The sequence below is a fragment of the Bos mutus genome, chromosome 21 (genome assembly GCF_027580195.1).
Source record: "Bos mutus isolate GX-2022 chromosome 21, NWIPB_WYAK_1.1, whole genome shotgun sequence".
Lineage (NCBI taxonomy): Eukaryota > Metazoa > Chordata > Mammalia > Artiodactyla > Bovidae > Bos > Bos mutus.
In genome coordinates this window covers 18,905,456-18,976,265 of record NC_091637.1, presented here as the reverse complement: position 1 = coordinate 18,976,265, position 70,810 = coordinate 18,905,456, and the positions used below count along the sequence as shown (strand labels likewise).

At 49.1% G+C, this 70,810-nt stretch overlaps 2 protein-coding genes and 1 pseudogene across 2 annotated transcripts; 1 reads left to right on the top strand and 2 right to left on the bottom strand.

Moving 5' to 3' along the window:
- LOC138984376 (myeloid-associated differentiation marker-like) overlaps positions 1-20,235 on the top strand; it is a 20,249-nt pseudogene extending 14 nt beyond the window's left edge.
- A 3,242-nt stretch (positions 20,236-23,477) lies between these two features.
- Positions 23,478-40,629, bottom strand: ISG20 (interferon stimulated exonuclease gene 20). Its single transcript, XM_014483429.2, has 4 exons — positions 39,179-40,629; positions 38,632-38,883; positions 24,888-25,088; positions 23,478-23,692 (listed from the first exon to the last, which is right to left on the bottom strand). Exons 2-4 carry the CDS (start codon positions 38,857-38,859, stop codon positions 23,606-23,608), a joined length of 516 nt encoding a protein of 171 aa, XP_014338915.1. The 5' UTR covers positions 38,860-38,883; positions 39,179-40,629; the 3' UTR covers positions 23,478-23,605.
- Positions 40,630-43,511: 2,882 nt separating this feature from the next.
- On the bottom strand, positions 43,512-54,861 carry AEN (apoptosis enhancing nuclease). The gene is made up of 4 exons (XM_005911017.3): positions 54,751-54,861; positions 49,727-50,330; positions 46,698-46,898; positions 43,512-45,873 (listed from the first exon to the last, which is right to left on the bottom strand). The coding sequence occupies exons 2-4, from the start codon at positions 50,270-50,272 to the stop codon at positions 45,637-45,639; spliced, it is 984 nt and encodes a 327-aa protein (XP_005911079.3). The 5' UTR covers positions 50,273-50,330; positions 54,751-54,861; the 3' UTR covers positions 43,512-45,636.
- Positions 54,862-70,810: the final 15,949 nt, after the last annotated feature.

Genomic DNA, 70,810 nt, shown 5'->3' with positions numbered 1-70,810 from the left:
GGCGTATGTCCCCTTCTGGGGAGAAGATTTGGCACCTCGTAGACCACTGAAAGCAGCTTCCCTGTGGGTGACAAGTGGCCATCTGACCCTCCTGTTTCAACATCACTGAGTTTGGTAAGTTTGTCCCTGGCCCTGGGGGCCTTCAGTTCCCTCATTCAGGCAACTCTCTCCCCCTCCCCTTTCCCTTTCCCTCTTTTGAGATCTCTCTACTTTTCTCTCTGCTGGCTCCCATCTCTGTCCTGTGGATATCAGGCAGCTACAGCTGCCTCAGCTCCATTCAGTCATAAGACCCGCTCCCTCCAGCCAGCAACCGCTCACCTTGACAGGTGATTAAGAGAAAGTGGGAGAGGCTCACCGCACACCATGCAGACGGTGCTCCATCGGCTCTGCCTGACCGGAGACTGCTCAGAGAGAGAGAGAGGTTAGCCCCTCACGCATGTCGTGGCTGGAAGTCTGATCATCTCACTCTTCTCCCCTTTATTTTCCTGCTGAGGCAGGAGAGAGATAGGCATTTATGACTGGTCTCCAGTTTTCTTAAGGACGAGAACAAGTTGAACTTCAGGCTGGACACTTACAACCGGCCTCCTGTTTGCATTTCCTGAGACAGGCGTTAGGTGGGCTCCAGGCTGGCATTTACCATCAGCCTCCTGTTTGCTTTCCGAAATGGGAGTAACAACAGAAACAGAGTAAGCAGCTTTGTCTCCGGTGGACACCTGAAGGTAATAGTCACAGCAGGACCAGAGAGGGGCTAAACCTTGTTCGAGTAAAGGATCAAGAGATTTTCCCCCTCTTTGGAGCTAGAGAGATACTACACACGTGCAGAAAGGTTCCTTGGGGGCCAAAAGTCAGGGGACGGTGCCAGGCCATAAAGAGTCTTGCTTCTCCCAGAAGCCCTCTTGGTTGAGAATTGTGTGCACACCTAGGGGCAAGGTTCTGAGACAAATCAGCCAGGGGTCAAAGCAGGATGTCTGGCCAGAGGGAAGACAAAGACCTGCCTTACAGAACTGATTGAACTGCCTCTTTCCTGTGCTCCTCTTCTCTAGGGGGCACGCCGACACGCTTTCTCTCCGAGCGTTCATCTCTGCCTTGCTTCTGTCTTAGTTAAACTAACAGTTTCTCAGTGTCCTCTTCCACTTCTTGCTCTTCTGTGTCTCCGATAATAAACTTTGTACCTGCATTTAAGATTTTTGCTTCTATGAGAAGTGCATTTTTCACTCCGGGCAAGAGCCAGGGGAAAATAGCTTTTAGCCTCTAGCCCTTGCTGGTCTGGAGGCTAGGATTCCTGGCTTTCATCCAGGCTGTGTGTGTGTGTGTGTGTGTGTTCAGTTGCTGACATGTCCAACTCTTTGCAACCCCATGGATTGTAGCCGCCAGGCTCCTCTGTCCATGAGATTTTCCAGGCAAGAATACTGGAGTGGGTTGCCATTTTCTACTTCAGGGGAACTTCCAGGGGATCGAACCAGTGTTGCTTTCATCTCCTGCATTGGCAGGTGGATTCTTAACCACTGGGAAGCCAGGCTACTCAGGTTCAATTCCTGGGCAGGGAATTAAGATCTCACTTCACACCACTTCTCACTGCTGCCTCACTGAGATCAGAATTGTGTGACAGGCTGACTGTGAAGTTCCTGAGGATAGTCCAGCTGGACAGCTTAGGAGTTTAAGAAGAGGCTAGTGAATCATGAGGCTTCCCAGGTGATGCTAGTGCTAAAGAACCTGCCTGCCAATGCAGGTAGACGTAAGAGACGCAGGTTCAATCCCTGGGTAGGAAAGATGCCCTGGAGGAGGGCATGGCAACCCACTGCAGTATCCTTGCCTGGAGAATCCGATGGACAGAGGAGCCTGGTGGGCTACCGTCCGTAGGGTTGCACAGAGTCAGACACGACTTAACTGACTTAGCACGCATGCATGCAGTGTCATCTCCTAAAGGAATAATTGAAGTTACCGACATGAGTACAATTTCCCAGAAAGACTAGGCAGAGTGAGAAGCAGAGATGGTTGAGAAGGGAGAACTGAGAAAACACTGGTATTTAAGCAGCAGGCAGAGGAGGAATCTGCCAAGAAGTAGGCAGGATCAAGAGGAAAAGATCAAGAGGCTCCTGTCATTCAAATAATAATAGAGAAGAGAGTGTCAGGAGGATGTGGTCAATATGGTTACATGCTGCGGAGGTTAGCAGAGTTCATGTGGGATCAGCACTGAAAAGTGTTCATTGGATGTGAGTATTTGAAAATCTTTGAGAGCCTCAGGACAGAAGCCAGTGCATTTGAGACTGAGAATGAGAAGGAAAGACTGTAAATACAGGTTTCTCCTGGGGCAGCTAGTGTCTGTGAGGGGAAGGAGAGATAGGGTCATAGTGGACATGAGGGAACGGTCAAGGGAACTTACATGATAAGCTTGCAGAAGGACATTTACTACAGGTTAACTTCAACCCAATGGAACATCCAAATACTGATCCAAAGTCCAAAGGGGAAAATATTTTTTAAAGCCCAAAACATGACAAAACATGAATCATAGGGACAGTGGATGAAATCTGCTAGTAAATAAAGAATATGTTATTGAATAGTGTGAACATTCAACTCTTCTCAAGGCAAAACAGGAGATGAGAAAGAAGACGGTAAAAGTTATTACTGTGGCGAGACCCATGGCTACCACCTCAGAGTCACCCTTCTTGTTTCCTTCATAAACCCAGTTCTGAGCGGAGCACACTGATATTCCCAGATATTGTCACTGCTGTATGTATGTCCTCACAGTTCTTCCAGTTCTTGTTTTATCCACATTGTTCAATATATTAATAGCAGCCAGTAGATATGTTTGGCTACTTCACTTTTAATTAATTAAAATTAAGCAGAATTAAAAATTCAGCCCCTCAGTCCTACCAGCCACTTTTCAGTACCTATTCCCACATGTTGTTAGCAGTTTCTATATGGGACTGGAGGAGGAAATGGCAACCCACTCCAGTGTTCTTGCCTGAAAAATTCCATGGACAGAGGCCTGGAGGGATACAGTCCAAAGGGTCGCAAAGAGTCAGACACGACTGAGCGACTGAAGATGCACTGTGCTGGACAGGGCAGGCGCTGGACTCTTCCATCACTGTGGAACGTTCTCCTGGGCTGCCCTGCTGCATACATTTCGAGGCTATGTTGTCAGATTCATATATGTTTGTGTTTGTCATATCTTCTCCATCTATCTTCATTTTGTCAATATTCATAAAATATTTCCTTATCCCATATGATGTTTGTGATCTTCAATTCTATTTGTCAAAATTTAAATTTGTAACCCAGGCTTTAGTTGATTTCAGATCGGATCAGATCAGTCGCTAGGTCATGTCCAACTCTTTGCGACCCCATGAATCCCAGCATGCCAGGCCTCCCTGTCCATCACCAACTCCCGGAGTTCACTCAGACTGACGTCCATCGAGTCAGTGATGTCATCCAGCCATCTCATCCTCTGTCACCCCCTTCTCCTCCTGCCCCCAATCCCTCCCAGCATCAGAGTCTTTTCCAGTGAGTCAACTCTTCGCATGAGGTGGCCAAAGTACTGGAATTTCAGCTTTAGCGTCATTCCTTCCAAAGAGATCCCAGGGCTGATCTCCTTCAGAATGGACTGGTTGGATCTTCTTGCAGTCCAAGGGACTCTCAAGAGTCTTCTCCAACACCACAGTTCAAAAGCATCAATTCTTTGGTGCTCAGCCTTCTTCACAGTCCAACTCTCACATCCATACATGACCACAGGAAAAACCATAGCCTTGACTAGACGGACCTTTGTTGGCAAAGTAATGTCTCTGCTTTTGAACATGCTGTCTAGGTTGGTCATAACTTTCCTTCCAAGGAGTAAGCATCTTTTAATTTCATGGCTGCAGTCACCATCTGCAGTGATTTTGGAGCCCAGAAAAATAAAGTCTGACACTGTTTCCACTGTTTCCCCATCTATTTCCCATGAAGCGATGGGAACGGATGCCATGATCTTCGTTTTCTGAATGTTGAGCTTTAAGCCAACTTTTTCACTTTCCACTTTCACTTTCATCAAGAGGCTTTTTAGTTCCTCCTCACTTTCTGCCATAAGGGTGGTGTCATCTGCATATCTGAGGTTATTGATATTTCTCCCGGCAATCTTGATTCCAGCTTGTGTTTCTTCCAGCCCAGAGTTTCTCATGATGTACTCTGCATATAAGTTAAATAAACAGGGTGACAATATACAGCCTTGACGGACTCCGTTTCCTATTTGGAACCAGCCTGTTGTTCCATGTTCAGTTCTATCTGTTGCTTCCTGACCTGCATACAGATTTCTCAAGAGGCAGATCAGGTGGTCTGGGATTCCCCTCTCTTTCAGAATTTTCCAGTTTACTGTGATCCACACAGTCAAAGGCTTTGGCATAGTCAATAAAGCAGAAATAGATGCTTTTCTGGAACTCTCTTGCTTTTTCCATGATCCAGCGGATGTTGGCAATTTGATCTCTGGTTCCTCTGCCTTTTCGAAAACCAGCTTGAACATCAGGAAGTTCATGCTTCACATATTGCTGAAGCCTGGCTTGGAGAATTTTGAGCATTACTTTACTAGCGTGTGAGATGAGTGCAATTGTGCGGTAGTTTGAGCATTCTTTGGCATTGCCTTTCTTTGGGTTTGGAATGAAAACTGACCTTTTCCAGTCCTGTGGCCACTGCTGAGTTTTCCAAATTTGCTGGCATATTGAGTGCAGCACTTTCACAGCATCATCTTTCAGGATTTGAAATAGCTCAACTGGAATTCCATCACCTCCACTAGCTTTGTTCGTAGTGATGCTTTCTAAGGCCAACTTGACTTCACATTCCAGGATGTCTGGCTCTAGGTCAGTGATCACACCATCGTGATTATCTGGGTCATGAAGATCTTTTTTGTAGAGTTCTTCTGTGTATTCTTGCCATCTCTTCTTAATATCTTCTGCTTCTCTTAGGTCCATACCATTTCTGTCCTTTATCGAGCCCATCTTTGCATGAAATGTTCCTTTGGTATCTCTGATTTTCTTGAAGAGATCTCTAGTCTTTCCCATTCTGCTGTTTTCCTCTATTTCTTTGCATTGATCGCTGAAGAAGGCTTTCTTATCTCTTCTTGCTATTCTTTCGAACTCTGCATTCAGATGTTTCTATCTTTCCTTTTCTCCTTTGCCTTTCGCTTCTCTTCTTTTCACAGCTATTTGTAAGGCCTCCCCAGACAGCCATTTTGCTTTTTTGCATTTCTTTTCCATGGGGATGGTCTTGATCCCTGTCTCCTGTACAATGTCACGAACCTCATTCCATAGTTCATCGGGCACTCTATCAGATCTAGGCCCTTAAATCTATTTCTCACTTCCACTGTATAATCATAAGGGATTTGATTTAGGTCATACCTGAATGGTCTAGTGGTTTTCCCTACTTTCTTCAATTTCAGTCTGAATTTGGCAATGAGGAGTTCATGGTCTGAGCCACAGTCGGCTCCTGGTCTTGTTTTTGCTGACTGTATAGAGCTTCTCCATCTTTGGCTGCAAAGAATATAATCAATCTGATTTTGGTGTTGACCATCTGGTGATGTCCATGTATAGAGTCTTCTCTTGTATTGTTGGAAGAGGGTGTTTGTTATGACCAGTGCATTTTCTTGGCAAAACTCTATTAGTCTTTGCCCTGCTTCATTCCGTATTCCAAGGCCAAATTTGCCTGTTACTCCAGGTGTTTCTTGACTTCCTACTTTTGCATTCCAGTCCCCTATAATGAAAAGGACATCTTTTTTGGGTGTTAGTTCTAAAAGGTCTTGTAGGTCTTCATAGAACCGTTCACCTTCAGCTTCTTCAGCGTTACTGGTTGGGGCATGGACTTGGATTACTGTGATATTGAATGGTTTGCCTTGGAAACGAACAGAGATCATTCTGTCATTTTTGAGATTGCATCCAAGTACTGCATTTCGGACTCTTTTGTTGACCATGATGGCCACTCCATTTCTTCTGAGGGATTCCTGCCCGCAGTAGTAGATATAATGGTCATCTGAGTTAAATTCACCCATTCCAGTCCATTTCAGTTCGCTGATTCCTAGAATGTCGACATTCACTCTTGCCATCTCTTGTTTGACCACTTCCAATTTGCCTTGATTCATGGACCTGACATTCCAGGTTAGTTGATTTACATTTACCCAAAGAATCTTCTCTACATTGCTTTATTCCCTGCCACACCTGAAATTTTCATAATCTACACAAATGTTCCAGGTTTCTGGCCAATTGAAGGGATAAGGGAATCACAGAAACTGAGGGGTTTATTCACACAAAATGGAGCCTATCAACTTTGCTGAACAAGTCCACTAAGAAATTCATGCTTGTTGATTCAAGTCAGTTTCACTTTCAGATTTATACAGTAATTTCTTTCCTGTTTTTGTTGATTACTGAATGTCCCCGTCCACTGGTGAATAGTGAGAAAATATACTGTTTCCTTAAATCCCATAAGTCCCTCTTGTAGGCTGAAAAAAAAAAAATATTCTCCAGAGAGATTTCCATGTCAAATTCCTGTACCTTGTGAAAGTTACTTTATTTGGGAGAAAGAACATTGCAGATCTGATTAAGATAAAAATCTTGAGCTAAGAAGCTAATCCTGGATTTCTGGGTGAGCCCTGAATGCGATAATAAGTGTCCTTATCAAAGAGATGTAGGACTCTCCCTGGTGGTCCAGTGGTTAAGGCTCTGTGTGTCCACTTCAGGAGGCATGGGTTCAATCCCTGATTGGCGAGCTAAGATCTGGCATGCCTCAAGGTGTGGCCAATAAAGAAGGAGGTCATAGCCCAACACACACGGAGGAGACGGTGGTGTGAAAACAGAGGCAGAGTTAGGAGTGATGTTGCCAGAAGCCCTGGAACACTATGGAAGACCAGCAGCTACCAGCAGCTGGAAGGACAAGGAGTAGGTTCCTCCTCAGGTTTTCCAGAGGAGTGTGACCCTGCTGATACCTTGAGTTCAGATATCTGGCCTCCTGAACGGTGAAAGAATAACTTTCTGCTATTTTAAGCCATCGAGGTTATGGTAACTTGTTTCAGCAGCCCTAGGAGACTACAGTAAGTCCCCTACATATAAATGAATTTTGTTCTGAGAGCACATTTGTAAGTCCAATTTTTTCGTGAGTCCAGCAAAGTTAGCCTAGGTACCCAACTAACACAGTCGGCTATATAGTACTGTACGGTAACAGGTTTATAATACTTGCCACATAATCATACATAAAAACCAAACATAAAAACAAACATTTTAAATCTTACAGTACAGTATCTTGAAAAGTACTGTAAAACTTGAAAAGTTCAGTAAGACGGCTGGTATTAGAGAGGCCGGCATCGACTGAACAGTCATGTACCAGCTACATCTTCGCTGCATTTACGCTTGCTTCTGGACATCCTGGACTTGAAATAAAGATAATGTACTACTGTACCTTGGGTTTCCCTGGGGGCTCAGCAACAAAGAATCCACCTGCCATGCTGGAGACTCAGATTCTATCCCTGGGTTGGGTAAATCCCCTAGAGGAGGAAATGACAACCCACTTCAGTATTCTTGCCTGGGAAATCCCATGGACAGAGGAGTCTGGCAGGCTACGGTCCCTGGGGTCGCCAGAGTCTGACATGACTTAGCCACTAAACCACCAGCAACTCCACTACTGCACCCTGTGCAGTACTATACGGTAAAGTACACAAAAGCACAGGCCCTTGGAGAGGATGCAAGCACGTGACGCTGTACACCAGACAATGAACGAACTTTTGTAAACGTGCGTTCGTATCTTTGAGTTCACAACATAAAGCTTCATATGTAGGGGGCTTCCTATAGTATATCCCCATAACTCTCCTATCTTCTGCTGAAACCCAGAACTACAGCTGTATTCCTGCAGCGGGGTTTGTAATTTCTCAACTTCTCCCAACTATAATTCAAAATATCTCTGTATCTCCACCTTTTCTAAATCCTCTTCTTTTGACGTGGTCGTAACTGTTCCTCCTTCTGTCCATGATTGACTTCTGTATTTTTATGCTTTGCCCTGTCTCCTACACTCCACAACCCTGGACTTTCAGTTACCCTCTCTGAACAGCATCACTTACTGATGCTGCTTAATAATAACCATAAAATATTTTAGATATTCAGAAGCATATAAATAATATATCACTTGTGTACCTGTCACTTTACAAAGGTGAAGCTCCCTGTGTCTCTCTTTCCAGTCCAATTTACCTATCTGCCGCATTGCACTTTAAGTTCTTCTAAAAATAACACCCAAACAATTTTTTTAAGTAAATAATGTACCAAAGCTTATAATAGAAAACCATTGTTCCCCAGGCCAAATCCCCCCGTCCTTAACAATTGCTACCCAATGTAGGCACTTTCAGCTCACTTAGTTCTCTTTTATGGTTGTCACTGCTATATTTCAATACAGCATGCTTATATTGGTGCTTGTTTCTTTTCTTCTTTGGAATATTTTTTACTGACTCCTTCCTATGAAATGTAAAGATAAGAGGTAAGGACTTCCCTGGTGGTCCAGGGACTAAGACGCCACACACCCAACACATGGGCCCAGGTTCAATCCCTGGGCAGGAAACTAGATCCCACACGCTGCAACTAAAATTCTCAGGCTGCAATTAAAATCTCCTGGAGATGCAGTAGAGCTCCATGGCTGCCCTGGCGTCTTCCACCAAGTTGTGTCCCAGGACGCTGTACCACACACACAGCACAGAGAGGGGACTGGGGACTGAATCCAGGCACCAGGTGACCTGGGCCTTCCCTGCCCACACCCTGACATCCAGGGCTGAAGTGGGTCAGGGGTGAGTCTCCCGGGCCCCTGACACCCTGGACTCAGCAGGTGTCTGGAGCAGGCCAGGCTTCACCCATGAGCCTGGGGCCCAGGCAGGGCCAGGCACAGAATCCAGGTCCTGAGGCCACGTGTGCCCTCCAGGGGCTCCCATCTGCTGCGTGGGGGTGGGACACTGCAGGCTTGGCCTCAGACCCAAAGGGGCTGGAGCAGTTCTCACAGGGACCCCAGGGGCCGGGGAACAGGGACAGAGATGTTTCTAGAGTACTCCTTGCTCAACACGTTGAGAACAGGGCTCTTCAGTGAGTCTAGGAGCTGACATTCTGTCCTGGGTCCCTGGTTCCCCAAGCCCTACAGAGGGGCCCAAACTCAGCACCGTCCACCACCTCCTGCACATTCCTGCTCCCCAGACAAGCTGCCCCCCAATCCTCAGGCTGGGCCCCAGGTCTCCCCTCCCCGGCTCCCTTCTTATGTCCTTTTCCAATAAGACACACCCTTCACCCTCCACTCACACCTGGTGTCCTGCCTGCTCTCCATCCTCCATCTCTGCTCCAGACACCTGCCCTCCCTCTGTGGACACACCCCGCAGATGTCCTGATGGTCAGTTCATGGCCCTACCTCCCTTCAACCAAGAGTTTCTTAAGGACCTGCCTGGCATTGCTCACCTGGGTCCTCAGCCTCTGGTCCAGCCTGGCCCCAAGCAGGTGCTTCACAAACATCCACTGAGCTGGAAGCCCCATGTGTGGCCGCAGCTCCCAGTGTCCAGCCCACCTCCCGGGGCCCCTCCACTCTGGTGAGCTCCCCGCACCCAACACATGCCTGCCACTTCTGTGGGGTGGCGGAAAAGGGGGCTGCTGTTGGGCCTGTGGGTTTGAGTTCAAGGTCCTTCTCTCATTTTTTTGAAATGTTTCTCATTGATATCTACCACTTTCCTATCTGAAGGGAAATTTCAGAGGCTTTTTTCTAAGTGACTGCTAGTCCCGTGGGTACATCTCAACAATGGCTTTCTACTGAGGTCCATATAGTTAAAGCTATGGTTTTTCCAGTAGTTATGTATGGCTGTGAGAGTTGGCCCGTAAGAAGGTTGAGTGCCAAAGAATCGATGCTTTCAAATTGCAGTGCTGGAGAAGACCCTTGAGAATCCCTCGGACAGAGAAGTGTGACCAGTCAATTCTAAAGAAAATCAACCCTGAATATTCATTGGAAGAACTGATGCTGAGGCTGAAGCTCCAACATGTTGGCCACCTGATGTGAAGAACTGACTCACTGGAAAAGACTCTGAAAGATTGACGGCAGGAGGAGGAGGAGACAGAGGTTGAGATGGTTGGATGGCATCACTGACTCAATGAACATGAGTTAGAGCAAGCTCTGGGAGTGGAGAAGGACAGGGAGGCCTGGTGTGCTGCAGTTCATGGGGTTGGGAAGAGTTGGATATAACTGAGCGACTGAACAACAACAACTCAAAGGCATCTGCCATCTGCCTCTGGGGAGGCTGAGTCCTGTGCTGCTGCAGCTGCTGACCTTTGACACTCCCTGGTGAAGGACAGGAAAGCCTGACATGCTGCAGTCCATGGGGTCGCAAAGAGTTGGACACGACTTAGCAACTGAACAATAACAATGACCCTGCAATCCCACTCCTGGGCATATATGCAGAGCTGACTCATTGGAAAAGACCCTGATGCTGGGAAAGATTTAAAGCAGGAGGAGAAGGGGACCACAGAGGATGAGATTTGGGTGGCCCCACCAACTAGATGGACATGAGTTGGAGCAAGCTCTGGGAGTTGGTGATGAACAGAGAAGCCTGGCGTGCTGCAGTCCATGGGGTCGCAAAGAGTCAGACACGACTGAATGACTGAACTGAATATTCACTGCAGCACTGTTTACAGTAGCCAAGATATGGACACAGCCTAAGGTGTCCCTGTCACAGCCCTGAAACCCCTTCAGGCCCCTGTTCTCCTCTCTCAGTTCCAGTCCAGGCCCCTCCTCCGTGGGAAGGTTGGCTCCATGCCTGCATCCCTTCTGGGTCAGAAGACCCCTACTGGGCTGCCTCAGGGCCCCTGGGAACCTGGGATCCCCCCAGTAACCTCCACTCTGCTCCCCGCCCCCACCCCAGTCCCAGGTGCATTCTCAGGGCTGTCGTCTCCCAGGGGTCCTGCAGGGGCCTCCTCTTTCAGCTCCTGCCCTTAAAAGGGGATGATCAACCGTCCATCCCCACCCCGTCCCTGAGATGCCCTGAAAGGCTCCACGTCAGCCTCAGACACAGCGTCCTTGTTCATTTCCAATCCCTTCTTCCCTGGAAGCTGCTGACCAGTCTCCCAGGCCAGGAAAATCCTCACTCAGGTAGGACTTCTCCTAGATCTTTCCAGACTCCCACCTGGATGGCAGCTTTGGAGCCCAACACTATGTTAATCTATTCCGTGCTTCCTCAATGTGGCCCCACCTTGGAGTCAGGCTGGATTGGGGTCTCCCCTCAATGAGGAAGAGTCACATGTGAAGGCAAAAATGGGTGGAGGGGCTTCACAACAGTCCCTACTTCTCATGTCTCCACGGCCTTGCTCTCACCCCAGGGCTCCTCCCTGCACACCCTTGAAGCTGCCCTCCTCTGGTGGGGGCTGTGTCCCCTCACACAGCAGCTCCTTCTAGGGATGCTGCAGGGAGGACAGGCCAGGACACATGTGTCTTCAGGTGCTGTGGAAGGGGGCCGTGGCCCTGAAGGCATGTCCTGCATCCTAGAGCCCAGAGCTTTGGTCCTGGGCTCCCATCCACGGGCCCTGATGTGTGGGCTGAAGTGCAAAGTGTTCAAACTCACAGCTTTGGCATTTCCATATGGGGTTCCCACTTCCAGTCTTTTGACCTTAGGGAAGGCACTTGATTCACCAAGCCTTAGTTTTCTCATCTGTAAAATGGAGTTAGCAGCACAATCCACAGTCCCTTTTCTGAAACCCTTGAGGTCAGATACTCTTTAGAATTCGGAATTTTTCAGCTTCAGACAGGTGACATGGTACATCTACTCTCTATGACATTAGACCCCTCTAGGGTCTGAAAGCACCTTGTAATCAGACACATTAGTGTTTCTACAACTGAACTGTTGAATAGTCGCAAGTGAAATAACAAAGATCATAACTTGTCTCATGTGTCTTCTGGTCAGATTTTGTTAAAAAACAATTTTTCAAGTATTTGTTTTCAATTTTGAAATACTGAAGGTTGGGATTTTTAAATATTTCTTTTCAGTTTTGAAATACTGAGGGTTGAGATTTGAAGGTTGGGATTAAAGACAAGGACCATACTACCCTGTGTCTCCATAGAATATGGCACACACAGCCCAGAGAGAGACAAAAGTTCATGTTTGAGGCCAGACCCAGCCCAGCTGGGAGGTTTGGGATAAGACAAGCCTCCTGATGAGGTCAAGGGTGATGGGCGGGGAGAATCATCCTGGAGCGGCTGTGGTCACGGCAGTGGTTTAGTCACTCAGTTGGACACGAGTCCAACTCCTGAGATCCTATGGACTGCTGTCTGCCAGGCTCCCCTGTCCATGGGATTTCCCAGGAAGGAATACTGGACTGGGTTGCCATTTCATTCTCCTGGGGATCTTTCTGACCCAGAGATCAAACCTGCATCTCCTGTGTCCCCTGCGCTGGCAGGTGGATGCTTTACCACTGAGCCACCCGGCTGTTACCCGAGTGTCTGGGCCACTGGCTGGAACTCCACAGATCCAGAGCCTCAGCCATCACAGGACCGTGAATCTTTTCCAGGCGTCTGACTTTTTCTACCTCCAGAGCTGAACCTTTCTCTGATGAGTCCTCAATGAAGACCACTGCTGTACTGGTGACTGTGACCTGCCTGACCATCAATCACAACACCATGTCCACACAGTGGACATCCCCGGACCCGGACGTCATGGCCATGATGTACCTCTGCCTCCGCCTGCTGCAGCTGTTCTCCATGTGTGTGGCCATCTCCCTGGTGGCCAGCAGGGCCACTGAGCAGGGAGCCACAGGAAACTGGTCCATGTCCATCTGGTGCTTCTGTTTCGCCATGACCCTCACGGTATTCATTGTTGAGTGCTATGGGTTCCATTCCCACTTTCCGTTTTTCTGGTTCAACTTCCCGTGGCCTATGCCTGCTACACCACCCTCCTCTGCCTCTCAGCCTCCATCATCTACTCCATCATCTATGTCCACTTTCTGCCTGATGGTCCTTACCGGGACCGGGTCATCGCCGCCTCTGCCTTCTCCTGTGTCACATCAGTGCTGTGTGCCATAGATGTGGCCTGCACGTGGGTCGCCTATGGGTTCAAGGAGATCCCCTGCTGTGTGCTCACCGTGCCAGGCCTGCTGAAGGTGCTGGAGACCTTCGTGGCGTATGTCGTCTTTGCCTGCATCATCAACACCTCCCTGTACCTGCACCAGCCGGCCTGAGAGTGGTGTGTGGCCGTGTACTCCATCTGCTTCATCCCAGCAGCCCTGGCCATCCTGCTGAACCTGGACGAATGGGAATACAGGCTGCCCAGACCGTATCCCATTTTCCAGCTAGTGCTCACCCTGCTCTCCATCCTCCTCTATGTCAGTGCCCTGGTCCTCTGGCTGCTTTACCAGTTCAGCGAGGAGCTCGGGGCAGCCCCAGAGGCCCAATGATGGGAACTGCAGGGACGAGCTCACCCACGACATGTGCGCCCAAGACCAGTGCCTGGCTGTGGCCGTCCTGACAGCCTCCAACCTGCTGGTTTACATGGCCAACCTGGGGTACTGGGCCCGCCAGGTTCCGTAGGGACTGAGGACCAGCCCAGGGACTCCTGATCCTCTGCTCACAAAGGTATCCTCACCGAGCTCTGGTGTTCTCTGATGCCCTCTTCCTGGCTCCTCTCTCCCTCCTCACATCCTTCCCCATGCATCTCACTGTCTTTTCTGTTTCCTTCCCTCCTTCTGCTCTGTCTCTTTCCTGCTTAGTGTGGTTGCCCAAGTCCTGTTTTGCTTCTTTCTCTTGCTTCTTTCATCTTTTCTACATTTTCTGCTTTTTGCCCCTTTTCTGGTCATCCTTGGTTTTCTCATCTCCTGTGTCCTGACCACCTCTCCCCATCTTCCTTCTTCTGATCCACAGTCTTCCTTCTCTGCCCACCGCCCCCTCCCATCTCCTAAGGTGCTGACTCCACAGCACACAGTCCTCTGTGTGATTCGGCCCCCACCTCCCATGGGAGGAGAGTATACAGGGCACCTGCCCTTTAACTTAAACTAAAATCTCTGGAGGTCTATAATTTTCAATGGCAGGAGTCTTGAAGCAGAGACCCTGGTCCCTGGGCCCCACCTGGTGCTCCAGGTGGGGTGCTCCAGCCCCACCTGAGATTGGCTCCAGAATTTTTGCAGGCTCACTAAACACCCGCTGCCTAGAGGCCATCTTAGAGGAAGCCAGGGGTAGATACTGTCCATCCCAGCTACTCTCTGGGGAATCAAAGTAGGAGTTGGTGAAGCAACACAAAAACTTTAAGACAGCTGTCTGCAGTGTTGGTGAGGGGCAGCGACGTGGCCCTTCTGCCTCAGTGATCAAAACACAGGTCCTGCCTCTGAGGGGAGAAGAGCATGGCCACTGCAGCCTCAAGGCGTGTTAGCCTGGGACTTTTTTTCTTTTCTTTTTTTCCTATCTTCTGATCAGGAGGGCAAAAATTACTGGGTGACTCTGTTCTTAAAGGGGAAATTTCTCTTTAAGTTCTCTTGGGCAGGTTTCTTTGTAAAGGGTGGGGGTTGCTGCTTCCATTGTCAAAGAAACTGCATGGCTTGAGTGTGAGGGGCACACACATGTGAGTTTCTGTGTGCTGACCGCTTCCTGCTGCAACTTCTTGATTCTCTGGGACTCAGACACAATGTGATCTATAAAATACATATGATTTAAAATTTTTTCTGGAGCTTCTGGTGCTGTCAATTGTAGAGAAAACCCTCTTCCTTTCTCCATTTACAATATCCTTTTTAACCTCAACATAAAAATGAAAGAAAATATAAACCCCCCAAAACAAAATCTGCTCTAATTGCCCAGATTTGCCTAGAGCTCAGAACAGGCCTAGTCAGTTTCCACCCTCACCCAAACTCGGAGTCAGCCCCTCCCACTGACTCCCACCCACCCCTGAACCAGAGCCTATGGGTGTGAGCCAGCCTGTGACACAAGATGTTGGGCCCCACCCGAACAGGGACTCGAGAATCGGAGCGCAACAATGGTCACTGCCCGTCAGGATTGAGGTAAGCAACGAGGAATTCCTAATTATTTGAAGTAAGGGGCAGGGAGTTTTATTGTCGAGAGTAATAAATCATGGAACAAGGCAGTAGCCACCAGTTATTTGTACATATGTTGAAAACTTTGTTAAAAGGCAGGGGAATTCATGTAAATAAGTTACAGCTAGAGAAGTTTTTACTTTTTGTAGAAGAAGTTTGTCCTTGGTTCCCAGAGGAAGGAACAGTTAGTCCGGAAACTTGGAAGAAAGTAGGAAAACAATTGCAGACATATTATTCCTTACATGGTCCCAATCGTGTCCCTGTGGATGCTTTTTCTTTGTGGACTCTTCTAAGAGACTGTCTGGATCCTGAACATGAGGGACATAAGATTCAAACGGCCCTCTGGGATTCCACAGAACCCGAAGTTGCAGAGCCTTCCACCCCTCCGCCTGAGCCGCTTTATGCCGTGCCTGAGGGAACAGCTTGTAAGGCTAGAAGGAATGATGATGTGTTAAGCTCTGATGAACAGGAAGAGTTAAATGAACAAGCAGCTCAGTACCATAGAGAGGATATGCCTTGGGAGATGATGGTTAGCATGCAACCCTCCTCGGGAAAAGGGGAATTAAAGCATTCAGGGCTTTCTGAAGAACAGCTGGAGAATTTAATTCAGAAAATTGTTATAGCAGTAAAAAAGGATGCACAGGGAGACTCCCACTCCAGCCAGCCTGCGCCTCCAGCATATCCTCCCTTGGTTCTTGCTGGACTTGATCCACCTCCGCCTTTCGTAGAACCGCAAGAGCTTATATCTATCCCTGCTTCTTTGCCCGGTGAAAACATAAAAACTAGAAGTGAGAAATTATTATCTCCTCTTCAACAAGCGATTAAGCGAGCTAATGATGAAGGAGAACATATTCCCGGGTTTTCAGGAATCTATCCAGTATTTGAAAATGCTCAACAGCAGAGGTATTATGAACCGCTACCCTTTAAGCAACTAAAAGAGTTTAAAATGGCTTGTGCACAATACGGTCCGACTGCGCCGTTTACTCAGGCTATTATAGAGGCTTTAGGAAATCAAAATCTGCCACCTAATGATTGGAAACAGGTTGCTCGGGCTTGTCTATCTGGAGGAGATTATTTACTATGGAAATCTGAGTTTCCTGAGCAGTGTGGGATCACAGCCGATATCAATCGCGACAGGGACTGAACACCACTTATGAAATGATGGTGGGAGAGGGGGATTATCAAGACACTAATAATCAACTTAATTATTTGCCTAGAGCCTACCCTCAGATTAGTGCTGCAGCTCTACGAGCATGGAAAAAATTTCCAAATTCTGATAAAAAGACCGAAGATTTATCTAAAATTCACCAGGGGCCAGATGAACCATATCAGGATTTTGTTGCCCGCCTGCTTGAGGCAATTAGTAAAATGATAGGGGATGAGCAGGCGGGAATGGTGTTGGCTAAACAGCTTGCTTATGAGAATGCCAATTCGGCTTGTCAAGCTGCCCTGAGACCTTACAGGAAAAAGGGAGGCTTATCCGATTATGTACGGATTTGTGCCGATATCGGCCCTTCGTACGTTCAAGGCATAACTTTGGCCGCGGCATTACAAGGAAAGACAGTCAAAGAAGTACTGTATCAGCAACAAAAGCGGGATAAAACTAGTGGTCAGCCTCGAGTCCTTGGCCCTCTGTGGGAGAGCGCACGTGGGCCCCTGGCCTCGCGCCCGCACAGCCTGGCTAAAACTCAACAGGACTGGCTGTTTCAGTTTAGCGACAACTGGGATATTGCTTTAGCTGGCTTTAGTGGACGGCTTGATAATCATTATCCCTCGGATAAAATTTTGCAATTTGCTCACTATCACCAATTTCTCTTCCCCAAAACCGTTGTTTCTCAGCCCCTTGCCGATGCCCTAACTGTATTTACTGATGGCTCTTCTAATGGAATAGCTAGTTTGATTATACAGGACAATACTGCCACCTGGCGTACTAATTATAAGTCTGCTCAAGAAGTAGAACTATTTGCCGTTTTTCAGGCTCTATTACACATCTCTGCTCCATTTAATTTATATTCCGACAGTCAATATATCATAAGAGCCTTAAACACTATTGAGACTGTTCCATTTATTGGTACCTTGAATTCTACTATCCAAATTCTTTTTTGTGATATACAACATTTAATTTCCTCCAGAGTTAATAAATGCTATTTTGGTCATATTTGTGCTCACTCTGGGCTTCCTGGACCATTAGCATGAGGCAATGCTTTGGCTGACAAAGCTACACCTATGATATTTCCTTCCTTGGAACAAATGGCAAAAACTTCCCACAGCTTACACCATCAAAACAGCAATAGCTTAAGACTTCAATTTGGCATTACTCGAGACGCTGCCAGACAGATTGTTAAGCAATGTCAAACATGTCCTCAATTTTTTAGCATCCCCCATTATGGAGTTAATCCCCGAGGATTGTTGCCAAACGACATATGGCAAATGGATATTACCCATATTTCTGAATTTGGTAAACAAAAATTTGTTCATGTTACTATTGACATCTTCTCTGGCTTTTTACATGCCTCTCTACAATCCAAAGAAGCTAGCAAACATTGTATAGCTCATTGCATTAAATGTTTTGCTGTTATGGGAACCCCTAAGACCATAAAAACAGACAATGGTCCAGGATACACTGGAAAAAATTTTCAACTATTTTGTATGCAATTGTCTATCTCACATAAAACGGGTATCCCTTATAATCCTCAAGGTCAAGGAATCATTGAATGGGCACATCATACTCTCAAACATCAATTGCAAAAACTAAAGAAGGGGGAATTGTATCTCAATACCCCCTCCAACTCTCTAAACCATGCTTTATTTGTTCTAAATTTTTTACAATTGGATATATGTGGCCGTTCAGCAGCACAGCGATTTTGGAACTTTGATGCGCAAACAATAAGACCTAAAGTCTTTTGGAAAGACCCACTTGTGGGAAAATGGTATGGACCAGATCCTGTAATAATTTGGGGACGAGGGCATGTTTGTATTTTCCCACAGGATGCCGAAGCGCCGCGCTGGCTGCCGGAAAGGTTGGTATGCACGGCGGAGATGATCTCTAGTAAACCAGATGAGGAGATTGACGATTCAAGAGCATGATGAATTACCATCTCGGCAACAACTCCAGGCATTGATGCGAGAGGCACAGAATCGTGTTGCTGTGCACGGCGATCCGATATCGCCTTTAAGCTTCCTGATAACCTTATTAATTATCTTGAATCAGATTAATACTGCACATTCTGAAGAATATTCAAATGCTTACTGGGCTTATTTTCCCGACCCTCCCCTTCTCCAACCGGTGGGCTGGGAGGATCAGTCCATTCCCATATACACTAATGATACTGTGGCTTTGGGGGGTTTTTCAGATAAACATATTATTCCTAATCAAGTTAATTTCTCTTATCATGGAATGTTTGATCGTTTACCTATTTGTCTGTCTAGATATTTTAATTGAACAGGATGCCTTTTTGTTGGGGAGTCAGGATATGCTGATTATGACAATGGTTGGAGTCTATATATTCCTGGAGTAACGAAAGAATCTGGAATTCCTCAACATCGTAATGGAACTGGTCCTTTACATATCCCTTTCTGCGACTTTGGAACAAGGGGAAGAGTCACTGCTGCACCATGGAAACTGTGTCGAAATGAGACTGCCACGGTTTATAACATATTTGGGACAAATGAGTCATTGTGGGACTGGTCTCCAGATTCGAACAGAAACCCCGGAGCACAAGATAATAGAAAGTTTGCGTCCCATATTTGGAATTTGGGCGGCTCTGAAGTGTTCCAAACAGAAATCTGGAAACTAGCTGCCGCCCTTGGATGTGAGGGTTCCTACCTTCAGGTGGGATCGAAAGTGAGACACGGTTATTTATGGAATCTCACCATGAGGTACCCTCGAGCATGTGTACCTCACCCTTATGTTTTATTAGTAGGATCTATAAATATACAACTTGGGTCACGAAATTATAATGTAACTTGTAACAATTGTACTTTGACTAACTGCATCAGGGGAATTACTAATCAAACTAGGGTTCTAGTCTTAAGACAGCCTGCTTTTGTTATGATTCCTGTAAAGATTAAAGGGTCTTGGTATGATGAAAAAGGACTTGAGCTTTGGAGAGAAGTAGAGGGTGCTTTAATGCGTTATCGTAGGGGAATAGGGTTAATAATTCTGGGATTTGTAGCTTTGGTAACCCTTATTGCCTCCTCGATTACTGTAGCCCTGTCCCTGGCACAATCAGTGCAAACTGCAACTTTTGTTGATAATCTGGCACAAAAATGTATCCGTTACCCTGGGGACTCAAGAAGATATTGACAAAAAGCTAGAGGACCAATTGAATGCCCTTTATGATGTTGTAAAATTTTTAGGCAAAGAGGTTCAAGGTATAAAGTTGAGATTACGGGTACAATGTCATGCCGATTTTCGATGGATCTGTGTTACCCAAAAAAAAATATAATGGTAGTATAACTGCTTGGGATAAGGTGAAAGCTCATTTAGAAGGTATTTGGCATAATGAAAATATTTCCTTAGATTTACTGCATCTACATCAGGAAATAATGAACATTGAAAATGCACCCAGACCTGATTTGGATGTTGCAAAAAGAGCTGAGTCTTTCGTTAAAGAACTTTTTCAACATGTACCTACCATCAATAGTATTTGGCACTTGGGAGCAGCCATAGGAGGACTATTCTTAATAATTTTAACTGTTTTATTTCTTGCACCTTGTTTAATTAAAAACCTGATTGATGATCTATGGGTGATAAAGGCTTCCATCTATGGAAATTGTCTGCAGTTAAAGGAACATAAGCGTGTGCCAATATAAAAAGAAAGGGGGAGATGCGGGGAGCTGCCCATGAGAACGGGGTCCTTTATCTAAAGGACACAGCCCTGGGAGCTGCCTCAGTCCTTGAGGGTTTGCTTGCAAACATAGCTCTCTGTCCCGCCACCCCAGAGATTAGGCGACTATTAACTGCAGACACCTGGAGTTCTGGACAAACTTCTCACGCACAAGGAAATGTTATCTGGTGTAAGAAATAATAACAGGGTGCCATTCCCATGCTCTCAAGATTTCTTGTGACTTTTTGTAAGATGTATAGGTCAGCCAAGAAAAATGTTAACTGTCTTGTTTTTCTCTTGCTCTCCTGTGTAAATATAAGATGCTGAATAAAGTCGTGGTCAGACCGCTTCCCTTTGTGGAGACGTGTCTGATCCTCTCGACCCCATCTTTGCTGTAGTATTCTTTCTCAGCCGCGTCGTGCACATTCTCGGGACCTGATTGACTTTGCCGGCTGGCTCCGGCAAGACAGGAGAGGGAATACTATACAGCTGGAAAAATATAAGGATGCTCTCAAATAATGATCATAAATATCTCCAGGATATGCTAAATAAAAGGAGTAAGATACAAATCTACGTGCAGTATGCTATTTCCTATGTAATAAAAAAGGAAAAAATAAAAATAAATACAATTGTATTTGCTTGATTTGTATTAAGAAGCTTGAGAAGGACTCTGGAGAGTTTAGTGGAGCAGTGGTCCTGGAGGGGTAGGGGAGATGAGGTAGAGTGGATAAAGCCGCAGGTAAACCCAGGTATCTCAGTGTGTGGCTTTTTAAGAATATCTTTATTTTGAAACATGTCAATATATTATATTTTTAAAAAACAAAGCTGAAGTTTGAAAAAATGTACCAAGTGGAGAAGGGGAAGGATGCTTGGCAGATGGTCTCCATGTTCTCTGCAGCCTTGATGGACAGACTAGGGGAGGAGCTGAGAGATGCCCACACAGGCCTGTCTCCAAAGGCAGAGGGAAGGGAGGCAACTTGGGTCCAGGGATCTGGGGCAGTGAGGGGCGCTGTGGCCTCCAAGCCAAGCCAAGGCCTTGGTGACCAGGGCCTTCCCCAGCCCTTCAGCACACACATTTGATGGAGAAGCCCCCAGTGCCCAAGCCTCAGGCCCTTCCCTTGCTCTCTGCCTGGCCTGGGCTCCCTGTCTCCCGAGGCAGCAGCCAGAGGCTCCCTCCTCAGCTGGCTAGCCAGTCAAACCTGGGATGGGACTTGTGCTGCCGCAGAAGGAGAAGGGACTTGATTTGCCAGTTCCCTACATGACTAGAAATTTGCAAGCATCTTTTCCTCTAATAGTATTCAAGTCTTAGACCTATCACTTAATCCCTGTATGACTTGGCCAAGTTATTCAACCTCCCTGTACCTCAACTTCCTCATCACGAAGTGAGTAGAATAACAGCCCATACTACACACAAGATCACACATGTGGAGCACCTAGAATGGTGCCTGGTGCCCCAAGAGCCCTGATAGATGCCGGCCACTGTGTCACTTGGTCCTGGTGCTGTGCTGGGCTGTGTGACTGGCATCGCTCAGGGAAGGAGGGGAGCTCGAGGAGGAGGATGCTGAGGTCAGACATGAGATGTCTTATTCCAGCATTTGGTAAGAATGGATTCATCCCGCCTTCCTTCCTTCCATCATTCCATCCATCTCCTCACTCACTGGCAGACACCAGGGCCTGCGGCAAGCTCTGGGGATAATGAGATCACAGTGGAGCAGCCCTGACCTCAAGGATCTCACAGGAGAGTGAGGAGGAGGAGAGAGAAGTCCAGCCAGCACGACCACAGGCGTGTGGGGACCCAGGCAGGTCAGGGGTCCAGAGGGCCCTCAGCAGCGGCTCTTCCTTTACTAGGACCAGCGGTGACAGTGCTGTTCATGGGTCCCCCTCCCCCAGCCCGATGCCGCGCACCCTGTCTATGGGGTCTCAGTCCCCTTCTCAGCCCTTTGATGGACGAGACCCTCATCTCACAGAGGGAGACACGGAGCCAGGTGGGCTGACTGAAGCCGGGGTCTCTCTAGAGCATCAGCCTGTCCTTCCTCGTGACTGGGCTTTGTCCACTGAGAGCTGGCTGTGCAGGAGGCAGGGGCCAGGGGTGGGGGCGGGGCCACAGCACATGCTGTCCTCTGGGGTCTTGACCCTCACCTCGGGTCCACCTAGGAGGTAAGTCCCCAACCCAGCTCTTTCCTCCCCTGGGGCATCCAAGCCCCAGAGCCGGAAGCAGGACGTCAGGTTAGAGATTTCCTTTGGGAAAGCTTTTCCTCTGGAAATCCTGGCTCCTCCTCTTTCCAGGAAGCCTGAAGCCCTGGAAGGACTCGGGCTGGTAGTCACGGAGCCTGGGGGTCACCTTCCAGGCCAGGCAGCACCACTGCCCCGGTTGCCCTGAGCCTCAGCTCAGGAGCTGATGAGGGCATCTAGAGGGTCCCTGGAGCCGCCCTCCATCCATGTTAAAGACCCAGCCCCTCACACAGCCTGCCAGAGGGTCCCTCAGGCTGGTTCTACCTACAAGTCAGTAAAATGGTTCAAGGGCTCCACCTAGTGGCCACTCACAGGCAGACAAGCAGCTGCACCCAACAGGTTCCAAAGTTCATTAACAATCAGCAGAGGTCTGGACTCCAAAACGCAGGAGACAAGGTAGGGGAGAATCCAGACAGATCAAACTCCACTTCCCCCTCGCCTTCCCTAGCCAGGCTTTCAGAGGCCAGTGGCACAAACGGGAGGCTGCCATTGTAAAACAGACTGAGTGTAAAGCCCCGGAGTTTGGAGTCAGATGGGCCTGGATTTGAATCCCTTGGGTTTAACCTCACCTGGAGCCCCTCATCCCTGCAGTGGGCTATTGAGGACACATCCAACAGGGCTGTGCCCTCTCTCTGCATGAACAGGCAGCCAAGAGACTTGGAGGGGGTGAAGCTGGACCAGTGACCACAGTCCCCCTGGTGGTACTCAGCCCTTAGGCCAGTGGCTCATCCTTGGCTGTACAGCACAGTCGCCTGATGTGGGAAGCGCCTCAAAGCATGGTCCCTGGATCAGCACAAGACATTAAGGGGGTACTTGTTGGGAATGCAGATTCCTGGGTTTCCCCCGCCCAGCCCTGCTGAATCAGAAACTCTGGGATGGGGCCCAGCAGCCCCCATGTGATGCTCAAGTACCAGGGTGATGAAAAGGTACTTTATGTGACTTGAATGTCTTACACATCAGAATCACCTCTGGAGGTCAAAATACTAACAGGTGCCTACCCCCCCACCCCACCCCCACCCCCCACATCCAGGGATTCTGGTTCAGTGAAGCTGAAGAGGAACCCAGTCAGGGATTAAAATAACGACTCTGCAGATGATTCTACTGCATAACGTTGGACCTGGGTGTTATGCTCAGGAAACAGTTCCCCCTTCTGGGTATAAATGCAGCTAGAAAGGCAGGTGGAGGTAATTAATTGTGTTGTCACAAGGACTTCTTCGCAGACTCGCAGATTCAAGACGTTAAGGAAACTGACACTCCTTGACATTGACACCCCTTAAGTGATGGGAACACTTGAGCCTCCATCCCAGTTCATGTTGGCTGCCCTCTCAAGTGCTGGGTGGGATCCACCAATGCCCAGTTCAGAGAGAAGAAAGAAAAAGAAGAGGATCCAAGGGAGTAGAGAAAATATAGAGCTATTTTACTGCTAAAAATGCATTTTACAAAAGCAACAAAGTTTTTGTTCTGAAGAGACAAAAGGCCTCTAGTCCTTGGGGAGGGGGCTGGACTCCACCAGGCATGCAGCCCTCACTGCTCTCGAATTCTCCTGGAGATGCGGTAGAGCTCCATGGCTGCCCTGGCGTCTTCCACCGAGTTATGTCCCAGCACGCTGTCCTGCAGACACAGGACAGAGAGGGGCTGGGGGCTGAATCCAGGCACTATGGGACCCGGGCCTTCCCTGCTCACAGCCTGAGTCCAGGGCTGAAGTGGGTCAGGGTGAGTCTCCATAGCCCCTGATACACAGACTCAGATGGTGGCTGGAGCAGGCCTGGCTTCAAGCAGTTCTCACAGGAGCCCAGGGCCCGGGGAACATGGACACAGATGTTTCCAGAGTGCTCCTTGCTCAGCACATTGAGAACAGGGCTCTTCAGTGAGTCCAGGAGCTGACACTCTGTCCTGGATCCCTGATGCCACAAGCCCTGCAGAGGGGCCCAAACTCACGCCCATCCCCTGCCTCCTGCACATTTCTGCTCCCCAGACAAGCTGCCCCCCATCCCTCAGACTGGGGCTCAGGCTCTCCCCTCCCCAGGCCCCCCTCTCCTGCCTCCTCCACTAAGACATATCCTTCACCCTCCACTCAGACTTGGTATCCTGCCTGACCCCGTCCTCCATCCCTGCTCAGGATGCCTGCCCTCCCCGCTCAGATGTGTTGATAGACAGGTCATGGGCCTCCCTCCCTTCAACCAAGAGTTTCTCAAGGACCAGAGGGATCTTCCTCACCCAGGTCCTCAGCCTGTGGTCCAGCCTGGCCCCGAGCAGGTGCTTCTTAAACATCCGCTGAGCCCAAGTGGCCGCAGTTCCTAGTGTCCAGCCAGCCTCCCTGGGCCCTGGTGAGCTCCCAGCATGCCTGCCCCTGCCTGGGGCTCGGAGTTAGGGCCCCGAGAGCAGTAACAGCCGCGGCCTGATGGGCGCTGTGTGTAAACGATGCGGCTCCCCGGGCACACCCGAGGTCTGCGCTATACACCGTTTCCCGAGGTGGGCTGGAGGGTGAAGCCTCAGTTACCCACAGGGAAACTGGCCTGACTGAAAACAAACTAAATCACTTTGATGGGCTGCCTTCCCTTTCCTGGCCCTCGGCCTCACCCTACAGGCTTCCCAGGTCAGCTCTCAGATGGACGCGGTGCCCGCCCTCCTTCTGGGGAAAGCCCATGCCTCTCAGAGCACACAGCCTCTCAGGACTATGTGGGGGAGTTGGGGTGAGCAGAACATCTCTGGGGCTGCATATGTGCTGTGGAGGCACTGGGGGACTTTAGAGTCCTGCAGGGAAGGCCAGCCCCCCACCCCTGCCAGGTAACAGGGTGGCCCTCACCTGGATGCGCCGCCCGAGGAGGCGCTGGCTCAGCACCCGCAGGGAGACCCGCCGGCAGAACTGCAGGCCAGCCTCGCGCCACAACCGCCGGTCGGCAGCCGTGTCATAGATGGCGTAGTCGCTCATGTTCTCCTTCAGCGCCTTGAAGTCGTGCTTCAGGTCGTGGCCCACCACCAGCTTGCCCTTCAGCACCTGCAGGATCTGGCCGGGAAGACAAGGGCCCCACACGTCACCCAGGGCCCTTCCAGGTGGGTCTGGGGCAACTCGGTGCCATCAAGGGGGCGGGCCTGGAGCAGCCCCTCCTGGACTTGCTGTGTGAGCATGAGCAAACCACCATCCCTCTCTGGGCTTGGGACATATCCATCAGGGAGAAAAAGAGGCTGGAGCAGGCCCTTCATCACCTTCAACTGTTTAGTTCTGCCCGAAGGCCTATCCCAGCTTCTTTGGTGGTTGCCTTGGGGGTTTCCCTGGTGGTTCAGACGGTAAAGAATCTGCCTGCTAATGTAAGAGACGGGGTTCGATCCCTGGGTTGGGAAGATCCCCTGGAGAAGAGAATGACAACCCACTCTACTGTTCTTGCCTGGAGAATCCCATGGACGGAGGAGCCTGGAAGGCTACAGTCCGTGGGGTCACAGAGAGTGGTACACAACTGAGCGACTAATAGTTTACTTTGAATAATAGCAATGCCAATGGTCCCATGAGCCAGGCACTCACTGATATTCATCACATACATTATGTTATTTAATCCTTTCAACAATCCTCCTGTGGCAGGTGGAATAATAACCTCCCAGGGATGCCCACTTCCTAATCCCCAGGACCTGTAAACATGTTACATGGCAAAGGGAAATTAAAGCTGCAAATGAACTTCAGGTTGTTAATCAGATGACCTTAAAAGAGGGGGAGTTTCTGAGACTTCTCTGGTAGTACAGTGGTTAAGAATTCAACTGCCAAATGCAGGGGACACGGGTTTGATCTCTAGTCCAGGTACTAAGAGAAAGCCCACATGCAGCAACAAAGACCCAGAGCAACCAAAAATACAGGTAGGGAGAGTTTTGGGATGATTCAGAGGGGCCCAGCATAATCAATCCCAAGGTCCTTATATGTGAAGGTCAGAGAGATCTGACTTGAGAACTTGACGGTCTGTCGCTGGCTGTGGAAGTGGAGGAAGGGGCCGAGAGTCAGGAACACAAGAAGCTAGGAGCTGGGAAAGACAAGGAAATGAATCCTTCACCAGGCCTCCCCGGGGGTTTCCCTTGTGGCTCACAGGGTAAAGAATCTACTCACAATGCAGGAGACCCGGGTTCGAGCCCTCGGTCAGCAAGATCCCCTGGAGAAGAGAATGGCTACCCACTCCAGTATCCTTGCCAGGAGAATTCCATGGACAGAGGAGCCTGGTGGGCTACAGTCTATGGGATCACAAAGAGTCAGACGTGACTGAGCAACTAACACACATCGGAGGCTCCAGAAATGAATACAGCCCTGTGGACACTTCAGTCTCAGAAGAATGACACCCCCATTGGGTTTCTGAACCACAGAACTGTAAGATGATAAATTTGCATTATTTTAAACCACCAGTCTATGGTTTTGTTATAGCAGCTGTAGAAAACCAGTACAGCTATGAGGGAGGGCTGTGTTTAACTGAATTTTGCAGTTGAAAAACACTGAACTATCAAGAAGTGGAGTAATTTACTCAAGGTGATTCTGATGATTTTTAAATATTTGCAGATTCCTTGACACTCCTCTCAGAACAGACAGAGCCTAGGACTTCCTTGGTAGACTAGTGATTAAGAATCTGCCTGCCAATGCAGCGGACATGGGTTCGATCCCTGGTCTGGGAAGATCCCACATGCTGCACAGCAGCTAAGCCCAGGTGCCCCAGCTGCTGAAGCCTGAGTGTAGAGCCCATGCTCTGCAACAAGAGAAGCCGCAACAATGAGAATCCTGGGCACCACAACTGGAGAGCAGCCCCTGCTCATCACAACTAGAGCAAGCCCACTCGGGAGGCAGGAATGAAGAAGATCCAGCTCAGCCAAAAATAAGTCACATTTTTAAAAGAAAAGAAAACATGCCATCTGGTTCCCTTCACCTTGAATATGAGCCAGGCTGTGTGATGTCTCACCTCCCGATGGAGCCAGTGTCCCAGGATCCCTGAGTCTCCCTGAAACCACCATGCTGCAGAGACCACCCTGAGTTACGGAGTTGTGCCCAAGGAGCCCCCAGCCACACTCCTGAGAGACACCAGTGCTTGTCACACTTGGGCTTAGGGATCAGCTAGTCAACCTCACCAAAATCTGGATTCGACTGCGGGATTCTGCCTTTCTAACAGGTGGTGTGGATGCTGGAGGTCTGGGGGCCCCCTGAGCGATGAGGGCACATGACCTCTGAGCAGAGGCTGGGGGAGAACCCTACGTGTGAAGAAAAGGGCTCAGGCAGCACGCAGGGGAGGGCTCGAGGCCCAGGGCCAGAGGGTATGGCCGTGCTGGGCGGCTGGGGATCACATACCTTTCCTTGCTGACGTCTTTTATGTTTCTGAACAGTGGGGCCTGTTTTCTTGTCTAGGAGATGACTCAGGTCTAGTTCACACAAGCCCTGAGGGGGCTGTGACATCCCAGAGTCAACCGCAGTAGCCGGTCCCAGGCTAAGAGGGCCAAGTCATTATGGGATGGATTCCCGGGAAATTCATCACTTCCCAAGCCCAGGGTCCCCACAGTGGGTGGGGGGTCGGGCATGGTTACATTCAAGACCACGAGACTCATCATGAGACAAATAAAATAAGATGAAGTGGACAAGAAGTAGAAGGATGAAGAAGCAGGAAAAGGAGGAGATCTGACTCTTCAACAGAGAGATGTCAGCTCTTCAGGACAAAGATTCTGGGACTTGCTGTGTGGTCTCAGGGAGGTCAAGGACCATCTCTGGGTTTCAGTTTTCCTCTTTGTAAAGGGAGAGCCTGGAGAGGTGAGCTCCACAGACTTTTTGAGGCAAGGCAGAGAGGGAAATCCAGGGTGGTGTGGAGGTGCCAGCTGGCAGGGCCTCCGGGCTATGTGACCTGCTGGCTGCCGACCTGCCCTCAATCAGTGTCGTGAGGCAAATGTGTCCAATACACTGGTTTGCGGCTCAAGTTCCTGGGAAGAACTGGAGGGGGTGGGGGAAGGGACAGTCATCCATCCGTTCTCATTGCCTGGCACTGGGTCAGGTACTTTCCTCACCTCATCATGAGGCCTCACAGCAAGAGTGTTCTTAATGTCATTTTATAGTGGAGGGGGCTGAGGATCAGAGAGGGTAAGAGGCTTGCCCAGGTCACACAGAGGGTGTGTTGACTGCTGAGATGCCATGTCCAGACCTGCCTGAACCTGTCACTATTATTACAGTTGTTATTATTACCATCTATTGAGAATCTGGGATTGTATTATCATTATTAATTTCAGAGTTGAAATTAATAATGTCTAGGGAATAGAATAGATATATGAATGGCTAGGGCTTCCTAGCCCCAGATGGCTCAGTGGTAAAGAATCTACAAGGAGACCCAAGAGATGCATGTTCCATCCTTGGGTTGGGAAGGCCCCCTGGATGAGGAAATGGCAACCCATGCCACTATTCTTGCTTGGAAAATTCCATAGACAGAGGTGCCTGGAGGGCTATGGTCTATAAGGTCGCAAAAAGCCAGACATGACTGAGCGACTGAGTGCACATACACACATATAGTATGGCTGAGGCCCTTCACCGTTCACCTGAAACTTTGTTTGTTAATTGTTAATGTTAAAATGTTAATGTCAAAACATTGTTTGTTAATTGCCTATGTGCGTGCTCAGTCGTGTCTGACTCTTTGTGACCCTATGGACTGTAGCCTGCCAGGCACTTCAGTCCATGGGATTCTCCAGGCAAGAGTACTGAAGTGCGTTGCCATGCCCTCTTCCAGGAGATCTTCCCTACCCAGGGATCAAACCCAGGTCTCCTGCATTACAGGCAGATTCTTCACCAACTGAGCCACTGGGGAAGCCCCATTAATTGGCTATACCCCAATACAAAATCTGTGAAAACTTCTGAAAGAGATGGGAATACCAGACCACCTGACCTGCCTCTTGAGAAATCTGTATGCAGGTCAGGAAGCAACAGTTAGAACTGGACATGGAACAAAGGACTGGTTCCAAATAGAAAAAGAAGTACGTCAAGGCTGTATATTGTCACCCTGTTTATTTAACTTATACGCAGAGTACATCATGAGAAACACTGGGCTGGATGAAGCACAAGCTGGAATCAAGATTAATGAGAGAAATATCAATAACCTCAGATATGCAGATGACACCACCCTTATGGTAGAAAGTGAAGAGGAACTAAAAAGCCTCTTGATAAAAGTGAAAGAAGAGAGTGAAAAAATTGGCTTAAAGCTCAACATTCAGAAAACTAAGATCATGGCATCCAGTCCCATCACTTCATGGCAAATAGATGGGGAAACAGTGGAAACAATGGCAGACTTTAATTTGGGGGGCTCCAAAGTCACTGCAGATGGTGACTTGCAGCCATGAAATTAAAAGACGCTTACTCCTTGAAAGTTATGTCCAACCTAGACAGCATATTCAAAAGCAGAGACATTACTTTGCCAACAAAGGTCTGTCTAGTCAAGGCTATGGTTTTTCCAGCAGTCATGTATGGATGTGAGAGCTGGACTACAAAGAAAGCTGAATGCAGAAGAACTGATGCTTTTGAATTGTGGTGTTGGAGAAGACTCTTGAGAGTCCCTTGGACGGCAAGGAGATCCAACCAGTCCATCCTAAAGGAGATCAATCCTGAGTGTTCATTGGTAGGACTGATGTTGAAGCTGAAACTCCAATACTTTGGCCACTTGATGCGAAGAGCTGACTCATTTGAAAAGACTCTGACGCTGGGAAAGACTGAAGGCAGAAGAAGGGGACAACAGAGGATGAGATGGATGGCATGACTGACTCAATGGGCATGAGTTTGGGTAAACTCCGGGAGTTGGTGATAGACAGGGAGGCCTGGAGTGCTGCAGTTCATGGGGTCGCAAAGAGATGGACACGACTGAGCGACCGAACTGAACAATGCAAAATAAAAACTTAAAAAAAAAAAAAACAACAACAGTTTTGTAATAACCCTAAATAAAATATTATATAACCGAAAAAAATTAATGAATAATTTCCACTGCTGAATCCATGACAGCCCTGAGTAAAGATTTCTGATTCCAGAATACAGGCCCTATGAGGCGGGGATTGTCATAGCATCTTACCCACAGGGACAGGGGCTGCCGGGTGGTGTGTACCATGTCACTCATTAGGGGAATGACAGGCCCAGGTGCAGGAATCTGCCCACATCCTCTTTCCACTGTGTTTCCCCTCTAGTCCAAGTATTTCCCAGATGGGCCTGATCAAAAAATCACCGGGGGCCCTTGTTAAAAGACCAGAGGGCGGGGCCCTACTCCAGACCGGCTGAAGCATCGTCACCAGGAAGGGGCATTAGCAAATGTTCCAGGGTATTCCTCCCATCTGCCTAGTTTGGAAATGCCGGCTCTGATGTCTGTCCAGCCCCTCAGAGCCTGCTGCTCCCATCATGCATCTGTCTTTCCATCTGTCCATGTGTTCATGCCTGGGTGCCAGGAGAGGTGATTATAAGGCACTCTGAAGAATGCTGCCCTTGTGGAGGTCCCCTACTGTCATTGTCAGGAGTGGCCCTGGACCCCCTCTTTCGTCCTGTCCCCTGCCAGGCTCTCCGGGTGTCCTGGCCCCTAGCTTGTGTCTGCTTCTCACAAGGCTGCTTAACCCGTGGAAAACCTGGATGACAAAGTTGTCCTCCTTCACCTGGCTGAGCCCCAGAAAGACATGCCAGGTGTCAGGACCCCAACAGGGTCCTTGACCCAGGCAAGGGCTATGTCACTGGTACAGCTGAAACCACTCGCTGCTCACAAGCCACCGTGGCTCCCTTTCTGTTTGCCACCTAAACTACGATGACTCACAAGGTTCAGTTTCTCTATGTGCGAACTAACAGCATCATTCTCATTCTCCAATCCCAGTCTTGGGGTGGATGCTACTCACTATACCAGGTTAACATTAGAAGAGTATTTATTTACAAAAGTATGTTACGGACTTTCCCTGGTGGTGCAGTAGATAAGAATCTGCCTGCCAATGCAGGGACACAGGTTCAATCCTTGCTCCAGGAAGATCCTACATGCCATGGAGCATCTAAGCCCACGCGCCACATACTGAGCCCACGTGCCTAGAGCTGCGCTCCACAATAAAAGAAGCCACTGCAGTGAGAAGCCCACACACGCAATGAAGACACAGTGCAACCAAAAATAAAACAAATAGAAAACTTAGGGTTTTTTTTAAAGTGAGTTACAAGTTACTGACCATCATCATTAGATTAAAATATGAATTAAAAGAGTGTTGAGGGGCCTCCCTGCTGGTCCAGTGGCTAAGAATCTGCCTTCCAGTGCAGGGGACGTGATTCCATCCCTGGTTGGGCAGCTAAGATTCCACGTGCTGAGGGCCAACCGAGCCTGCGAGCCACAGCCAGAGAGACATCCATGCACCACAATGAAGAGTCCATGTGTCTCGACTCAGAGCCAAGGCAGCCAAATAAATAAATATTTTTTTAAAAAAGAGCATTGACCTGTCAGGTGAGAGCTCTGAATCTGGGCACTGAGCTGTAGCCCAGCCTGCTGTGTGTCCTTAGCAAGTCAGTGCCCCTCTCTGGACCTCGGTCTCCTCACAGGTTCCCTCCTGTGCTGACAGCCTGGTTTATGGGGCTCTCTGTAGACCAGGGTTCTCAACCTTGGAACTACGAACATTTGGGGCCCGATACTTCTTTGGTGTGAGTCTGTGTTCTGTGCATTGTAGGATGTCTAGCACCATCTCTAGCCTCAAGCCATTGGATATCAGTGACAGCCTTCCCCGCCTCACTTACAACAATCAGAAATGCCTTCAGATGTTGCTAAAAATGTCCCCTTGGGGGCAGAATCACAGTGCACTGAGAACTACTGCGTTAGATGACAGTCAGACCTACAGGTGTCAGAAGATAACAAGGCAATTACCTCGCATTATAAAAGCAGTGTCAGAACTTCCCTGGTGGTTCAGTAGTTAAGAGTCTCCCTTCCAATGCAGGGGACATGGGTTCGATCCCTGGCCAGGGAACTAAGCTCCCACATGCTGTGAGGCTACCAAGCCCATGTGCCACAATCACTGAACCCAGACACCTCCACTACAGACCCCGAATGCTCTAGAGCCTGTGTGCCCCTACAAAAAAATACCACATGTGACAGCAAAGATCCTGAGTGCAGCACCTATGACCCAACACAGCCAAATCAATAAATATTTAAGATAAATAAATAAAAGCAATATGATACCATTACAAAAAATAAAAAAGAGAACAGGGTGAGGGAAGTCCACTCAAAGCTTCAGTGCCTTGTGGCCACAATGCTCCTGGGTGTACCAGGTGGGCTAGCAGGCTTAGTGGTTCCTCGGAGCCCGCCTGGCTTCTACGACCTGGTCGATGGCTCACAGCTAGCCTGGTCCACTCGCCATTCCCATGGGAGGAAGAGACAGGTTGGTGAGCCACCTTTGGAAAATGCCCTGCAAGAAACCTCGACTCACCTGAGAGGTGTCACCTGGCCTTGTGGGTCTGATAAATGGCTAATAGACTTCTGCCCTTTGGTGAGTCCCCCTGTACATCTCGGGTTAAATGAGCCTGGCCTTTGGGATTAAAATACTGAGGATGACAAGTGGGGTCAATGTGTCTCGATGTCTTAGTTCATGAAAACAAACGACGGGGGCTTCTCTGGTGACTCGGTGGCGAAGAACCTGCCTACTAGTGCAGGGGAGACAGGTTCGATCCCTGATCCGGGAAGATCTCACAGGCAGCGGAGCAACTAAGCCCGTTCACCACATCTATTGAGATTGTGCTCTGGAGTCCAGGAGCTGCTACTACGGAAGCCGTCTCACCCTAGAGCCCACCCCGTGCGCTGCAACTAAAGAATAACTCCGCTCGCTGCAACTGGAGAAAAACCCTTGCAACAGTGAATATCCAGCACAGTCAAAAATAAATAAATAAAAATTTAAATATAAATATATATATATCTTAAAACAAAAAGAAAATGATGGCAGTTGCCTCACCCCTCAGCTTCCCTCTCATGCTGCCCTGACACTGTGTGTACACCAGGCACAGAGAAGACTCTTGAGAGTCCCCTGGACAGCAAGGAGATCAACTCGTCAATTCTAAAGGAAATCAACCCTGAATACTCACTGGAAGGACTGATGCTGAAGCTGAAGCTCCAATACTTTGGCCACCTGATGCAAACAGACAACTCATTGGAAAAGACCCTGATGCTGGAAAAGATTGAAGGTAGAAGGAGAAGAGGGCAACAGAGGATGAGATGGTTGGATGCTATCACCGATTCAGTGGACATGAACTTGGGCAAACTCCTGGAGATAGTGAGGGACAGGGAAGCCTGGTGTCCTGCAGTCCATGGGGTCACAAAGAGTCGAACAGGACTTGATGACTGAAAAACACCACCAGGCTCTTAGCATTCACAGTTAAGTGAATTCACAGGATTCACACACTGATCACAGGATCGGAACATCGCAGAGTAAGTCCTGGGGACAGAATTTGAGTCTCTGCTCCTCCCCTTCCTTGGACAGTCTGCTCAGCCTTGTGCCTTAGTGTGCTCATCTGTAAAATGGAGTGATGAGACTACCTTCCAGACTGTGGTGGGGAGTAAAGGTAGTGGTGTGCTGAAAGCACTTAGAACAGGGCCTGGACATCTTGCTGGATACACCTGTGCTACTTTGTCACATCACCCCTATGTCACAGAGAGGTTTAGCAACAAGCCGGAGGACATGGGGCAATCAGGAGGCAGAGCTGGGACTGGACCCATGTCCAGCCAAGTCTGAAGAGAGTGTGCTTGCTCCCTGCCCCCTGCATGTATTACTGCATCTTGACAGCAAAGGCCAACATGAGGGCAGAGGCAGTTCTGGTCCACGCAGCTGCCAGGACTCCTGTGCATGCTAAGTCACTTCAGTTGTGTCCAACTCTTTGTGACCCCATGGACTGTAGCCCACCAGGCAAGAATACTGGAGTGGGGTGCCATGCCCTCCTCCAGGGAATCTTCCTCCCTCTTCAGTCCGCCAGGGACTGAACCTGTGTCTCTTAGGTCTCCTGCATTGGCAAGCGGGTTCTTTACCACTAGTGCCACCTGGTAAGCCCCAGGACTCCTGTACTATTATGAAAATCGGTTCAACTCCAGCCCCACAAACATTCTCAGGGCACCTGTTATGTTCAAAGCACAGTCTCCAACCTGGGGTAGATAAAATACCCTGCAGGAGCTGCAGAGCTAGGCAGGCCCATGCGCGTGGGTAGGCAAGCTCTAAAGTGTGCGGTCTCTGGGACTTCCTGGCGGTCCAGGGGTTAGGACTCTGCACGTCTACTGCAGGGGGCATGGGTTTGATCCCTGGTCAGGGAACTGAGATTCTGCATGCCAAGTGTGTGGGCTAGAGCAAGGAGGGTGAGTGGGGGGTGAGAGAGTGGATGGAGTGGGGGTGGGGAGGGTGAGGAGTGAGGAAGAGCCTCACACAGGACACCCCTGGCCTGAGCCTGCCAGGACGGCAGGGGAAGGAATGGGGAATGGGAGGGGCACGGGATGGGGCTGAAGCACTGGGGGGTGATGGCTGAGCTGAGAGAGATGCCAGAAAAGGTAAGTAGATGGGGTTTGGGGGACTATGGACGTTGGGTTAAGGGGACTCTAGGCAACGGGCAGCCTTTGCAGGTATTTGAACCAGGGGGTGGGGATGAGAGTGGGGACTGTGATCTGAGCCAGGCCTGGGGAAGTTTCTCTGACAGCCGGATGGGAGAGATGAGCAGGGAGCTTACCCTGTGCAGAAAATGAGGACCAGAATCTAAGCCCGCAGTTCTCAGGGGAAGTTGGAGAGAGGACTGGATGTAAAATTTGAGTTTCTGCCCTGCCCTCTCCAGGGGCACATGGAGTGACGGTCAACCCTGAACCAGGCACTGTGCTTAGAGCTACAGACCACATCACCACACCCAGCGTTCACAAGGCCAGGGAGGACGCATTAGCCCTCCTTCACTGATGAGACAACAGAGGCTCAGAAAGCTTCAGTAACTTGCCAAATGTCACACCAACCATCAGTGACAGAGCAGGAAATGTGAACCACAAGGTGGTTCCCGAGAGCTGCCCTGCCTTTGGATTCCCGCCTCCCTCCTTGTACGGCTGTGAGTGTGTGTGTGTGTGTGAGTGTATGTGCTCAGTTGTGTCCAACTCTTTGCGACCCCATGGACTATAGCCCCCAGGCTCCTCTGTCCTTGGGATTTTCCAGGCAAGAATACTGGAGAGGGTAGCCGTTTCCTTCTCCAGGGGATCTTCCCAACTCAGGGATTGAACCTGTGTCTGTTGCGTCTCCTGCATTGGCGGGTGGATTCCTTACCACTGGAGACACCTGGGAAGCCCTCTTGAATGGCTATTAAGCGCCTACTCTGGGCAGCACCCCATGTCACACACCAGAAGGGCCTGGCATCATCTCCAGCTGAGAAACAAAAGCATTTCAGCACCAAGTGTGGATGAGGACCAAGGTGTCCTAACTCCCAGGCTGGTGCCTGAGGGCGTCCAGGGAATTGCATTTCTCTGTGGCCTCCTCTCCCCTGCTCTGGACTCTTCTGCCCTTTCTTCCACCTTGGGGTAGGGAGGGATGGGGAAGGAGGAGAAGAGATGCCATGCCACCCACCTGACTGCTCAGTGCGGATCTGAGTGTGGGCAGCTCCACGCAGGGTCCCTTGGCCTCCCATCGGCACCTGAACAGCCGCACCTCCCTTCGTGTTGCCCTCCCCTTCTTGTTCTCTGTCCTAACATTTCCTTCTTGCCCAATCTCCAGATGCTGCCGATGACTAAGATCCTTGCGACAGCTCCTCAGTCTCTCTGATTCCTCTCTATTGTCATCTCCTTCCTCACTCCCATCCAGTCTCCCCAGCACCCCAGTTCAGGTTTTATTGACAGTGGTTTTGATCCTGCTATGCTCTTGCTCAAGAACCTTCAGTGGCTCCCTATGGCACACTGAGCTGCAAGCACTGAATCCTCTCACTCCTTTGACAAACAGTACCAGCCTCGCCAAGCCTTTTTAGAACCCCCTGACGTACTGTGGCCCCTCCTCTGCGCTCCGTAGTATCCTGTTAGCAACTCTAGAACAGTGGTGTCCAATAGAAAGAAACATACCATGAGCCACGTGTGTAATTTTAAATCATCAACAGCCATATTTTAAAAGTTAAAAGAAATAGGTTAAATTACTTTCAATATGTTTTATTTAACCTAACATACCAAAATATCATCAAACATATAATCCATGTTAATTATTGAGGCATTTTATGGTTCTTTTTAAAATTCAGGTCTTTGTAATCCAGTGCGTATTTTATATTTACATCTTAGTTCAGACCAGCCACTTTCCAGGTGCTCACTAGTCACAGGTGGTGCTCTATTGGACACACAGGTCTAGAGGTTTTAAGCCTTCTACATTCTATTTATCTGAACTTGTAAGAGATACTCAGTGATACGGGTTGAATATGTTCCCCCTCAAATCCACTTGTTGAAACCCCAGCCCCGACCATCTCAATGGGGTCACGGCAGATGTTATTTTTACGATGTCATAATGGAGTATGTTGGTTCCGTAACACAGGGGTGCCCAACTACCAGTGCATTGCCCGTTAGGAACCAGACCCCACAGCAGGAGGTGAGAGGAGGTGTGAGCGAAGCCTCCCCTGTATTTACAGCCGCTCTCCATCACTCACATCACCACCTGAGCTCTGCCTCCTCTCAGATCAGTGGTAGCATTAGATTCTCAGAGGAGCTCAAACCCTACTGAGCTTGAATCATCATGAAACCATCCCCCCAGCCCCATGGAAACATTGTGTTCCATGAAACCAGTCCCGGATGCCAGAAAGGTTGGGGACCACTGCCCTAGCAAATATGACAGGTGTCCTTATAAAAGGGAAATCTGGGTACAGAGCCCTGCATGGAAGGAGAATGCCGTGTGAACACGAAGACGGAGATTGGGGTGACATTTCTCCAGACCAAGGACCATCAAAGATGGCCAGCAGGATAAGAATCTGCCTGCCAACGCAGGGGATGTGGGTTTGATCCCTGGTCGGGGAAGATTCCACACGGCACAGAGCAACTAAGCCACAGCTATTGAGCCCGTAACTACCAAGCCAGCATGCTGCAGCTACTGGAGCCTGTGCACCTGGAGCCTGTGCTCCAAGCCAGTGAGAAGCCTGTGCTCCGCAATGAAGACCCAGTGCAGCCCCAAATAAATGAACAGACAGATGGCCAGCAAACCGTCAGCGGCCAAGACAGAGACACAGGTCAGGTCTGCCCCCCTCAGGAGCCTTCTGACACCTTGACCGGGGACTTCTAGCCTCTAGAACTGTGAGAACAGACATTTCTCTTGTCTAAACCACTTTGCAGTACTTTGTTTCAGCAGCCCTAGCAAACCAACATTTAGTTCAAGAGACTCAGTTTCCTCATCTGTAATATGGGAACAAGGGAAGAATCGTAACAAGTAGCAGGTTTATTCTGTTCTCTGTGTTTTTTTTTTTTTTTTTTGGCCATGCCACACAGCATGTGGGATCTTTGTTCCTTGACCAGGAATCAAACCTGCACCCCCTACACTGGAAGTGCAGGGTCTTAACCACCAGACCACCAGGGAAGTCCCTAGTTAATGGGTTTTTAATACTTCGATAGGCGCTCTTTCCAAGCCCTTTCTCAATCCTCACAATAATCCTGTGAGATTGCTACTGTTCTCACTCCCATCGGGGAAACGGGATACAGAGAGTTCAAGGAACCTGCACAAGGTCACTTAGCAGGTAAGGGGCAAAGCCAGGATTCAAACCTGGCCCTCTTGGCCCTGACCTAACAGCTCCAGAGGACGCTCCTGGCAGGCTGCTTTGTGAGGCATGATTGAGCTCCCAGATGGAACTCGGGGAGCATCCGGTGAGTAGCCAGTGCTCAGAAAACAGTGGCTATTGTTCTGGCCTCGTCTCTGGCACAGGGAGCCGCACACATGAGCAGTACATGGGACTAAAGTGAACCCTGGGCCTTTGTGTTCTTCGTGAACTTCCCCAAATTGAGCTCACCTTCCCAGAAATGACTAAACCCTGGTGCCACTTCTGGCGGGGTTGAGTTTCCTTTTCACTGAGTGATTCAGAGAAACAGAAAGTAAACTAGAGGCGTTGCAAGCTGGAGGACAAGAGGACTGGGAGACTTTGGCACGCCCCACCCACCTGGAAGGATGGATGGCCTGTGGGGGTCTGGGTGTGAGCTCTCCCGGGGGCTCAGGGAGGGGCCCCCTGCCAGTGAGGGCCTCCAAGACCCATCCATCCCCCATTTCCCAGAGGCAGCCGGTGTAGGGGAGAGAATGGGGAATCTAGCCCCCAAATCAGTGTGCAGGGAACATCAGGCAGGACTGTGTCCCCATCATGAGACCAGCAAGGTGGACCAGATGCCGTGAAGGCTGCTCCCAGAGGCAAGCCTAAGGGTGTCTGATGTCTGATCTTTGGGGATGCGATGGCCACACCAATGGGTTTCTCATGCCCTGGTGCAGGGGTGGCGGGGAGTCGGACATGGCTGGAATTACGGGTCACAGATCAGCACCCAGGGAAAGCGCCAGAGGAGCGTGTATGTGTTGGGGCGTGTGTGTGTGTGTGTGTGGGCCTGGCTGGCATCTGGCCCTTCGCTTACCTCCAGCCTGGCCACGGCAAACGGGGTGGCCCCCTCCATGTTCCGAGCTGTGATTCCGCTGACCGGGGTCCTATAGTCAGTGATGTCACCCTCGGGCCGGATGAACTTGTCGTACAACACGGAGCCGTGGTAGTCCACAAGGCTGCAGCGAGCCAAGCCACTCTCCCGGAAGGGCCCCAGCCCCACCATCTCACAGTCCATGGCCACCACGTCCGCGCTCCTTGCCATGTTCCACCAGGACCCTCAGGTGTGCTGGACAGGGGGCGGCAGGACAGCCATCATTTGAAAGGCCGGCCGAGGTGCCAGGCGTCCTCAGCCACCTCCAGGCAGCCTACACCCTCTGCCCTGCCCTTCGTCACAACCACCACCTGGCACAGAGAGAAGCTGGCTGCTTGCCACCCCAACCGGCCTCTTCACCTGGCGATCCCACGGCCTCTCCCGGTCCTGCCAGGCAGCCTCAGGACCAAGATGCCCCCCTCCCACCACCACCCCTGGCCACTGCCCCGGAGAAATGTCTGGAAGCCCCCATCCTGTCCCCCACTCTCACCTGCCTGCCTCTCTGATGCCCCTTTCTCAGCTACTGCAGTTGCTCTTAGCAGTGACTCATCTCTGACTTCAAGCCGGGAATCTGACCCTGTTTCAGTTTCTGGTTTGTTATCAAGTGAAGTCAGGGGTGGAGGCCAGGCACGTGGGCTGGGCTGCCTCGTCTCCTAGGGCTGCCGGCCTGTCGGGAGCTCAGTAGCTTGAGTCAGGACTGATGAAGCTGGCTGACTCAGGACTGACGAGGCTGACACATCCGTGTCTGGGTGTCCTATCTGTCTTTGCCCCTGCCCCTCCACCTAATCCCTCAAGCCCGCCCCTCCTCAGGTGACGCGGCTGATGTGAATGTTGTAGATTGCAACATCTGTCTCTTGTTTCTCACCCTCTGCTCAGAGAATAAACATCCCCGAGACTGGAGCCCGCAGACAGTCCCACAACTTCCGGAGCCGCCACCAAATCTGACGTTCTGTGAGGTCTTTCTCGAGGGCAGGGAGAACTGGCTCTTGGGACACTGAGGTTACTCACTGGGACACAAGGGGGACTGGCCCCAACCGCTGACCCAGCAGAGGCAAGGAGGCAGTGAGGGAGCCCTAGAGACTCCACCAGCTTAGGGGTTTCTCAGAAACGGTCATGTCTGCCTTTGAAGGGCTCTGCCTCCGGCTATGCTGACACTGTTTGAGGACAAGGAGAAGCAGGCTTGGGGGGAGTCCCCACCAGCCTGGCTGTATTACCTAGGGACTATAAGCCTGGTGTGCTGCAGTCTATGGGGTTGCAAAGATTTGGACACGACTGAGCAACTGAATTGAACTGAACTGATGCTCTGAGAAATGGAGTATCTCCTGCCATATCCGTAGACAAGGATGTCACCATCATCAGCAGGATAGCCCTCCAGTGTGAGCTGGTGAACCCTATGGGCACTCAGGAAGGTAAGAGTACCTGCAATCCAACAGTCATCAGACTGTAGCCACTCTCCGTATGGTGAGCCCAAGGGAGCTAAGGATGTGAAAAGAACACAGGATACTGGCCTGGGATAGCTGAGATGCATATGAAAGGCATGACTCCAGTGAGCCCAGATTCTTGCACCTTCCCATGCATAGAAAAACACTAAATTCCTTAAGTTGGGATATCTGTGCATGCATTCAAGCTATGTCACACTGTTTGCATCCCTATGGACCACAGCCGGCCAGGCTCCTCTGTCCATGGGATTCTCTAGGCAAGAAGACTGGACTGGGTTGCCGTGCCCTTCTCCAGGGGATCTTCCCAACCCAGGGATCGAAGCCACGCCTCTTACGGCTACCTGCATTGGCAGGCGGGTTCTTTACCACTAGCACCACCTGGGAAGCCCTTGGGATATCTGGTTTTCTTTAATTAACAATAATCTTTTGATGTTCAGACTACCCAAAACTTTTGCAAAACTTTTGTTACGAAAGTTAAAAACTTCCCCTTTTTTTTTTTTTTTTGCAAAACTTTGTTTCAAAACCTCTGTATAACCTGGTTCCTCCCCTCACCTCCTTGAAGCAGTTCTCCCAGGGTCACTTCAGATGCCGCCTCCCTGGCCTGAAATGAAAGTCACTCAGTTGTGTCCAACTCTTTGCAACCCCATGGACTATACGGTCTATGGAATTCTCTAGACCAGAATACTGGAGTGGGTAGCCTTTCCCTTCTAAAGGGGATCTTCCCAACCCAGGGATTGAACTCAGGTCACCTGCATTGCCGACAGATTCTTTATCAGCTGAGCCACAAGGGAAGCCCAAGAATACTGGAGTGGGTAGAAGTCCTAAAAATCCCACTGAATAAAACGTTAACTCTCAACTTTTAGATTGTGAATATTTTTTTAAGTCGACAGCTCTCCCAGGCTAGAACTCTGACCCTTTAGAACAATGTCTAGTACATAAGGAGCACTCAGTATCTATTGAATAAGAGAGTTACAACTGGGGCAAAAATAAAATCAGCTTTAATGAGGAAATTGTCTGTAGGTACTGGGGTGAGTTGATCACCCTCCTCTTACTTCCTACCCCAGATCCAGATGGAACAAGATTTGAGCTGTCAAATCTGCCACCAAACTGTCACAAAGATTTGTGGCTTGGAAAGGAATTTCCCCAGGTTCTTAATGTATTCACCAAGAGACATCCAGCTTCATTTAACAGACCTCAAAAAGAAAACCGGATACTGAAATATGTGTGAAGGGTATGGCATTGTTGCTGTGTGTTGTTCTTGGTTCAAATTTGAGTTAGAGGTTTTGGTTCCCATTCTGAATGAGCAACTTTTCCTTGAATTCAGACTGTCTGGGGATTTCTTGTTCCTCAAATGCATAAAGGATTATTACCCTGATTTACGAGAAGATGCAAAATTCTTGCTACTTGAACATACATTGAAAAAGTAACTCCCTAAAGAAGGCTGAGCCCTGAAGAATAGATACTTTCGAATTGTGGTGCTGGAGAAGACTCCTGAGAGTCCCTTGGATAGCAAGGAGATCAAACCAGTTAATCCTGAAAGAAATCAACCCTGAATATTCTTTGGAGGGACTGATGCTAAAGCTCCAATACTTTGGCCATCTGATGCAAAGAGACAACTCATTGGAAAAGATCCTGATGCTGGGAAAGACTCAAGGCAAAATGAGAAGGGGGTGGCAGAGGATGAGTTGGTTGGATAGCATCACCAATTCAATGGACATGAACTTGAGCAACCTCTAAGTGATGATGGACAGGGAAGGCTGGCGTGCTGCAGTCCATGGGGTCGCAAAGAGTCGAACACGACTGAGCGACTGAATAACAACCGTGTGCTGAGGTTGGACACAGGAACTGCTAACAGCCTAGGGGAGGAATGCCTGACTCCAGCCAGGCGATGGGCTGCAGGGTTCCTAGTGGTGCTGCTTCCCAGGTTTAACTAGTGTCACTCAGACCAAGTCCCCAGGCGCCAGCAGGAAAGTGAGTCACTCCTGGCAAACCTCTCCACCTTAGCTGACCCATACCCTGCCACAGCTGGCCCATTGGTAGGTCACATCCCTCTCCCTACAGGCAACCTGCCCTTTGAAATCCAGCTGTCACAAACCCCTAAAATATGTATGTGAATTCCAAAATTACATACCACAGATGGAACCACCTCAGTCGGATATAGCAATTCCATGTGGTTCAACTTAAAACACACCAAACTGTACTAGTGGAATACATTTTTAAATACACAAAAAGAATGAATTAAAAATAAACTATATACCAATAAACATGTGAAAAAGATGTTCAACATTAAATCAGGGGAGTGCAAATCAAAACGAGTAACCACCTCACACCTGTCAAAATGGTTATTACCAAAAAGATGACAATAACATATATTGGTGAGGATGTGGAGAAATTAGGACACTCGTGTAGCCATTGGGAATGTAAAATGGTGCAGTCACTGTGTAAAACAATGTAAGATCCCTTAAAAAATTAAACGCAGAACTACCATGAGCCAGCAATCCCATTTTTCTGGGTGTATATCCAGAAGAATCGCAAGCAGAGTCCTGGAGAGACACAGTAGCATTATTAACAATAAAAATGCTTGTCCGTGGATGGATGGATGAATAAACGATGGCATGGACATCCAAATGAATGTTACTCAGCCTGAAAATGGAAGGAAATGGTGACACATCCTACAACCTCAGAGATGAACTCTGGGGACATTTTGTTAAGTGAAGTAAGCCAGACACGAAAAGGCAAATACTGTAGGATTTAACTTATCATTTTTCAGTCATGTTCCACTCTTTGCAACCCCACGGACTGCAGCACACCAAGTTTCCCTGTGCTTCACTATCTCCTGGAGTTTGTTCAAACTCGTCCATTGAGTCAGATTTCACTTATATGAGGTACCTAATCAAACACACAAAATCAAAGTGGAATGGGAGTGGCCAGGAGCTGAAAGGAGGAGGGTCTGAGGGGTTATTGTTTAATGAGCATAGAATCTCAGTTTTGTAAGATAATAACAGTTCTGGAGATGAGTTGCATAGTGGGTGTTTAACACTATTAACTCTACACTTAAAAATGGTTAAGATGGTAAATTTTAAGCTGTGTATTTTATATTTAAAACTAAAAAAAAAAAAAGATAAAAAGTGAGTACATAGCTTCAAAGAGAAACAAGTTTAATAAACTTGTACTCTATACGTGATAGGGCACTTACATAAAAAAATAAACTACATACATTCTGTAGCTCTAAGATTTTCTGGCCACATTCCAAAGCACCATCTTGAAAGCCACCCACCTCAAAGGCCAAAGCGCCCGGCAAGACTCGGTGCCCTGGGGTCCCACAGCCCTTCAGCAAGTCCCTTCCCACCTCGGCTGGAGGATTCAAAGAAAAGGCCATTTCACCCACTTTTGCAGTTGGGTTTTATTCCAGAACGGTTGTACAAAGCTGATTTTAAACCCAGTACACCTCCACATGTGAACAGCTCCATCCCTCAGCCCAAAGCCCAAAGCCCTTAAGCAGCTGCTCAGCTGTGAGTGTGGCATCAGCTAGGCTTTTCAGGAGCCTAGAACAAAGTCTTGGAAGCCGATCAGCAGCTGGTCAGTGACTCAGCCAGCTCCCAGAACAGTCTGCGGCCCTGCATTTGCTGTTTCGTTTTCAGGAGTGTCTCTCACTCTCTGGCCCTGCTGCTTTGCTGACTGATACCAAATCCGTGCAGCACAGGGAGAGTGAGGGCCCACAACCTCTGAGCTGCGCTTGGTGGCCTATGCCCCACCTACTGGAATAGCCACAAGAACAAGTCCTGTCTGGGCAAAAAATGCACAACGTGAGAGATGCGAGTTGTTTTATTTGGGTGCAAAATGAGGACTGCAGCCCAGGAGCCAGCATTTCAGAGCTCTGATCTGAGCAGGCGAGGAGTGGAGTCAGGTTATATAGGAGTTTTGAAACAAAGGGCAAGTGGTCCCAAACATCAAAATACGATGCTAGTTAAAACCAGAAATCTCGGATTAAGGAGTTTAGTGCTTTTCTATGTATGGGAAGATGCAAGAGTCTGGGCTCAAGCTGAAATCATTCCTTTGACTTGCACCTCAGCTCTCTGGGGCTGGTATCCTGTGTTTCACATCCTGAGTTTTCTCAGGGCTCTCCTGTAGGGAGTGGCTAGTCTGATGACTGCTAGCTGGCAGGTATTCTTTTCAGCCCTGAGTTTCTTCCGGGTTCATCAGTTCACTGTTTAAGGGCTGCAATCTGCAGTTGTTGATGACTGTGACTTCCTTTGTTTACTGATAAGGCTGGAAATATTTCATTTCTGGGGTCAAAGCCCTCAAATGGCCCCAGGGTGTGTTCAGGTGTTACTTTGAAGAACCTAACACTAATCCTTAAAGAAAACACAGCTCACAGAGCCTAACAATCCTGTGAGGTAGGTGGTACCCTTATCCCCATTTTACCGATGAGGGATCAGACTTGAGTGAAGTCACACACTTACCTAGGTCTCAAAGCTATTAAGTGGCGAGCTAAGATGGGGCTCAGAATTTCTGTGTGACTTGAGCTCTCAGGTACCCCAATACCACAAAACTGGTCCTTTAGGGAAAAAGGACAGAGGGGTGGGGGATGAATCCTGACAGAGAACATTTTTAGTAATTTAGAGAAAACCCACCCACTCACCCAACCACAAGTGGCTGGGGGCACCCACCCAAGTGTGAGCACAACTACACAGCTGCTAATGCCCAGTCTAACCCTGGCAGACCTGCCCTCTGCACCCCTAGAGACCTGTGGTCTTGCTCTCAATAAATAAAGATCCCAGTGGGCAATTCTGCAGAGGGGTCCCAGAATTTAAACCGCTCTACTGTTTCTCAGACTTCTGCTTGAAGGACTAGCGCTGGGTGGGCAGGAGGAATGCCTGCCTTGGGTCAAGATACATATGCCAGCCTCCACCCAGAGCTTATCTGCCTTCCCTCCTCCCAGAAGAGCACCTGGTGACTCCTCCCCGCAAGCAGGTGAGGACCCAGCTCCCCATGGTCTGAGGTCTCTGCTGTTCCATTGCTGCCAGAGTTCTAGTTCAGAAAGGGACAAAATGGCCTTGGAGTGGCCTTAACTGTATAGCCTCAGGGCATACTTATTCTCTAGAAAGTGACTCTGGAGGAAGAGGTAGCTGGTGACAACAGGGAAGAAAACTTTGCCCCAGGTCACTGGGTGGAGATAAGGGAACTCTGGAATATTGACACCCCCACCCAGCACCCCCAAGGAGGCTGATCCCTTTAGAGCACAGCATGAGGGTGGGGGTGGCTTGATGCCATCTGTTGGTGCATTCCCTACTTCTGCTGGGTTCTAGCCCACCTGCCATTTTCACGGCGTCTATAAAGTGCCATTTGCAAAACCACAGGAGTTGGGGAGGAAGGGCTGACAACAGCCCTAGAGAGGGGAGGGCTGTGCTGTGGGCAGGTGGTCCCAACTCTTCAGACCCTGGGGACAGCCAGGCATCCTGCCCCAGGCGCTCTCCTGTCCCCGTTCCCCAGGGGAGCTTCTCCTCCCTCACTCCCTTCCGCCTGGCGCTGCCCCCGGGTCTCCGCTGGTGCCCTGGGCCGGGTCCGCCGGCCAGTACTGGTCCTCCATGTACTGCTCCATGTCTGTGCTGCTGTCGGGCTCTCTGTCCTCAGGCGGCGCCCGGAGGCTGCTGGCCACCTGCTGCTCCCACTGCACCTCCACCAGCCGGTAGAGCTCCATGGCTGTCATGGCGTCTTCTACTGACGAGTGCCCGTGCTGGCCCACCTGCGGACGAGAGCCCACGTGTCACTGCCCGAGGTCCTGGGGGGAAGTTAGGCGACCCGGGCTCTGGGTCCAGGCCCAGGGACGTGTACTCTCAGAACACGGGTGCACAGCCTTGTGAGAAGGACATGGGACCCAGTCACAAAGAAGAGCGCTGGAATGCCAGCGGTATCACAAGCCATCTCTTTCGCCTATCTCCTTAAATATAAAAACCAGTTTAAAAAATCCCTGATTCTGGGCTTCCCGGGGGGCTCAGTGGTAAAGAATCTGCATGCCAATGCAGGAGACATGGGTTCATTCCCTAGTCCGGGAAGATCTCATAGGCCATGGGCTTTGTTCACACCCTGCAACAAGAGAAATCACTGCATTGAGAAGCCCGAGCACCGCAACCAGAGAGCAGCCTCCACTTGTCGCAACTGGAAAAGGTTCGCAGGCAGCAACAAAGATCTACTCGACGCAGTCATATGGAAAAAATAAATACATTAAACCCAATTCAAAGGCTTGCGGAGCAGATGGAATAATGAATGTGAAACACAGGAGGACCAAGACTGACAGGTACTCCTGACCACTCCTGGTTGTAGGAGATGGAATTCTACACGTGAACGAGAGGACAGAAGCAGGAACTGGGTGGGAGATGGATCTAAAGAGAGCAGCCTGGGAGCAGGTGGCTTCCAGTCACAACCTACTGAAGAGGAGGGTGGAGAGAAAATGCCCAGGGTTCTGTGTACACCTGGGAGTCCCAGGACCAGGCTGGGGAAGCGGCAGGCCCCGCACTGCCTGCCCATGGCCCCTGGCTCCCCGCTCCGCTCCCCTCCGGCCCCACACACCTGGATCTTCTTGTGCAGCAGCTGCAGGGCCAGGTCCTTAAGAGAGACACGATTCCGGACGTGGAGCCCTGGCTGGCTGAGGAGGCTGGGGACGGAGGTGGTATCCCGGGTCTGGCCCCGAGGGTGGATGTACTTGAGGGCCTGGAAATCGTTGTGCAGGGCGTGGCCCACCACCACCTTGCCCTTCAAGAGCTTGAGGATCTGTGAACAGAGGAGGAGTCAGGAAGGGCCACATCTCAGTGGTCCAGGGACCCCTGTGGGGGGAGGCAGCGTAGATAGGGGTGACCATGGGCCCCACAGTTAATCAGGCTGCTCAAAGTTTGAATGCAGACCTTTGACTCATTACTCACTATCACCAGGGGCCTGTTTAAGCTTCCCCCACACCTGCAAAATAGGAAAGCTGGCAACCACATTGGTGGGGTGGCTGTGAGCACTAAGGAGCTCTTAGATGGGTAGGTTATCCCAGACAAGCATATTTCCTCCTGGCCCAGCCTCTTCTCAGCCTGGAAGACTTAGCCACCCCCGACCCTCTCCCACCTACTTCTGCCCCCAACTTCCACCAGCCCCTCTCACATCAGGGCTCAGCTTTAAACATCAGGAGTCTGCCCTGGCTGCCACCAGGACCCCTGCTGCTCTCTCCTTTGGGGGATTAACCATGTTGTTTAAGTACATGTTCAGCTCCGCATGGCCTGTTCAGCTGCCCCTCAATGTAAGCTCATTGTAAAATGCAGGGACATGTGTGCCTAGACTAGTGGTGCCCAGTGACAGCTCAGCTCACAGGAGGGAGTCCGGGGAGACGTGCCAGGTGAAGCCAAAGAACTGTGCCAGGCACTGGAGACACACAACCAAGGACAGCTCTTTCAGCACTAACGCAGCAGTCCCTGTCTTCTGGATTCTGTCCCTTTGCCCCTCTGCCGTCCAGGACTCCCACCTCTCACCCTCGGAACCTGCTCTCTGGCTCAGCTCAGACCATCTGCACAGGGTGAGGCTCTCTTTCCTGACTTCCAGGGGAAGCCACATCCAGGGCCACGGGCCTGCAAACCCCTCGAGCCCTCTTCCCTGGGCTCGCATCTCCTTATCACCCACTGCCAGCCTCCTACAGCCACCTCTGCTGGCGACACATGATTTATCACTAAACTCAGCTTTCATAGCACATGGATAAGGCACACTTAGACTTCAGTGGTAGGGATAGGCCACCACCCCACACACATACACACAAGCCACACGGTGGGAAGGGACTCAGCACACCCCATTCATACTGGCTCAGAGTGTGAGCCGATCCAGCGTGGGCCTGCTTTTGGCAGGCCAAGAGACGTCCCTAGGAGCTGGGGGTCACCACCCGTCTGCCTTCCTGCTGCCTCTATTCCTAATCAGCTCACCGAAATATCCTTTTAAAAGAAATGCTTACACTGTATCTGCTGTGAAAAAGGAAGACACAAGATGACTTGTATCAGTATTCCCTAAATGTACCTCATCCCAAGAACAAATCAGAAATGTTAAGTATAGCTTTGCTACAATGCTTGGTTTAAAAATGCAGAATGGTCCAACCTGGTTGATGGGACTTGAGAGTAATGCAAATTTTGCCCTTGATAAACACTGAGTGAATGCAGAAACCATACTCAGTTTAGCAGAGCCACAGGGAAATCACAAAGTGCCCACACCTCAGAAGTCTACCAGCCAGCTTAGCTCACCTGCATGCTTCCCACACCTGGCTTCCCACTTCCTAACTTCAGGTAACACCCTTAACCGCTCCACCACAGCACAAGCCACCATCCTCTCGACAGCTACTTCCCTGAGTGCTCCAGGTCTTATCAAGGCAAGTTCAGTTCAGTCGCTAAGTCGTGTCCGGGTCTTTTCAAGGCAACTTCAGTTCAGTTCAGTCGCCAAGTCAGGCCGACTCTTGGCGACCCCAGGGACTGCAGCACATTAGGATCCCCTGTCCTTCACTATCTTCCGGAATTTGCTCACAAAGCACCATATGTAAATTTACACTTTCCTTAACCACGGAACCTGTGCAAAACTGTGCTTCCACTGTTATTAGGCTTCTATCTTTTTATCTGGGGGGTCATTGATAAAGCTTAAGTGTTGTCTCTCTAACCCCATTTTCCCCATCAGCTCTAGGGTATTTATCATGCAGGTTTGTACATCACGATGGTTTTTAGAAACACACATCAATTCCCTCCCAAGACCTAGAGACTTGCAGGATCAGAATCTCTACGGAGAGGATCTGGGACAAGAATCCAAAATTGTTAATAAGGATTTAGGTATATTTCCTATGCTCAAGGATGTTTGGGAGTTCCTGGCACGTTAGTGTGGTCCCAACCACAAATTAATTTTCCTCAAAGCAATGAGTCCGTTGGACAGCAAGGAGATCAAACCAGTCAATCCTAAATCAACCCTGAATATTCATTGGAAGGACTGATGCTGAAGCTGAAGCTCCAATACTTTGGCCACCTGATGGGAAGAGCTGACTCACTGGAAAAAATCCTGCTGCTGGGAAAGACGGAAGGCAGGAGAAGGGGACGACAGAGGATGAGATGGCTGGATGGCATCACCGACTCAATGGACATGAGTTTGAGCAAACTCCAGGAGGTGGTGAAGGACAGGGAAGTCTGGCATGCTGCAGTCCATGGGGCCACAAAGAGTGGGAATATGACTTACTGACTGAACAACAACAAAGCAATTAAAAACTAACATAAAAAAATACCAAAATATTAACACCTGAAGGTGACAATGCTATGGACCTTACACATTTTATGCAGACACGTAGTACTTTTATAACAGAAGAAGAAAATGTGGAGTATAAGCTGTTTCCCATCTTGTGGGAAAGGCACAGCCTTTCCACACACACCACCACGTGGGACGGCCAGCAATCGCTCCATGCAGGTAAGGCAGGATTTCTACTCACCCTTTCCTATGGAGAGGAAACCCGTTGTTTGAAGAAGCTTAGTAAGGTTCCCAAGGTCTCTCTGCTTCCAGTGGCTACACGTTAACTCAGACCTGGGCTAAGCCCCCCGCCCTGCCCTCACCTCTTTCTGGGCCACTTGGAAGGGGATGGCTTTGCGCATGTGCTGCCGGGTGATGCCGCTCCAGCGCGTGCGGTAGTCCACGATGGGCATCTCAGGCCGGATGTACTTGTCGTAGAGGACCTCGCCGTGGTAGCTCACCACGGAGCAGCGGGCCAGCTCACTCACCCGCCCTCGGGGTCCTGTGCCCACCATCTCGCAGTCGATGGCCACACATTTGCTGGGCAAGGGGCCGGCAGAGTCCCTGGGGGCTGGCTTTCTGCTGCACCCAGCACCTCCAGGTTCAGCCCGCGGACGCTGCCTGGCACTGCTGGCGGCTTCTGTGCCTGGCGGGGCCCCGGGCAACGTAGGCAGAGGGGAGGGTCCTGGCTCCCGGAGTGGGCTCAGCAGTCCCTGCTCCTGCAGCAAGGCCTTCCGGGCCATGAAGCGCTGGTGCTGTCGGCTCTTCCTCTTGTGCTTCCTCCGAAGCACATCCTTGGCATTCGGGCTGGCCAGGGAAGGGCTCGGGCACTGCACTGACTCAGAAGCTTCCTGGGGTACCATCCCCATCTGTGCACCGCTCAGGGCCAGGGAGACCTGGGAGGTGATCTGCCAACAGGGCAGCAGTCTGGGAGAGAAACAGGGCAGAGGGGCGGGGTGAGGAGCAAGCCCGGCCAGCCCTGCCCCCCACACCCCTTCCCTCCAGCCAGTGTGCAACTGCTGTACAGTGTGCAAGATACCAGACAAAGCCAAGGACCTGTTTTAATGATAACTGCACTCACAGAGTCAATATCACCTGCAAAATCACTGTCTTAAGTACTTTACATGGAATCACTCAATCTTTCCCACAACTCAAAAAGGTATTATTATCCCCGTATTGTAGGTGCAAAAAGTGAGGCATCAAGGCTTAGTAATTCATCCAATTAATAAACAAAGGCTGATGTGAACCCAGAACCCAGGCTTTCAAATTCTACACCATAGCCTACCTCCAACATTGTTAGCTTAAACTAAAAATTATGAAAAACTTTTAGAGAGGTTTAAGAGAAAATAAACAAAATGAGAAAATAAAGATTACAGAGGTGTTACATATATACGAAATCCCATTTTGGATAAACAAATAAAAGCTTTATGCAATGTAAAGGTAGAACCTTTTCTACCCACAGTAGAACTTAGAGAAACTATTTCACAGGAAGCCCACAACAGTTGTATTTTTGGTATGTGTTAACCAAAATGACATATGACTTTCTAATTCACTCGTCATAACACTCTCTACAAACATTTAACATAGTTGGACTCGTAGTTTAATCATGGAGGTCTAGAGGCATAGGTGAGCTGGTAAACCAGTTCAAATCTAAAACGGAGAAACAGAAAAAAGCCCTGAGGTACAGTGCTGCGGACTTCCGTGGGACCTCCTCCAAGCTCTCCCTGCCTGAACACTGGGCTGACAGGAGATGCTGTCACACACCATGGTCACAGGAAGTAGCTGTTTGTTCACGTGGGTTTACAAACCCCATGCAGTAAGACCGGCATCTTCCCAATCGTCAAGGATGTAGCTTGGGAAGCCTCATCTCATTTGCTGTGCTAAGTCAGCTGGTAGATTTTGAATAGACCAGAAAACCAGCGCTTTGAAGCAGTCAAGCAGGGACTAACTCAGCTCAGAATAAGTACCTAACCAATTCAGGTTCTTTGCATGTAAACCCACCCTTCCCTTGTGAAGAGGAAATGGTAAAATCCATGTGTATTTTTTTAATTATTATTATTTTAAAAGTTACTGGAGTATAACTGATTTACAGTGTTATTAATTTCAGCTGTATAACAAAGTAATCAGTTATACACACACACACACACACACACACACACACACATTCCTTTTCATGTGCTTTTCCATTAAGATTTATCACAGGATATTGAATATAGTTTCCTGTGCTATACAGGGGGCTCCCCAGTGGGTCAGTGATTAAAAAAAAAAATCCACCTGCAATGCAGGAGGCGAGGGTTCTATCCCTTGGTCGTGAATATCCCCTGGAGGAGGGCATGGGAACCCACTCCAGTATTATTGCCAGGAAAATCCCATGGACAGAGGAACCTGGCGTGCTGTAGTCCATGGGGTCACAAAGAGTTGGACATGACTGAGCATCTGAGCAGCAGCAGCAGCGCTATACTTGTTTATCCATCCTATATGTAATAATTTGCATTTGCTAATCCCAAACTCCCAATCCTTCCCTCCCCCACCCCATTATTTCAGTCTCTTGGTTCATTAATCCGTCTTTCATCTAGACTATATGCTTTGATGTAGCCTTTAAAATCTTTACAGGTGACCAATTTTAGTTGCAACTATATTCATGAACATGCTATTTCCTAGTACATCTGATTAAAATTGAGCTGCTCATTCTTAACTCCTGAATCAACTATTCTTCATAGTATCAAAGGGATTTTCTGTGGAGTCAGCAGTGTCATATCCTAGGCTTTCCACTGGTTAGTATATATTTGTATTGTGGCCAAATCCCCATTATGCTACATATTTACATTTATTATATGTATATATTATAAACTCCCTGCATACTCCCACACACACACATAAATATATGAAAGGACCCACGACTGTCATCAGGCCAGGTATTTAAAAAGCAGACACGCTAAGTTAGAGAAGGCCTGGCAGTAGAGGAGACACTTTGAAGGGTTTCAGAAAGGTCCACCAGTCAGCCCAGGAAGGGAAGGGCACACAGACAGAAAAAAACATGGACACGAAGTCCAAGAGGCAAGACAGATTCATGGTGGGAAAGCAAGGATTTGGGTGCAGCAACTGGAAAGAAAGGAGGTAGGAGCGAGGAGACCGGGAAAGTAAGAGAGAACTGTCCCTGGAGAAAAGTCAAAGTTGGGGCTTCATCCAAAGGTGGGTGGGAACCATCAATCTCCAGAGTTTTAGGGAGAGGGGGACAGGATCACAACTGCCTTAAAGGAAGAGACCTGGAGAAAGAACATAGGAATCTGCGCAAGGGCAGCAGAGATTAAGAGAAATGGGAGGAGAGATGAACTACCTACCATTCAGTGATGCCTGGACCAGAGGGGAGTTTCCGTGACCCATCCTCCCTCTGCTTCCTGACCCCTTCCCCCAAGAACTCTTCTCCTTTTTAAACGGGCTCTCAACTATAATCAACTTCTTCATATTCACAAGTCACCTATTGAGGCTGACAGATACAGAACCTCAACTTGCCTTGGCCCAGTAATGGGGAGAATGAGGTCTAAGAAGACAGAGACGTGCTAATAACTGCCTTCTGTAGGGGAGGAGGGACCTTGTCCTTCTCTGAGATGACTAAGGACCCTGCAATGTCAGGAGCCGAGGCCCAGACTAGGGTCGATGGCCTCCCTAAACCTGTTGACAAAGTTTCAAAGAAGCCAGAAATTGGTGGCATGGTGGTAAAGAATTCACCTGCCAATGCAGGAGACACAGGATCCCTGGGTCGGGAAGATCTCCTGGAGAAGGAAACGGCAACCCACTCCGTATTCTTGCCTGGGAAATCCCATGGACAGAGGAGCCTGGAGGTCCGTGGGGTCGCAGAGTAGCATGGAGGAGGGGGAAAAAAAAGTCTCAGGGGCTCTTTGTTCCAAGAAATGAAAGCAGTCCTCTTCTACATGTCCTGACTTAGCTGACACATCAGAACCAACAATTAATCATCAAGGGCACATAGTCCTCTTCTTGGGCTCTGTGAAGCTAGGGAGAAGCTTCGCTCAAACAACAAATGTTTCAGTGAAGCAAACAAATCTCTCTCCCACCCAGAACCAACATCTGAATCAGCAGCCACCAGGCCTTTGGGCAAAGGAACTGCAAAGTCAGAATCGCCAGTGGTCTCAGGGCCACCAACTTGCTGGCCATCAGGAAGATGGGCAGTTCTAGACCCTGCTCTGGCACTAAAGAGCTGGATGAACAGGACCAACAGGACCGCTCCCACCTAGGTCCACTGTCTCCTAACTCAGGGGTCCCCAACCTCTGGGCCACAGACTGGTACCTCCTGTCAGATCAGCAACACCATTAGATTAGAAAGAACCATAAGGCACTTGAATCATCCAGAAACCATCCGCCCTGCCTTCCCAGTCCATGGGAAAAATCTGTCTTCCAAACCTGTCCCTGGTGCCAAAAAAAAGTTGGGGATGGCTGACCTAACATAAAACTAGGGTTTATTAAACCCAGCGTCAACTAGTTTGCTGCTGCTGCTGCTAAGTCGCTTCAGTCGTGTCCGACTCTGCGCGACCCCAAGACGGCAGCCCACCAGGCTCCCCAGTCCCTGGGATTCTCCAGACAAGAACATTGGAGTGGGTTGCCATTTCCTTCTCCAATGCGTGAAAGTGAAGCCACTCAGTCATGTCCTACTCTTAGCGACCCCATGGACTGCAGCCCACCAGGCTCCCCCATCCCTGGGATTCTCCAGGCAACCCACCTCCAAAAAGCAGCTCATTATCAGAAACAATCAAGACGTCTGTTTAAAAAGTCTGATTTCCAGGCCTACCCCCACACCTTAACTGCCATTTGGGGAAAAGGGCCCTCGCATCTGTATTTCAGACTGCGCGGCCCCGCCCCCCGCAACAGGACACTAATAATCGCCGGAATTTGAGAAAAGCTGGCTCGATGAGATCCCCTGTGCCGCTGAAAAGTTAAAATGAGACAAGAAAGTCCGAGGAGAGCCTGCTCAGTCTCCCCCGGCCGCCGGCGTTCCCGGGGAGTGACTTGCGGGCGGCCGGGCCTCACCAGGGAGGGACTGAGGCATTGGTCACTCAGGGGTCGCGGCTGCCCGGCCAACGCCCACCAGGCCCGGGCCCACTGCCCAGCGCCGCCCACTCAGACCCGAGACCCTAGAGCAGGGCGCGATGCGGGCCACGAGGCGCCCCGGGCCGGGCCTGCACTCCCGCGGCCCCGGGAGCGGAGCCGGCCCGGCCAGGAGTCCCCGGCCACAAGTTGGGGGCGGACACCTCTCGCGGGGCCCCTCCGCGGCCTGGACATGTCGCGCCAGCCAGCCCCACCCCGAGATCCCCGGCAGGGTCCCCGAGCTCACCTGAAAGCCCCGCGAGTCTCCTCACGCCAGCACGTGGCGTCCAGGGAGCCGGCAGCCGCTACACGCCCGGGCAAGCCCCGCCGCGGCCGCCCGCCTATTGGCTAGCTGAACGGCAGCTCCCGCCTAAGGCCTCTTCTGATTGGTCGGAAGCCTAGCTCGCTGCCGGTTGGCAATGGGAGCATAAGGGGCGGGGACTCCCAGAGGGGCGTGGTTTGTGCCCAGGCGGGCTCCGCCCGCGGAACTTTTTAAAGCCGACTGGAGCGGACTGTGGCCTTTTCTCTCGCCAGGGTCCGCTCCCACCTAGGTCCCCAGGCTCCAATTCATCCCCTTCCCTGGGTGAGGATGTGGACTCTTATGAGTTCCGTGCCACTAAAGGCAGAATGACTTACTGTGTACACACCCACATTTGAAGAAGGTGGCCCCTACCTCCTCCGGTGCTGAGGAGACCGGGTGAAATAATAATATACCTGATAAGCACTAAAGAAAGATTTTTTTTAATTAGGATTGCTTCTTCGGCGCTACTTTTTTCACTGATCCTTTTGCAGTACTTTATTCATAAGTAATAAGTTCCTACCATGGGCTCCGCAATGGGATACATAGAATAAGCTCAGTTGGTGGAGATTCTAGTTGCTCACAGTTCGGCACAGTAACAGAGGTTAACAGCTAACTTACTGCAACGTGAATAATAAAAACAATAATAAAGAGCTTGCATTTATTATTGAGCATTAACAATATGCCAGGCAATACACCCATTTAGTCTAATGAACTCTTTGAGATACTATTTCTGTTTCACAATTAAGGAGATTGACATTTAAAGAAATTAAGGAAAAACAGCTCGAATCCAAACCAAGACCCTTACCTAAGAAGTCAGATTCCTTCTAGCTCCATTTTGCAAGCATCAGTGCCATCGCAAGGTAACCAGAGGCTCAGGGGTACCTGGGCCTATTTCTGATCAGAATACAGATTTAAGGGAAGCAGGACAAAGGATAAGGCCGCTAGAGAGATAAGCATTCCTACTCAGATTCCTGACAGTTTGGGGGAGCTGAAAGAGTTTCAGCCAGAGCTGGTTCACCAGCAGATTTACATTTGAGGGAGCTCACTCTGGCTGCAGTATGAGAGGAATGGACCATGCCTGGAGAAAGAGGAGTGGGAGCAGGGTGACTGTGGACTCTAAGGCAGGATAAGATCCTGATGGCCAGAGTGGTGCATGTGTGTGTGCCTGCTCAGTTGTGTTTGACTCTTTGCAACCCCATAGACTGTAACCCACCAGCTCCTCTGTCTACGGGGTTTCCCAGGCAAGAATACTGGAGTGGGTTGCCATTTCCTTCTCCAGAGATCTTCGCGACACAGGGATCAAACCTGCATCTCTGTGTCTCCTGCCTTGGCAGGCAGATTCTTTACCACTGCACCATGTGAGAAGACCAGCCAGAGTGCTAGGTAAGGAGGATGAAGAGCTTGGGACAGATTCCTGAGCTCCCTAGGAGGCAACATTGAGAGGACAGACAGAGAAGGGAAGGAATGCAGAGCAGCTGTTTTCAGACAAGGTGACTTTGTCAGAGGCAACTCTGGGGACAGGAAGGGTTTTAATAGAGTCAGTTACCAGATCCTTGACTCCCATGGGACTAGACCTGAGAATGGAACTGGAGTCTTTAGAGTACAGCTTCCCTCTCCCCTTGTATAACCAGCTGTCTCCCACTTTACAAAGGAAAGTCACAGACACACACCCAGTCTAAACTTTGCTCTGCAACATTACCCTAGGAAATAAAGGAGTCTCCCAATTCTGAATATGAATTGGGTTTCCCAGGTGGCTCAGCAGTAAGGAATCATCTGCCAAGCAGAAGACATGGGTTCTATCCCTGGGTCAGGAAGATCCCCTGGAGAAAGAAATCGCAACCCACTTCAGTATTCTTGCTGGGAAATCTTATAGACAGAGGAACCTGGTAGGCTACATGGGGTCACAAGAGAGCTGGACACGACTTAGCGACTGAACAGCAACAATAACAGTGGGTTATTATCCAGGACTGGCAAGAAACCCTTCTACAAGTCTATTGGTTTCTGATTCTTTGCTTTCGCTATGATCCAAGGAGGATTTAATCATGTTTTCAGCTAATAGGTCATTAAAAATATTGTTTTGAGGCTGGATAATGATCAGGAATCAAAAGAATTGAGAGACATTGCTAGGAAAACTTCCTTCCACTTCTGTCTTTTATCTGAACAATGTTTATTAGTGCTTATATCCATAAAAACAAACTGGAAGGCCCAACTCTTTCTCATTCTCGCAAAAAGTATATTCATCCCTGGATTTATAAACTTAATGGAAAAAATAACTGGTTCAATCCATCTCCTAAAGGGACACATTTCCAATGGCATTTCTGGTGAAAATTTACTTTTTATGTTTAAAGATTATTTTTGGACAATGAAATGCTGTGTTTTATCATTTGCTGACTTGCAATACAAATAATGCAACAATATCTCAATCCGGAAGGAAAAAATATAACACTTAGACCCCTATGGGTCACAAGACAGAAAAAAGAATCACGCTTGGAAACTTTATGGGTCACAAGACATTTTTCTAGTGTTAACAAGTTCAAATGGATGTACATAATTTTGCGGCATTAAAATGAGATCAGGTTCTCCAGAAATTATTACCAAACATGAAAATAGATGATGCTAGGATAAAACGCCATAGCAGAAGGTGAATGGAAATATAAATTGAAGAAGAACAAAGAATGTTGCATATAAATTAAAAAAACAAATCCAGATTAAGTAAGGAGAAACTATTTGAAAGGATTAGTAGGGTGGATGATTGGGAGGAGAGATTTACTGCAATCGAGAAAATGCTCTGCTAATTCTTAAGAGTTAGGCAAAAAGAGTTTCCTTTTATAGGGAGGAGAAAACAGGGCCAGAAAGAATACATTGTGGAAGCAAGAGTGACCAGATCCTTTTATATCAGTAGATATTAGATTTGGAGATTATTTTATCCTGCTGCTGCTGCTGCTGCTAAGTCGCTTCAGTTGTGTCTGACTCTGTGCAACCCCATAGACGGCAGTCCACCAGGCTCCCCTGTTCCTGGGATTCTCAAGGTAAGAACTGGAGTGGGTCGCCATTTCCTTCTCCAGTGCATGAAAGTGAAAAGTGAAAGTGAAGTCACTCAGTCGTGTCTGACTCTTAGTGACCCCATGGACTGCAGCCTACAAGGCTCTTCTGTCCATGGGATTTTCCAGGCAAGAGTACTGGAGTGGGGTGCCATTGTCTTCTCTGTTTCACCCTGAGGCCAGCTTATTCTCTGGAGGGGTCCGGAGGGATAATAAACTGGCTCTGGGTGGGGCCAAAGTTCAAGGGACCTGAGGGAAGAAAAGCTTTTAACCAATGTTTGGTTATAAGCATTTTATTCCAATTGATCCATAGGTCCAACAGTTTAGTTAATCACCAAAGAGGCAAAGAATAGGAATTTGGAGCGGCGGTGCCAGGACTCAATCCAGGAGTCTTACCGCAGTCATATAGGGCACCGTATTTCTTTGCAGTAACTATTTTCTGGAACACAAAAGGATAGGGGAAATTTCTTCACCATTGATGTTTTCTAGGTGCACAGGGCTCAGATAAAATTTAACATTGTCAATAAGAGTTTTTTCCATGTATTTAAAAAAATGGTTAATGTTGGTATCAAACTACTATGATATATATAGCAGTTTGAAACAAATCTTTAAAAATTTTTAAAGACTTTTTTTTTACATAGATCATTTGAAAATTCTTATTAAATTTGTTACAATATTGCTTATGTTGTTTATGTTCTGGTTTTTTGGCCACTAGGCATGTGGGATTTTAGCTCCCCAGCCAGGGATCAGACCCAAACCTCCTGCACGGGAAGACTAGGTCTTAACCACTGGACCTCCAGGGAAGTCCCCGCTGTTCAGTCTCTCAGTCACATCCGACTCTTTGGGACCCCGCGGAAGCATGCCAGGCTTCCCTGTCTTCCACAATCCCTTGGAGTTTGCTCAAACTCATATCCATTGAGTTGGTGATGCTGTCCACCCATCTCATCCTCTACCTCCCGCTTCTCCTTTTGCGTTCCATCTTTCCCAGCGTCAGGGTCTTTTCCCATGAGTCAGCTCTTCACATCAGGTGGCCAAAGTATTGGAGCTTCAGTTTCAGCATCACTCCTTCCAATGAATACAGACACGTTAAAAAAAAAAAAAAGATGTCAATATTTCCAATACATCTTTTGTAACTATCATGGGTTATGACAAAACATTATCCAGCAAAAAAGTTCGAAGTCCCCAAGTATACAATATGGATGGCCCAATACTGGCATATCTTGTCTGTGAACTCCAAACTTTAGGGCTCTCACCCTCCCATTCTTTAAATGAAACTACCTCCTCCTTCCACAAAGAGTGGGGCTCCTCTCTAACAGACCCCTTTGAGCTGGGCTTGATGAGGGAAAGCCCATGATCCAAGTCCTGCCCTTTCTCCCTCTACCTTGTCAGTCAAGCAGCACTTGAGATGTGTGACTTGTGTTTTCCCTTACAAACCATCAAGCCACACTCTCGAAGCACCATTCTGACTTCCTTACGTGCCTATTTTTAAGACTTTTTTTTCTTTTTTTTATGTGGACCATCTTTAGAGACTTTATTGAATTTGTTACAATACTGCTTCCATTTTATGGTTTGGTTTTTTGGCTGCAAGACATTGGGGATCTCAGTTCCCCGACCAGGGATTGAACCCACACCCGCCTGTGTTGGAAGGCAAAGTCTTAATCACTGAACCACCAGGGAAATCCCTCATGCCTGTTTTGAGGACTATCTGGGATCCTATAGGGATTCCCATGTAGCTGGACCCAGTGCAGACAGGAGGGTGGGTGTCCATCCAGCCATTGTTTGCAGCAGTGGTTCTCCAAGGGTGGTCCTCAACCAGCAGCCTAGGCATCGCCTGGAAACAGGTTGGACCCACTGACTTAGAAATTCAGGGGTGGGTGGGGCCCAGGCGGTCTGTGTTTTAACAACCTGATTGACAGCTTCCTGATGCATCCTCAAGTTTAAAATCTGATGTGTTAGAGGGTATGAAGCTGGCACAACTCTGGGAGCTGATGTAAGTATCTTACTCATTCTATTCAAGCACACTCCTGCTCTACTAGCATTCTTGATCCAACAGTGACTTTGGATCTATCTGTGGCACCTTTATATCTTCCCCTGATTTCAGAGGCACGCAGCAGTAAGCGGCAGCAAGTGGTAGCTGGAAGCAAGGTCTTTAGTTTTCCAGACTGGGAGTCCTAACCACTGGACCACAGGAGCAAGCAGTTAGGGCTAGGTCCCTAGTCTTGCTTGTCTACTCAAGAATGAATTCAGGCAAGGAGACAGAAGGTAAAGGGCAAAGTAAAAAGTTTATTGAAAAGAAAAGTACGTGTGGAAAGACACCTGGGTGACCTCGGAGAGACAGCCGCACCTTTGAAGTTTGAATCTTTTATAAGTAAGGAGACAGTTTTCTAGGTCTTTGTCCTCCCTCAGGCCAATCATCTTGCTTTGTACCACCCGCTCCACTCTGGTTAATTTGTCTCAGGACCCTCCCCTGGGGTGCACACGCACACCTTACTAAGATGGATCTCAAAGTGAGGGCTTCTGGGAGGAGCAAGACTCATTATGGCCTGGAGTTATCCTGTCTTTTGACTCCAAGGAACCTTTCTGCCCATGTGTAGTATTTCCTTTATCCTTTACTCAGAGTTTTCGCTTCTCCTTGTCCTCGCCATGATTATCCCCTGAGGTGTTTACAAGAGACAAGGACTGGCTATTTACCCTGTTTCTGTTGTTACTTCCATTTCCAAGAGCAAACAGGGAGCTGATTGTAAATTCCTCTACTGGAGCCCACCTATCTCAGGAAATGCAAAGAGGAGGCTGGCTGATTCAGAATTTCCCAACCTGAAGCCCATCTATCTCCTACCTCACCCCCAACTCCTGAGACTTTCCAGTATTTTTAGAACCGTGTCAAGTCTCACATGACAGATTTTTCATTTATATATCTATCTTTGGCAGCGCTGCGTCTCTGCTGCTGTGACGGCTTTCCTCTACTTGCAGCAAGCGGGGGCTACTCTCCAGTTGAGGTGCGCAGGCCTCTTGCTGCAGTGGCTTCCCTCGTGGGAAGCACAGGCTCTAAGGTGTTCAGGCTTCAGCAGTTGCGGCTCACGGCTCTAAAGCACAGGCTCAGTAGTGGTGGTACAGGGGCTTAGTTGTTCCATGGCATGTGGGATCTTTCAGAATCGGAGATCGAACCTCTGTCTCCTGCGTTTGCAGGCAGATTCTTTACCACTGAGCCCCCAGGGAAGCCCCACATGACTGATTTTTAATAGAAAACTGGCAAGGTTTGATCCAGGGGAATTTTATTCTCCACCGTAAGTTTTTCCATTCTAGGCTACATTTTCTTCACTTAGAAAATTCATCTGTAATTATTCCTCAGTTTTGGCTGAACATTGGAATTGCCTGCGGAGTTTTAAAAAATGTTGGCACTTGGGTGACACCCCCAAGATTCCGATGTGACTAGCCCGCAATGTGAACTGAACTTTGGAGATTTTTTTATTATTATTATTATTTTTAATTTTATTTTATTTTTAAACTTTACATAATTGTATTAGTTTTGCCAAAAGGTCACCAAGTGGTTCTAGTTTGCCCCCAAGACTGAGAATGGGCGCTAAAGCGCAAATACCTGAAGGACCCAGCAGAGGGCGCTGCCTCCCTGCTCATCCTTGGAAACGTGCGCGCTCATCGGGCTGCTAGCTACAAAAAACCCGGGTGATGCAGTTAAGATAAGGGACCCCAGATACCTGATCCTTGGATTAAGAACCATTTTGTGTTCTGAGACTCCTAGAAAGTTACCTTGAGAAGTAATAAGCTGTCTGTTTTTCTGAGTAACTTAGAGGTAAGTCAAACAACCCAAGTCTTGGTTTCTGCATTTTTAAAACGGGAAAGTGGGGGAAGGGAAAGGGAGGTGGGAAACTTGGTCTATAGTCGTTCTTTAGATATATATTGAGCCTCCTGAAGTGGGCAAAATACTGATCTGGGGGGAAGGATAAACATTTAAATGGGATCCCTGGGTTTGGAAGATCCCCTGGAGAAGGAAATGGCAACCCACTCCAGCATTCTTGCCTGGGAAATCCCATGGACAGAGGAGCCTGGTGGGTTACAGTCCATGGTGTCACAAAGAGTCAGATGCGACTTACACTTTCAACACATGGTGGATCTCATTCGTTCCTAGTTCAAGGAAGGGGACCTGTGGGTACCCTCAGATACCAGAAGAGAAAAACTATGAAACAAGAGGCCAAGAGACTACTGTTGAGTATTTACATGTGCCATTATATATTATGACACCTCTCTTGATTAATTATCATAACCTAACAAGGTGGACATGATCAGTTCCATTTTATAATTAAGACATCTGAGGCTCAGAGATGTTAAGTCACACATCTCTTTGATGCCTCAAAGTCACACAGCTACTAAGTGATGCATCCAGGATTGGAACTGGGGTGTGTCTGAATTGGAAGCCAGGCACCCCTACCCACCCCCTAGGAAGTGCCTCGCTCCCTCTACTTTGCACCTTGCCCCTAGCAACAGCAGCACTCCTGTCCGTCTCTCAAATCAGGAAAGCACCCACGACCCACCCTGCCAGATGTTTGTTTCACAGAGGCAGGATCTCTCTCCCATCTGTCTCCACAGCAGCCCTGGATACTGAAGACTGCCTGGGAGAGATTTGATCCCCCTCCTCTCCCGGTTCTCCACTTCTGTCCCCTTCTACCCAGTCCAGCCCCCTTTCCTCCAGTGAAGGGCACGCACCTGCTGAGTGACAACAATTTGCAGCCTTCCCAAGTGTGAATGAGATTTCTAATAGGACTGGCTGCCCACCTGCTTCAGGCAGGATTGGAATAAAGAGAATTTAAGAGGCAGGAAATGGGCACTAGGAGAGCCAGTTCAAAGGAGCTGAGACAGCGACCTCTGGATGGACGTGAAGGGCTAATTGGTTCAGAGAGGTCCAGTGCCTCGCCAAAGGTCACACAGCTGGCATGTGGCAGAGGCAAACGTGAGCTCAGCAGCGGTTGCAATTTTAGGGTTCCTTAAAGGAGTACAGCTCCCAACCCAATTTAAATTGGCAAGATGTGTTAGTATTCTTAAAAAAAAAAAAAAAAAAAAAAAGACTTTCCAAGAGTCTTTTTGCCTCCCAAGGCTGCTGACCAACACTTCCCTTTTCTGACCCAAGGATCCCAGGAATGCCTCCTCCAGGGTGGAGAGGAGGCAGGGAATATACTTACAAAGGACTTTGTTGTATTGTTCAGTCGCTAGGTCTCGTGTCCGACTCTTTGCAACCCCATGGATGCAGCATGCCAGGCCCCTCTGTCCTTCACTACCCCCCAGAGTTAGCTCAAATTCATGTCCACTGAGTCAGTGCTGCTATCTAACCATCTCATCCTCTGCCACCCCCTCTCCTTTTACCTTCAATCATACAAAGGACTGAGGAGGACATTTGAGTTTGCTGGCTGAAAAATTTGTCCTCATGGAGAGAATCATCACTGGAATTTGGCGACCATCCTAGGGCAAGGCAACACCACCCCCAGCGTCCCCCCACAGAGACATAGACAAAGGCTGGGAAATGGTTTTGATGACCACTGCTTCTGCCACAGTGGGGGACTGCTGTCCAGGCTCAGTTGGAGTCGTGAGCCTCCTCACCTCAGTTTTCCCCTGGTGATGCGTTCTGGACTCAGCAGCACAGAGGCAGATTCCGGAGTTGAGAAGAAGGTCTGTCCACACAAGTTCGCCTCTCCCATCGGGTAGGCAAGGCGAGGTCCAAGCGGGCCAGAGCCAGGCATGTCCTCCACCGCCAACGCAACAGCATCGCAGGCACCAAGGTCATGAGCAGGTGCCCCCTTGTGGAGGATGGAGACCCTGGCCACCCCTCGCCCCACAATACAGTCAGTTCTTGTTTCTGGAAGAGTCTGCCTGAAGCGTGCCGCCCAGAGCGGGTGCTCAGAGTAGTTTGGGAGATGTTTGCTAGGAGACAGAGAAGGCGCAAAAAGAACACAACGGAAGGACCACCGCAAAGGGTGTGCTCGGCCCCGCCCCTGCCCCGGCTGCGGTGGCCGGCACCATGCGGCAGACTGGGACTTGTTGTTGAGCGCAGGAGACAACAACAAAATCACTAGTCTTCCAGATGGGGCTGGCTGCTCCACGGCGGCAGCGCACACGTGATCCATCCCGCCAGGCGTTCGGTGACGTTGGACCCACCCCACCTCAGCCAGCCTGACCCTGCAGCCGCACCAGCTTGTGTCCAAACCCGTCCCCTCCCCCACCCCAGAATTCTCCAGAGCCTCTAATCAGTTGTGGGGAGTAGGGATTGTTTCCCTATTTTCTTTTTCTTTGGAGGGTTCCATGTTCTATAATGAGTATACTTCCTTAATAATGATAGGGGGGTGTAATTTTTAAAGGGTAGCAGCAGGCGGCTCATCTCTCAGCCTTGCTTGGGTAATCACAAAGCTCTGTGCTATTATGGAAAAGGGAAAAACAAAGAGCTCCAGGTTATGGTGACCTGTCTCTACCAGGAACCCCCATCTATACCCAAGTCTACAGTCAAGGCCTCGGGTGACAATGCCCTCTGTACTCAGAGAGCCACAGCTCTGAATGAAGTGGGAGTAGGGGTGCTGGGCCTCACAGACTAGAAAGGGGAGGGAAAAGGGGAAGCGGTGCAGGGACGGGGTAGAAGGGGTTCTAGTCCTGCCCCCCTACCTCCACCCCGCCCCACCCCCCACCCCCCACCCCAGCTGGGCTCTGTGCTTCATTTCCTCAGGCCTGGACCCTGATGGAGGGGAGGGAAAGGGCCCCCGCCCCGCCCTTCGCTGGCCAGGCAGGCCACTAATTGTCCTGGCAGGGGATATCCGCTTCTTAATTAGCCAAAGCCACAATATCCTGGCGGCTCCAAGACCACGGCCCTAATTGTATTTCTGCAGCAGCTGAAGGATAATTACCCTTCCCTTTTGTGCTGCTTTTAATTCTTTCTCTTCTTAATTACAGGCTCTTCCTCTGTAGCCCATCCCTCCATCTCTGGGCTGGTTCTCTCCACCCGCCTGGAGTGGGGAAGGGCTGGCCCAGAGCAACTGAAGAGGAGGGGATGTGGAGGAGACCAGCAGCACCCAGCTGGGAGGCTCAGCCCCTTCCAGCAGTCAGCCTGATAGAGGGGAGAGGGGTGTCCCTCTCCAGGAGGCTAAGACTGCCCCCTCCTCCACTCCCTAGCAAGGTGCTAACTCTGCAACTCCAAGGTGCAGGGCCTTGAGGGCTCCCCATCCCAGCTAAGTCATCAAGGAAGAAAGAGGGATTTATTGCCGATAACTTCTTGTAAAAGAAAATAACTGTGTGTGTGTTTTAGTTGCTCAGTCGTGTCCGACTCTTTGCGACCCCATGGACTGTAGCCTGCCAGGCTCCTCTGTCCATGGTATTCTCCAGGCGAGAATACTGGAGTGGGTTGCCATTTCCTTCTCTAGGGGATCTTCCAGGTCTCCTGCATTGCAGGCAGATTCTTTACCTTCTGAGTTACCAGGATGGTTAAGACTCCAAGCTTTCACTGCAGAAGGTGCAGTTTCAGTTCCCTGGTGGAGCAAACAAGATCCTGCATGCTGAGTGCTGCAGCCAAAAAGTTTAAAAACAAAAAACCTAAGTCTCTTTGGCACTGTTGAGAGAGGACTAGTTCATCATCCTTGGTGTGCAGTTTCAGAGACAAGAGTGCTAATATCAGAGGGCAAGGCTAACCAAGGTGAAGGGTCACTGGAGGGGCCAGAGCCCTAGGTATTCCCAGGAAAAACTGGCCTTTCCCAGCAAGCTCTCAGGTAAACTTCAGATAGTAATAGATAAGCTAAAAGGTATTACATAGAGAGTTTGGAGAGACTCCTGGACACTGCCATGTCCTGCTATGCAGGACTGTCCAGTCCAGCCCATGTGAGCAAATCCTGCCTCTAAAGCCACCAAGGGACTGTCCTGCTATCAGCTCACCATGTAAGCAGGGACTATTTTGCTGATGATTATTTTCCAAAGCCTCGCAAGAGCCTGGCTCATATTAGATGAAACTGATCAGCAGTGAGGCAGAGTTCAGAGATAAGAGTATAATCATGAGGTGTGAACACAACAAATCCACTGTCATTGGCTTTTTCCTTGCAGGACCAGTGGAGATGGCCTTGAACCTGACAGCAGCCCCAGTTTTCTAAAATTTTTAAACTCTGGGCTCCGTCTGGGTTGGGGGGAAGATGCAAGAAGTGAAAGAGGCTGCTGAAGCTTCAGAGAAATGTACTTTGAAAAACTGACCTGCCCTTGAGCCCATCAACTCCCTCTCCCCACTTTTAGTTTCTTTCCTCTGAATTTAGCACCATCCCCTTAGCAACGCTTGTTTCCATGGTTTCCTCCTTGACAAAGATCCCCAAACCCCTCCTCTCTTTTTCCTTCTGACAGTAAGGGGTGATAGGGATCCTCAGGGTGGCCATTCCATGTAACCATGGAAACAATTAACTGAGCCTTCATTTATCTTTTTGTGAAGAGAGCTAGGGAATATGGGAAGAGAGGGGCGGGGGAGGGTGCAGGCTACAGCTGCCATTGTCATAAACACGAAGTTGAGGGACTTGTCCTGACACTAGCCTGTAAGATTCAGTTCAAATACTTGCTGAGTCCCTACTTTAAGTGTGACTAAGCTCCAGGGAATCAAAGGTATACATGACATAGCCCCTATTATTGAAAGGCTTAGAGTTAGGTCATTGCCCCAGTCAGACTCTGGCATAGATGGGGTCGCTAAAGGAGGTGGCTCTTGATAGCACCATCATGGTCGAGATTCTGTCCACTCCCAGGATCCCCTCCAGCCAAGAACAAGAAAAGACTGACCAATGGGGTCTGTACTTACATTAAGGTTTCTTAGGCTGTTGTCAGATGATTTCTGTCTTGGAAGAGAAGGAACTTTGACGTGCCCTTGGTGGCTCAGACGGTAAAGCGTCTGTCTACCATGCGGGAGACCCGGGTTCGAGCCCTGGATAGGGAAGATCCCCTGGAGAAGGAAATGGCAATCCACTCCAGTACTTTGCCTGGAAAATCCCATGGACAGAGGAGCCTGGTAGGCTACAGTCTGTGGGGTCACAAAGAGTTGGACACGACTGACTGACTTCACTTCTTTTTCCTTTTTGAGAAGTGGAGACTAATGTGAGCATCCCTAAGCAAGACTGTTTGGAAGAGGGAGAAAGAAAAAAAAAAGACCTGCCCAACTCCAGCACCATGAGAGATTTGGGTAATCTCCAGTCCCAGGGATCTCTACCACCTACCTGTCACAGCCTTCCTGGAAAGTTATATCTTCTCTTACACCAAATTAGAGGGTCATTGTCTGCATCTATCCACCTTTTCGTCACTGAAAATGTAGGCCAGAAGACAGCTGTGAAGAATTAAAATAGAAAAACAAACAAATACAACTACCAGGGACATCAAAGTTGGACAGAATGAATCCAAACGCTGAGATATGCGTTCATCATAAGGAACAAAGCTCTTTCCTCTTCTAGCTTCCCAACCTCAACTCAGTTTTCACCAAATCCCTTAGGGTGAGGAAAAATTCTATACTTCTAAGGGAAATCACAAAGATCCCTGGACCATTGGTGTGCTGATACCCATAATCTGCATGGACTTGGAAGAATGATGATCGTAATATATTTTAAAATGAAAAAAATTCACAGAATAATGTGTAATTCAGGACTTCCTCATGGTCCAGTGGTTAAGAATCTGCCTGTCCAATGCAGGGAACAGGGGTTTGATCCCCAGTCCAGAAAGATTCCGCATGCTGCGGAGCAACTAAGCCCGAGCACCGCCACTACTAAGCCTGAGCTCTAGAGTCCATGCTCCACAAGAGAAGCCAACGTAATGAGTAGCCTGCACATCGCAACTAGAGAGTAGCCTCTGCTCATCACAACTAGAGAAAGTCCAGGCAGCACTGAAAACCAAGCTCAACCAAAAATAAAATAAAAATTTTTAAAAAAAAGAATAATATGTAATTCAGATGTGTTCGAGTAAGCTACAAGTAACTAGGTAACAAAATTCATCTTTGCAAGTCAAATGAATCTGAATTGGCCAAAGCAAATAGCACATCCTGGGTCTCAGAACTCTGAGTTCCATCCTTTACCGCTACTGGATGGTACTAAAGCAGATTCAATCATTCTGGGTACCCTGCTCACTTAGCTAGTCAGAAAAGGATAAATGGCATCCTCTGATTGGTTGACAAGGCAACATACACCAACCAATGAAAGAATGCTTCTTCCCTTCTGGCCAGTAAGATCTCAGTTCTCTTCTTGAAAGCAAAGTAGACCCTTTGTCCATAAAGAAAATGAGCAGAAAGAGAATAATAATTAAAAAAAAACAACACTGTTGCTATGGGACTTTATTGATGTGATCAATGATAGCTGCCCCAGAGAATTCATAAAGGAAGGCACTTCTTTGGGAAGAAAAGTACAAAAAGCAGACCAGCTGTCTGGTCTGAACTAAAAAGAAGTTTCTATAGTAACGTGTGAGGGGAAAGCATTTTAATGTAAATATCCCCAAAATTATATCTAGCCAGCCTATGGAGGTTAATTTTGGCATTCAACTTAGTCTGGAATTATAATGATCTTTTAAAAAAAATTTTACATTAGCAATGAGTGAAAGAAAAGGTGAAAAGTAAGGATATGTGTGTCTGTAATGCAGAGCAACAAAGATAAAAATGATAGTTAATACCTGGAAGAGAGATTTCCTCTATTCCTCTGTTGTCAAGTGATAGCTCAGTTTAAAACAAGGTTTTATTGTAGAAAAAGAAAGTTCATAGCTCTTAAGAAGTATTCTGAGTAAAGTAGTGCGTAGAGCTCAGGTTGTTCTGTTAACTTACTGGCAATTTCCCCTTCAGTCATCCTGAGAATGTTACATCTGCCTTTGAGAAATTATGGGTAAAGTGATTTTCTACCCAGATACTGTGAATGAATGCAGGCAGACTAGTCTGATAGGTGAAAAGCAGAATCAGTGTTTGTCAATCCAGGGAAATGAAAAAGCTCAGAAGATTTGAAGCTTTAAGTGCTTCATTTCCTAATTATGAAGGCAGAGCTAAGAGAAAGAAAATAGAATTTTGAGGAATCTGATGCTGGTGATGCAAATGGCTTTTGCAAGGGAGTCCCATTTTTCACCACTTGTGCTTTCTGTGTGGTCTGTGGGAAGAGGTGAAAAGAGAGGGGTAATCAAGAATTCACCCTCTCCAGCATGAGGGGTGTTTAGGAAGGAAGGAATCACTGCCAAACCAAGGAAAAAGCCTCTCTCTACTGGAGACACTGTTGGACAGTTTCCTCTCTCCCTCCAGTTCATGAAGAACAAATGTGTCTTTCTCATGTAAAGGGAAAAAGCAAAGCGCACAGGGCTGGGGTGGCAGGGGATGAGCCCTTCTGTCTAAAGGATCATAGGAGAAAATAAAAGCCCCAGTAAACCCCAGAGAAAGGACAGGGTAGGATATGATTACCTTTCTGAAGGAGGTGGGAGAAAGGAAAGGAAGGACTGAGGTGGCAGAAAGGTAGCTGCTTCGCCAGGCACCTTGATTAAAAAAAAAATAATTTGCCTTCCAGGATTTACTCTTACCCCCAGGAATTTTGAGGAAGCGGTTGTTGACTCACATCCAGACCAGCGAAGGCAGGAGCACCAAAGCAGATATTTTCAAGAATAAAGGTGCTTACAGATAAATTAATAGCCAAAGACCCTCCACTCAGTGTAACCAGGGAAACAAGAAGCTGGGCTGGTTGCCTGGCAACCACACTCTAGTTGGGGGGGGGGGCGGGGTCCTGTCCCCCTCTCTTCCTCCACCACCCCTGTTAGCCCTTTTGTGATAACATCTTCCCTTTGGTGGCTATTTTCCTTCTTGGCAAAATAGTCATTCACCTCCTAACACAAAGAGCACTCTGTGCTCCTTTGGCTAAACGGACCTCAACGTGCAATTTGGACAGATTTCATCTTCACTAAGTTGTTGCAGCCCTGATAAATGTGGTTTTTACCTTGACCTCCATAGCTCGATATCTCCTCCCACCATTCCACGCTTTTCTCTTCATTTACCGGCATTAAGGCCTATGGAGACTTCGGGGAGAGTGTGAGAGAAGGGGGTTTCGCAGTAGAGAGAATGTGACTTGGAACCACTGTCCCATTTGTGCCTAAGCTCACCACTTACAGGTGCGCATCTTTCCTCTTCGACAACCTGCCTGTACTTGGCACCAAGTTATTCCAAATGCTTTTAGAGGAGGGACGATAGAATGCCCTCCCAGAATTTGATACTTAAACTCCTGAAAATAGGGAAAATGAAACCCTTCCCCTCCTTTTCTTGGTGAACCCTGTCTCGCCTCCCAGCCTCCCTCGCGAGGGATCTGGGGAACTGGGCTAAGAAGCAGAGTACTGGCGGGAACCCACCCTTGGGCGAAGACCGGCAGGGCACTGTCCACCCTCTGGTGCTGAAGCTGAAGTCTCGGACTCGCTGCGGAGGGGCTCTGGGGACCATCAGCCGACCCGTTTTAACTCCGAGGTAGGGACGTAAAGCGCAGGCGCTCCGTCTGCCGCCAGGGTAAAAGGCTAGACTAGGACTTGTCTGCACTGGATGCGCTTTTTGCAGTAGACCCGACTCCCTGCCCGGCTCAATCCCCCGCGCCTCTCCTTTTCCTTCCCCGGGTTAGCGGGATGATTTGCCACAATAACAGTGCGGCAGTTTGCAGTGGGATAATTACCCGGTGGCCTCCCAGCACTTACACCTTTTCTCTTTCGGCATTAGGCTCTCGGCGTCTGCACGAAAGGTCCCGGGGGCTCCTGGCTGTCAGATCTCGTGGCGGGAGGAGGCCGGCAAGGCGGGGAGGAGAGCCCTGGAACACCTCACCCTGCCGCTTTTCTGCGTGCAACAGGTCGGCTTGAATTCGGAATCTGAAAAGCGAGGAGCGCGGGAGACCGGGCGGCGGCCACGGTGAGCTTGGGGAGGTTGTGGCCGGAGACCGCGCACTCCGGGGTCGGGGGGTGCTGCGCATCTCGGATGG

Coding starts and splice junctions, on each gene's coding strand:
- AEN (XM_005911017.3), bottom strand. CDS start 50,272: ATGGGGATGGTACCCCAGGAAGCTTCTGAGTCAGTGCAGTGCCCGAGC. Junction 46,899..49,726: donor TCCAAGTGGCCCAGAAAGAG/GTGAGGGCAGGG, acceptor CTCTGTTCACAG/ATCCTCAAGCTCTTGAAGGG. Junction 45,874..46,697: donor TGCTGCACAAGAAGATCCAG/GTGTGTGGGGCC, acceptor TCTCGTCCGCAG/GTGGGCCAGCACGGGCACTC.
- ISG20 (XM_014483429.2), bottom strand. CDS start 38,859: ATGGCAAGGAGCGCGGACGTGGTGGCCATGGACTGTGAGATGGTGGGG. Junction 25,089..38,631: donor TTGCCGTGGCCAGGCTGGAG/GTAAGCGAAGGG, acceptor CTTCCCGGCCAG/ATCCTGCAGGTGCTGAAGGG. Junction 23,693..24,887: donor TCCTCGGGCGGCGCATCCAG/GTGAGGGCCACC, acceptor CTGTGTCTGCAG/GACAGCGTGCTGGGACATAA.